The 52,799-nt window shown below is 44.4% G+C and overlaps 2 protein-coding genes across 9 annotated transcripts; one reads left to right on the top strand and one right to left on the bottom strand.

The window, feature by feature from the left end:
• The first annotated feature begins 11,776 nt into the window (after positions 1-11,776).
• Positions 11,777-23,441, top strand: Atxn1l (ataxin 1 like). Of its 2 annotated transcripts, none has more exons than XM_057753769.1 (3): positions 11,777-11,891; positions 14,082-14,143; positions 15,845-23,441. In XM_057753769.1, exon 3 carries the CDS (start codon positions 15,962-15,964, stop codon positions 18,023-18,025), a length of 2,064 nt encoding a protein of 687 aa, XP_057609752.1. In that variant the 5' UTR covers positions 11,777-11,891; positions 14,082-14,143; positions 15,845-15,961; the 3' UTR covers positions 18,026-23,441. The 2 variants fall into 2 exon arrangements, with proteins under 2 accessions (XP_057609752.1, XP_057609753.1); XM_057753770.1 differs by having other exon boundaries at positions 15,842-23,441.
• Positions 23,442-25,009: 1,568 nt separating this feature from the next.
• On the bottom strand, positions 25,010-45,965 carry Znf821 (zinc finger protein 821). 7 transcript variants are annotated; one of them, XM_057753831.1, is made up of 9 exons: positions 45,624-45,640; positions 45,095-45,156; positions 43,467-43,554; positions 41,907-42,023; positions 32,329-32,454; positions 28,686-28,834; positions 28,148-28,252; positions 26,689-26,855; positions 25,010-25,960 (listed from the first exon to the last, which is right to left on the bottom strand). In XM_057753831.1, exons 4-9 carry the CDS (start codon positions 41,944-41,946, stop codon positions 25,306-25,308), a joined length of 1,242 nt encoding a protein of 413 aa, XP_057609814.1. In that variant the 5' UTR covers positions 41,947-42,023; positions 43,467-43,554; positions 45,095-45,156; positions 45,624-45,640; the 3' UTR covers positions 25,010-25,305. The 7 variants fall into 7 exon arrangements, with proteins under 7 accessions (XP_057609814.1, XP_057609817.1, XP_057609816.1 ...); XM_057753834.1 differs by lacking the exons at positions 43,467-43,554; positions 45,624-45,640 and adding an exon at positions 45,917-45,933; XM_057753833.1 differs by lacking the exon at positions 43,467-43,554 and having other exon boundaries at positions 45,624-45,693.
• Positions 45,966-52,799: the final 6,834 nt, after the last annotated feature.

Raw genomic sequence — 52,799 nt, 5'->3', positions numbered from 1 at the left:
TGCGGTCAAGCAGCTGACCTGGTCAGTCCAGCTGGATTCAGCCAGTCTAGATCCCTGAGGAAAACACAAAATTATGAAACTCAAGACTTCACACTTCCTTCTTTTCCTCACTTCAGAGACATCTCATGGAAGCTGACTGTGGAGGTGCACACTTTCACTACCAGCACTCAAGGAGGCAGAGGCAGGCGGTCCACAGAGTGAGTCAACCAGGAATACGCAGGGATGCCCTAGAATTCTTGTTTGTTTGATTGTTTTGAGACAGGTTCTCACTTTGTAAACTATGCTGGCCGCAAATTTACAAGGCTCTAGGCAGAGCCTCTACTTCCTGAGGGTTGAAACTAAAGGCGTGCACCACCACGTCAGGCTAGAATTCCTTTTGTTTGTTTGTTGTTGTTTGTTTGCTTGTTTGTTTTTGGAGACAGGAGTTCTCTGTCTAGGTCCTGGCTGTCCTGGAACTCACTCTACCTACCAGACTGGCCTTGAACCCAGAGATCTATCTGGCTCTGAGTGCTCAGATTAAACACAGGTGCCACCACCACCCAGTATTTATACTAAAAGAATCTGTATCACATTTCATGTAAACCAGGCTGGCCTCGAACTCACAGAGATCTGCCTGCGTCTCCCTCCCCAGTACTGGGATTAAAGGCGCGCACCACCGTGCTCTATGTCTAGATTTGGAGGTATTCTGACTGCTTTGCCCTAGAAGATACTGACTGCACCTACTTGCAGGAGACAAAGTACATGTTAGAGTTCTGGGAAATGTTCTCATGTGCTCAATTTATTTGATGATCCTCAAAATTGTTTCCCCACTTGCACAACTTTTTCAAAACCAAAAATGCTTAGAGATATCTTAGCAGGGAGCGTGTGGAATTTGTTATGAGACCGTTGCTATGTCAGTGCCCTGGGAGCCGTAAGGAGACCTCAGTGTTTGTAGTCAAGGCCTGCAGGTTAATTACTCCCTGAAGGGTGCTGTGGAAAAAACAGAACAAGATCAAGATCTCTCTCAAAATGCCAGTATGCATTGAGCACACTTCAGTGTTTTCTGCCTGGCTAGTGGATAGCTAATTCGTGTGGTCCGTGCTATTTATGACTGTACCAAGCATGACTTCTGTTTTACCGGTGACAACTATCTAAACTCAGGAAACGGAAGCCTTTGGGTTCTTCTTTCCGAACTTTGATATTTGACTCAGAAAGATATCGTTCCTGCTTGTGTACCTAAGAATCTAGCAAGAGAAAAATCCCAGAAGTCACTGGCCACAGATTCAGATAAAGGGTCAGCAAGATGTCTCAGCAGGTTAAAACAAAAAAAACAAAAAAACAAACAAACAAAAAACAAGCTTCATAACCTAAATTCAATCCCCAGAATTATATACTTTGTCCACCAAACCCTAAAAGTGATGCTTACCATTTGATTATCACTTGAATCTGAGGGACATGGAAGCAAATGTAGCTGAGTACAAAATAGGCAAATCCTTTCCCCTAGACACCTCAGAGAAAAGAAGTCATAATCATGCTAGATGTGTTTCCTGTAAATGCTAAGCTGCTATTACAACCCCTGATGTGGGGACACCCTTCTGTAGGCTGTGAATTACCATTGATTAATAAAGATCTTGCTTTAATCTATGGCAGGGCAGGATATAGCTAGGTGGGAAATCCAAACAGATACAGGGGAAAAGAAAGTGGGGTCAAAGATATGCCAGCAGTGGCTGAAGAAACAAGATGTGAGGTAACAAGTCATGAGCAAAATATAGAGTAATAGAAATGGGCTAATTTAAGTTGTAAGAGCTAGTTTATAATAATCCTGAGCTAATAGGCCAAACAGTTTGTAATTAATATTAAGCTTCAGAGTGGTTATTTGGAAACTGGCAGATGGGAGAGAAACCTCCAGTTACAAACCCCAGTTACAGATCTTTGTCTGATGTGGGGTTGGTGAAGAGCTTCTCCCATTCAGTAGGTTGCCCTTTTGTCTTAATAACTGTGTCCTTTGCTTTACAGAAGCTTCTCAGTTTCAGGAGGTCCCAGAGACCCACATCGGAGCACTGGACTGAGCTCCCAAGGTCCAGTTGAAGAGCAGAAAGAGGGAGAAGATGAGCAAGGAAGTCAGGACCAAGAGGGGTTGGTCCACCCACTGAGACAGTGTGCCTGAGCTAATGGGAGCTCACCAAATCCAGCTGGACTGGGACTGAACGAGCATGGGATCAAATTGGACCCTCTGAATGTGGCTGACAATTGGGGCAGACTGAGAAGCCAATGATAATGGCATTGGGATTTGTCTCTACTGCATGTACTGGCTTTTTGGGATCCTATTCTATTTGGATGCACACCTTCCTAGACCTGGATGGAGGTGGGAGGGCCTTGGACTTCCCACAGGGCAAGGTACCCTGCCCTCTCTTAGGACTGGGGGGAGAGGGGAAAGTGAGTGGGGGAGAGGGAGGAAAGTGGGAGGAGGGGAGGAGGTGGAAATTTTGAATGATATTATTTATAAAGTAATAAAAATGGTCTGCTGGAAAAAAAGAATTTAAAAAAACAACCAGTTACAATGCTAGCACACATGTATTATGTGCCCAGGTGATAAAACAGAACTCCTGGTGACAAAAGGCCAAGACTATTGTCTACCCTTTAAAATGACAAATTTAGGTAAGACAGCACTAATTTGTTTTGTCTAAATTATTCTTACACTTAAACTTTTTCGTGTGTAAAAAGAGAATAATGGCCGGGCGGTGGTGGCGCACGCCTTTAATCCCAGCACTCGGGAGGCAGAGGCAGGCGGATCTCTGTGAGTTCGAGACCAGCCTGGTCTACAAGAGCTAGTTCCAGGACAGGCTCCAAAACCACAGAGAAACCCTGTCTCGAAAAACCAAAAAAAAAAAAAAAAAAACCAAAAAAAAAAAAAAAAAAGAGAGAGAGAATAATGTCTGTCTGGCTAATAGCACGAGCCTCTAGGTTCAAAGCTCAAATGAAAGAACATGCAGACATACAGTGTAACATTGGCAAGTCTGCGGGCTAGAGCGATGGAGAGAGAGAAGATCAGATAGCACCCACGTGGGAGGCTCACAACACCGGTGACCCCAGCTCCAGGAAAGCCGGTGCCCTTTGAGGCCTCCACAGGCACCTGCACATACGTCCACTCCCCTTGTGGTAGTTTGAAGGAAATGGCCTCCATGAGCTCATAAAGAGTGGCAGCATTTGAAAGGGTTGGGAGGTATGGCTTTGTGGAGGAAACGTGTGCCTGGGATTGGGCTTTGAGGTTTCAAAAAGCCCGTGCCAAGCCCAAAGTCCCTCTCTTCCTACGGCCTGTGAGTTTGGCTGGAGAATTCTAAGCTACTTCTCTAATACCACGCCTGCCTTTATAAGAGTTGCCAAGGTCATGGTGTCTCTTTACAGCGCTATAACACTGACAAAGACAGTCCCAGGGAGCAGGGTATTGCTGTGGCAGGCCTGACTGTGCTGTTTGCTGGTGCCATGTGGACTTTGGATTAGGAAACTGATTGCACACTTTATATGGGGCTTAATGAGCCATACTATAAAACACATAGAAGACAGTGGTGCTGAGAGCAATGTAGATTATGGCAGCCTAGCTTGTGTTTTCAGACAAGAAGAATATTTGTAAGTGACCTGGAAACTGTTTTTGTAATATTTTGGCAAAGAATACGGTTGCTTTCTTCCCTTTGCCAAAAAAAATCTACCTGAGGCTAAATTGAAGAGTTTTGGATCAGTGGTATTGGCAGAGATTTCTTTTTGTTTGCTGGTAGGTTGGTTTTGGTTTTTGTTTATTGAGACAGGGTTTCTCTGTGTAACAGCCCTAGCTGTCCTAGAACTAGCTCTGTAGACCGGGCTGGCCTCAAATTCACAGAGATCCACCTGCATCTGCCTCCCAAGTGCTGGGATTAAAGGCATGCACCGCCACCACCCAGCAAAGATATGTATCATAAAACAAATTTTGGATACATGTAATCTCACCATTCATTAAGTTTGCATTCTAATGGGATTGACGTACATGTTTCTTTTTGCATAAAGAATGAAATTGTAGGGCTGGAGCGATGACTCAGCGGCTACTTTTCCAAAGGACCTGGGTTCAATTCCCAGCACCCAACATGGCAGCTGACAACTGTCTTTAACTCCACTTCCAGGGGATCTGACATCTTCACACCAATGCTCATAAAATAAAGTTAAATAAATCATTTTTGAAAAAGAATGAAATCATAGTTGACTATTTGGTATTGCAGGACGTAGGACATCATCTACATTTTTCAGAGTTGACTGGTATTTTGACTTCATAATTACCAATGATAAGAATCTGATTTGCATTGATGTGTATAAAAATTGATAGTATGTTTAGTGACATTTCAGATATTGTTGGAAACTCTGCCCTAATTCCAATCCAAAATTAATTTTTTAATCTCTCATAAGTCAGCAACTCCAGTAGCAATTACTTATTAATATGTGTGTGTGTGTGTACACATGATATATTTGTGCACATATGAAACAGTGTATGTGGTAGTCAGATGACAACTCTGTGGAGTCGGTTCTCCCCTTCCATATTTACAGGGGTTCCAGGTATTGCATTCAGGTTGTAGGCTTGCACTATAAGTGCCTTTATCTGTTGACTCATCTCACAGGTATGTTTCTCTGTATTTTGTTTTGTTTATACATTTTTGAGACTTTCATATATGTACATAATGTAGTCTGACTTCTCCCAGACCGTCTCACATCTCCTTCTCCCTCCCAACCTCCCTACTCTTCCTTCTCCTCTTCTTCCTCCTTTTTCTTCATAGGCCATTGAGTCCTGTTAGTGGTATTCATATGCACATGGGTGTATAGGGTTATACACTAGAGTGTGGCCACACTCCTGAGGAAAACTGACTCTCCCTCTCCCAGCAGCCTTCAGTAGCCCTTAACTCTCAGTTGGGGTGGGGCCTGGTGAGATGGAATGGTTGCTCACTCGATCTTCTGCAAGCACTGTTCAGCTAGCTGCAGCTGCTGTAAACTCATGAGTGGACGTGACCCTGTCATGACCAGAAGACACCATTGTACAGGCGTCCTCCCAGACCCCGGGCTCTCACAATCCTTCCACCTCCTCTTCCTTGTGTGTCCTGAACCATGCGGGGAGGAGATCATGGGGATGTTCTGTTTGGGGCTGAGCAAGTCACTTATTCTCTGCACTTTGACTCGTTAGTCTCTGAGTTGAGCAATCTTTTAAAATAGCTTATTTTTTATTGTGTGAATGTTTTGTTTGCATATATGTCTGTTGATCACATGTGTGTCTGGTCTCAGTGGAAGTCAGAAGAGGGCCCAGGTCATGTTACATTTTAGACCTTTGGAAACTTGAAGTTAAACTTTATTTTTTGAGATGATTGGGGATCACATGGGTTTCCCATCTTGTAAGAAACAATACAGAGAACCGGGAATTCTCTTTATCATGTTTTCCCTAAAGGCAACAGCTTACAAAACTGGAGTGGACTCTTAGAACCAGTGTTGACTTTGATTCAGTCAAGATACAAAACAGTCTGTGGAGTCCTTTGAAGCAAGCAGATCACGTTAGTAAGCAACTAGCACATCCCCAAAGGCCAGAGGCAGTCCTTTAAATTGCAAAACTTCCAAGTGAGGTCTTGGAAGACATGTCACCTTGGGGATTTTACAATAACCAAGAAGCAGCTTGCAGGACTGCAGAAAATATTTACTTTACCTTTCTTTTCTTTTTTTTTTTTCCCCCAGGAGTCTCGGGCAATTGATAACCTGTTGTAAATTAACCCAAAGGCAATCTGCTTTCCAAGAAGAGCTGGGCATGATTAGACTCCAAGGAATTGTGGCTCACAAACCATCTTATTGAGCAAGCTTCCTACTGACCTGGCAAGAAGAAGGTGTCGTATGAGAATTTGCTTTTCCCATATCCACTCCATTCATTTAAAGAACTCTGCATAAGAGATTCTTGGTGGCTCAACAATGGCCTGAAAGCATTTGCTTCTCTGTGGGTTAATTGCTTAGATATGACCCTTGTAATTCAAATAAAGACTTTGGTGCATGTCTGAGCAAGTTAAATTTGGTCCCTGGGATCCACATGTTGGAAGGAGAGAAGCAACTGCAAGTTGTCCTCTGACCTGCACATCAGATAACTTCTCTCTCTTTGTCTCTCTTTCCCACCCTCCATCTCTCCCTGCCTCTCTCTCTCTCTCTCTCTCTCTCTCTCTCTCTCTCTCTCTCTCTCTCTCACACACACACACACACACACACACACACACACAAATAAACCATTAATAGTTTTTTCGTGTTTCTTTCTTGTCAGGTACACTGTATATGAGAAATACTTTTAAAAACAAAACAAAATACAAACAATCTAATGCTAGGCAAAAATGCTCACTAAATATCTCAGAGTGTGTTTGTGATTAATTATTTCTGTCCAAAGATAAAACTCCTTTCCTAAAGTGACGCTTTACATCCTGAGACAAACAAAAGAAAAACGTGGCAGCGTGGAAAGGGTCATCTAAACCACCGCCATCCTCTTGTTCTGACGTGGATGCTTCCCCAAGTTAGCAGGGTTCTTTCTGCTCCAATCCCCGCTGTCACACAGATTTGGAGAAGTTTTCTGAGCTTCCTCTGGCTGCGCTGCAGGTGTACAGAGATCAGAGAGGAACTACCAAACTAGTGTAGATTTCCAGTTCCTGCCGGCTTAGGGAGAGGAATAACCCGCACAATCAGGTTCTCTCTTCTTTACTTCCACCACAGTAACTCAGACTCTCCTGTCAGAATTTCAACTTCACACAGCAAAGGAATTCAATAAATATTCAGGGAATGGGAAGTAGATAAAAACAGACTGAAGTTCCACTTTTCAGTTCCCACGTGACCCAAATGCCCTTTAAAGACCTCAGCAGCAATGAAAAACCCAAAGGAAGAACATGAAGGACTTCCAGATCGAAAAGAGATAGCTAAAAGATAAGAGCTTAAAAATGGAAATCGCAAGAAGGGCAGTGGTGGCGCACACCTTTAAACCCAGCACTTGGGAGGCAGAAGCAGGGGGATCTCTGTGAGTTCGAGGCCAGCCTGGTCTACAAGAGCTAGTTCTGGGACGGATTCCAAAGCTGCAGAGAAACACTGTCTCGAAAAACAAAACAAAAAAAAAACAAAGAAAAAGGGGCAAAATAATTGGCAAAGAGGAGCAGGAGAGATGATTCAGCAGATAAAAACAATTGCTGCTCTTCCAGAGGACTGGAGTTGGGGCTCCAACACCTCCCCCACTTCTCTCTCTTCTCTCTCTCTCTCTCTCTCTCTCTCTCTCTCTCTCTCTCTCTCTCTCTCTCTCTCACACACACACACGTAGGTACATATAGGTATTTTGTTTTGGTTTGGTGTTGGTTTTTTCAAGACAGGGTTTCTTTGTATAACAACCCTGGCTGTCCAGGAACTCATTCTGTAGACCAGGCTAACCTTGAACTCACAGAAATCTGCCTGCCTCCGCCTCCAAGTGCTGGGATTAAAGGCAGGCACCACCAGTACCCAGCTTTTTGTTTAATGGGTTCTCCTTTGAGTAATCCAGGCTGGCTTCTAGTTTATTGTTAGCTAGCGATGACCTTGAACTCCTGATACTTCTGCTTCCACATCTCCAGTGCTAGGATTAGAGGCATGGACTACCATGTCCATTTTATTCTAAGATAATATTCTTATAATAATTGCAACAGGGGCTGGAGAGATGGCTCAGAGGTTAAGAGCATTGCCTGCTCTTCCAAAGGTCCTGAGTTCAATTCCCAGCAACCACATGGTGGCTCACAACCATCTGTAGTGGGGTCTGGTGCCCTCTTATGGCCTGCAGGCATACACACAGACAGAATATTGTATACATAATAAATAAATAAATAAATAAATAAATAAATAAATATTAAAAAAAAAGCCGGGCGGTGGTGGCGCACGCCTTTAATCCCAGCACTCGGGAGGCAGAGGCAGGCAGATCTCTGTGAGTTCGAGACCAGCCTGGTCTACAAGAGCTAGTTCCAGGACAGGCTCCAAAACCACAGAGAAACCCTGTCTCGAAAAAAACAAAAAAACAAAACAAAACAAAAAAAACAACAAAAAAATCTTATTTAAAAAAGGGGGCTGGAGAGATGGCTCAGCAGTTAAGAGCATTGCCTGCTCTTCCAAAGGTCCTGAGTTCAATTTCCAGCAACCACATGGTGGCTCACAACCATCTGTAATGAGGTCTGGTGCCCTCTTCTGGCCTGCAGGCATACACATAGAAAGAATATTGTATACATAATAAATAAATAAATATTTTAAAAAAAAAACAATTGCAACAGTAACATAAGGTGTTTTTCTTCCTTTTGACCACCAGTCCAGATCTGCCTTCCTCTCCAGAAACATTACCATGTATCCTCCTGTTTCTTTGTAGCCATACATAAATAACTACAGTGTATCTTTTAACATTATATACATATTACACTGTACATTCCTGCTATTTTTCTCACTTCACAAAATGTTTGAAAAGGTTTTGTTTGTTTTGAGACTAGGTAGCCCAGGCTGACCTGAATTTGTAGCAATTCTACTGCTTCAGCCTCCCAAGTGTTGAGATTATAGGCACCCAACCAGGCTTGGTTGGTTTTATCAGTTCTTTCTACATCTTCCACTAGGTTAGTAGTGAACTTAAAGTAGTTTTTATTTTTTTTTTATTTTTTTATTTTTTATTGTTTTTGGATTTTTCGAGACAGGGTTTCTCCGTAGCTTTTGGTTCCTGTCCTGGAACTAGCTCTTGTAGACCAGGCTGGCCTCGAACTCACAGAGATCCGCCTGCCTCTGCCTCCCGAGTGCTGGGATTAGAGGCGTTAAAGTAGTTTTTAAAAAAAAAGAAAAGAAAAGAAAAAGAAAAAGTCAGATAGCCATATATTAGGTACCAGACACTAGCTGATCCTTCCTTGTACTTGTGCACTTTTACTTCTGTGTGTATTGTATGGATGCATGTGCTTTTGTTGTTGTTTAATTGTTTTGGTAACAGGGTCTTCTGTAGTGCCTGGCAGATGACCGTAAACTTCTGATCCTCTTTACCTCTGTCTCTAGAGTGCTAGGTTTATTTTTTATTTTTTTATTTTTATTTTATTTTATTTTATTTTTTGGTTTTTCGAGACAGGGTTTCTCTGTAGCTTTGGTGCCCGTCCTGGAACTAGCTCTTGTAGACCAGGCTGGCCTCGAACTCACAGAGATCCGCCTGCCTCTGCCTCCCGAGTGCTGGGATTAGAGGCATGCGCCACCACTGCCGGCTGAGTGCTAGGTTTATAGGCATGCACCACCATGTCCCATTGTATATAGAGCTGAAAAATAAACCCACGGCTTCATGGATGCTAGACAAGCACCCAATCTACACCCCTCAACTAGAACTTTAAAGATATATATATATATATATATGTATACACACATATGTACACACACATATATTATATATATAATGTACATGCGTGCTGTATCTGCATGTATGCTTTTATGCCAGAAGAGGGCATCAGACCTCACTTTCGATAGTTGTGAGCCACCATATGGTTGCTGGGAATTAAACCCAGGACCTGTTGTTGGTTTTACTCTTTAGGCTTTTTTAGCTCCTAAATAAATCTCATGGAGGCTTATTATACTTTCTTATAAAACCCTGGCCTTAGCTTGACTTTTTTCTAGCCAGCTTTTCTTATCTTATCCCAGCTACTTTTTGCCTCTGGACTTTATCTTTCTTAAATCTACACATCTTACGTTCTTTCTTACTCCAAGGCTAGCTGGCTTGCTGGCCCCTGACATTCTCCTCACCTTGCTCTCAAGTTGCTCTTCCTCTTCCAAATTTCCCCTTCTATTTATATTCCCTGCCTGCCAGCCCCACCTATCCTTGCTCCTGCCACGCTATTGGCCATTCAGCTCTTTAATAGGACTATCAGGTGTTTTAGACAGGCACAGGAACACAGCTTCACAGAGTTAAACAAATGCAGCATAAACAAGAGTAATAGTTCTTTTTTTTTTTTTTTTAAATATTTATTTATTACGTATACAATATATTGTGTCTGAATATGCCTGCAGGCCAGAAGAGGGCACCAGACCTCATTACAGATGGTTGTGAGCCACCATGTGGTTGCTGGGAATTGAACTCAGGACCTTTGGAAGAGCAGGCAATGCTCTTAACCACTGAGCCATCTCTCCAGCCCCCAAGAGTAATAGTTCTTAAAATAATATTCCCCAACAATGTGGTTGCTGGGAACTGAACTCAGGACCTCTGGGAGAGCAACCAGTGCTCTTAACCACTGAGCCATCTCTCCAGCCCCCAATACTTTAAAAACAACAAACACAATTGCTATTTATTCAACAGTCACTGAGAAGGGGGCAGGGGAGGAAACCCATTCAGAATCGTCTTTACAAACCACCCAGCTTTTCTTCTGTTCAATTTATCTGTTTTTTTTGTTTGTTTGTTTTTGGCTTTTCGAAACAGAGTTTCTCTGTAGCTTTGGAGCCTATTCTGGAACTAGCTCTTGTAGACCAGGCTGGCCTCGAACTCACAGAGATCCACCTGCCTCTGCCTCCCGAGTGCTGGGAATAAAGGCGTGCACCACCACCACCCGGCTCAATTTGTTTTTATAAGGCTTGCATAACCATTTTTTCCCCAGTGTAGTTGTAATCTGAACACAAAATCAAGCATTAGTCAAATGTGGTTGTGCATGCCTGTTGTGGTTTGAAAGAGAGGCTCTCTATAGGTTCAGATGTTTGGATCTTGGCCCTATTAAGGTAGGTTTAGGAGGTATGGCCTTGCTGGATGAAGTGTACCATTAGGGGCAAGCTCTGAGGTTCAAGGCCACAAGTGATTCCCAGTTCACTCACTCTGTTTTGCAGTTCAAGATGTGAGCCCTCAGCTTCTGCTCCAGCTGCTATGACGGCTGTTTGCGTCATGTTTCTCAGCAGAATGGGCACTAACCCTCTGGAACTGTTACTCTCAAATAGGCTCTTCTGTAAGTTGCCTTGGTCATGGTATTTCATAACCGCAATAGAAAAGCAATAAATGTACCTGTAATGCCATCGCTTGGGCAACAGAGGCAGGAGGATTAAAAGTTCAAAGTCACCTTAAGCTACGTAATGAGTTTAAAACCAGCCCGAGCTACTTGTAACCTTGTCTCAAAATCAAACACATAAACAAAAAAGCAACCTCCAATCAGCAGCCTCCCAAATTCTCAAATCAGCTTTTCATTTTCGTTTTCACTTAGCCAATCAAACTTTTTTGTTCAAGTATGAACTGGGATTAAGGTGACAGCATTTCACACCAGAAAACAACTTGCTTTCCGCTATACTGAACCAAATACCGTCTTCTTATTCTCCACTACTTATAGGTCTCCAGTACTTGCTTCCTCTTCCCCTAGGTCCTGCACTGGGTCCACTTGGGGCTGTTTATAACTTTATAAGGCTTTTGACCCTTGAATAGCCCTGGGCCCCGCTCTCTCACCCTAACCCTACAATGACCCTTCCATCTTTCCACTCCAGTAAATTCTGGGACTTCTTAAACAGAGTTCCCCAGGGACTACCATTGTCTGGATTTCTAGTTGAGGCTTGTGAAAACTTCTCTATGGAATACTGGCCTGGAGAAGGAGACAATCCCTCCTCACTAAACCCATTCAGAGGGACAGGTATTCATATTCCTACCAAAGGGGGCGCTGGACATGATGGGCAGACGGCCAGCTTCCTCCTCTTTAAGGTAGGCGGCGCTCCCTGGCAGGATCGTGACGTCCGTCATCTCTCCGCGTCGGGGGCGGGATGCGCTTGACGCCATCTCCGGGCGCCCGGCTGGGGGGGCCGCTGGGTGTGGGGCGGCTCCGGGGCCGGGGATGGCGGCGTCCTCGGTGGCGGCGGCTCCGGGACGAGCGGGAGGAGTCCAGGGAGCTCCGTGAAATGGGCCGGTGAGTGTCTCCTGGAGTGGTGGCCGCGGGGCTGGCCTGCGGCCGAGCGGGCCTGGGTTCGGAGCTCCGGTGGAAAGGCCCCCTAGAAGCTCGTTGCTTTACTGGGCCGAGGGCCCCCCAAACAGCGGGCAGAGAGAGCGAAAGAGGCCATGCCTAGTCCTCTAGATGTTGCTTTCCCGCCTGGCCCGGAAGGCGGCTTCAGGCCGGCCCTGATACCCCGGGGGTGTTGTCCCCCGAGCCAGGATGTCCGAGTTCTCAGGGCGGGAAGGGGCCCCCAAACAAGGAAGCGTAGCCAGCGGGGCCTGGCCTCAGCCCGATGTCCGACCCCCGACTCTCTAAACCTAAAATGCCCAGTTCAGGCCTTACCCTTGCCGGAACAAGGACTGCGGGATCAGCAAAAGCCATCACCACAGGTCTCTATCAGGCTGCTCCCTTTTTGGGGGGCGCACCTCTTTCCCTCAGCGAATTTGGGTCTCCCTCGGTGTGCAGCCTCTTGGTTCCAATGCAGACATGAAGAGGAGCTGCGTTCCCGTCTGTATCGGCAGGTCTCTAGAACGTTTCCCTTGCCCCTTAGCTCAGTTGGGTTCACAAGTTGTATCCTTTCCCATGAGAAATTCTCCAAAGCTGCTCCATACACCCACACCCAGTTTCAGATTCTGAAGTGTTTTGCCTTGTGGGAACCTGGTGCGCAGGCTTGGCTTTCTTCTTGGGGCGGGGGGGAGGGTTAGAGTTTTTGCCTCTTTCCGTCCTTTCATTATCTTGGGTTTGCTAACTCCTCGATGACCTAGAGACAGGTTTTCTTGGCTTTTTTAGCTACAGAGAAAAAGCATCGTTTTGGGACTTAAGGAGAAAGCTGGGTACTTTCAGTTAAAAACTGTTGATGAAGAATAAATGCATGACTTACACCCAATTTGTGATTTGTTAGTGGCATTAGCAATTTGTTTTTCCACATCTTCACCTTTTGTGTACTCTTGTGAGTTGGATCGAGGCTCGCAGTATTCTGTGTGACTTTGACAGAACAGGCAGTAATTTCTCAGAACTAGTCAACACAGCTAACTCTGTTAAAACTTTATTGGCCCGTTTTTTGTTGTTGTTGTTGTTGTTTGTTTATGTTGTTTTCCTTTGAGACAGGGTCTTCTGGAACCCAGGCTGTCTTCTGACATCCTATATATTTGAATGTACGTGAGGATTGCCATGTTCAGTCTAGGGATCAAGCTTAGGGCTTGATGCATGGTAGGCAGGCGCTACCAACTGAGCTGCATCTAGAACCTTGAAAGACCGTGTTCTTTAATTATTGATGTTTCTAGCAAGTGCAGATTCAGATATTGGTGGCTTAGTAATAGTTTTATTCCTCATTGTTAGCTACATAGGATCAAAGAGATATTTTGTTTCTTTCACATTTCAATCAGTAGTGTGAAGTTGTCACTTAGAAAATCTTACACACACTCACAGAAGAACCCTTTTAATTTTATTTAGAAAATCTGTTAATAGGGCTTTCACTTTGAGTAACACCCCCTTGACCTCTTTTTCTGCCCCAGAAACATAAATAATTGTTCCTTTTCCTCTTGTGCCACCTTTCTTATTTAAATAATCTCCATGTTTACGTACTCATAGGCCTTTAGTAAAGGTGATACTCCCTGCTTCTCATTGTTCATATGTAAACAGTTGTAAGTCTCCTGGTTTTATTTGTTCGTTTAAGCAAAATTTGGATTGGAAATGAGTTTAACCATTGGGGAATAAAGAATATGATGATAGAAAACCTAATGAAATTTGACGCATGGAAATTTCTCCCCAAGGATATGTTACAAAAATTAAATTATAAGAGATCTTTCCTTTTCTTTCTTCTTCTTGTTTTGTTTTGTTTTAATTTGTGTGTAGAGGCCAAAGGCCAGCTTTCAGGAGTCAATTCTCTCCACAATGTGGGTCCCAAGGCTGGAATTGAGGTCACCAGGCTCGGTATCAAGTGCATTTACCTGCTTAGCCATCTCACTAGCCTTGGAACTTTTTCCCTTCCATTTCCTGGGCACTCTGGGTAAATGTGCTGTTACCTCTCAGGTTGGGAATGAAGCAAGAACTCATGAACTTTGATTTTTTATTTTTTGGTGGCTTTGGAATTATCTTTCATGATTCTCCCAAGGGAGGCTGAGAGGTCAGGCTCCTGCTTACTGCATCCTTACTTCTGTCTTGTAGGCTTACAAGCCAGAGGAGGGGACACGTATCACAACTGCTCAGAAGTACCACCAGAAGCTCAGGTACAAGCCCTTTGACTTCCTTGTTGTGGAAAAAAAGCTAAAAAATTTGGCATGTGACAATGAAAAAGCAGAACAGAACTCATCCTGATTAGAAAAATTATTAGTGAAGTTCATATGCATTGGCATGTTCATATGAAAAAGAAGCTTGCTTTCTGATTTTTTTTTTTTTTTTTTTTTTGAGATAGGTTCTCCTGTTGCCCAGACTGCCTCTGATTCATTATGCAACTAGGGCTGACCTCGAACTCCTGAACTCTTAACTCCATCACCCAAGTGCTGGGGTTATATGCATGTGCCATCACAGTGGCTCTAAATAGATGCTCTTTGACAGTGGATAAAATGATTATAAAAAGTGACAATAAGAGAAAGGGGAGAGAAAACTTTCTTCTGAATCATAGACCTAAAAATAGTAAGTAAACATACATGAGAGGAGAAATAGGACCAGAATTTTCTGAAACAATACCCAGAGTAGACCTATAGTGGATAAGAAGCTACTGGCAAAAGAAACAAAGGGGAAAGTAGAAGAGAAATTGAAAGTGATCAATACGAAGAAGTCTTAACCAGAGTAGGGAATGGGAAGTCTGTGAAAAGTCAAAGTTGCCTTGTTGCTCTTTATAGAGGGGGAGGAGAAACAAGCTATAGAACAAGTAAAAATAGTCATTCTCTCATGGGGTCCAAGTCGGAATGTGAAGTTTCTTGGAAGAAGAACAAAAACAAAGATACTACAGTTCATAATATGTTTAGGGAACAAGGTTTTTGGTTTTGGATTTTTGGAGACAGGATATCTGTGTGTAGCCCTGGCTGTCCTGGAACTCACTATGTAGACCAGGCTGGCCTTGAACTCAGAGATCTGCCTGCCCCTGCCTTCCAAGAGCTGGGATTAAAGGCGTGCGCCACCACCATCTGAATGGAACAAGGTGCTGGGCGGTGGTGGTGCACGCCTTTAATCCCAGCACTTGGGAGGCAGAGGCAGGTGGATCTCTGTGAGTTCGAGACCAGTCTGGTCTACAAGAGCTAGTTCCAGGACAGGCTCCAAAACCACAGAGAAACCCTGTCTCGAAAAACCAAAAAAAAAAAAAAAAAAAAAAAAAAGAAAACACCAAAACCAAACCAAACCCCCTGAATGGAACAAGGTTTAATGATGCTGGAACAAAGGTTTAATGATAACAATGATGATGATGATGATGAAAGAGAGACAAGTAAACCTCAGCATTTAGTGACATGGATTTAGCCAGTCTTGGGGTAGAAATGAGAGAAAGTGAGATCATAAGCCAAATTAAGCTGGGGAAAGGAAGCAAGAATGAAGCCATACGTTCAGGGAAAGATGACACATTAGTCTTTGGTAACAAAAGGAGAAATTTAGGAAAGAGTCAGCAACAACAACAACAAAAGATGTGCTGAAAGCCCCATTCCCAGGAGGAACTTGAGAAGATCTAAGGGTCTCTTAAAAAGCATGACTAACTCAGAAGTTGGTAGTGAAGAGGTCATGGAACCCTCAGGTTATTTATGCATCTTTAATGCTCATTGTGCTTTGTGGTTTCCTGACTGGTTTTGCTTTTCTTAGCTTACAAGTGAAAAGATTCATGCCTCCTTTTCTCACTACTTTCCTTTGTTACAGCTTTCTCCTTGGGTACAATTCTTGTTATGTTGTTTGACTTGATTCCCTGGGTTACTTTTCTTTGTCTCTGGTTTGTTCCCTAGCAGATGTGGGCATCCCAGCCATCAGCAGAGAAAGGTACAGGGAAGCCACAGAGAAGTTCCTTCTGATGCCCCAAGGAGCAAGCAAACCCCATCCAGGGTCCAGGAACACCACAAAGCAATATGAAACCTGTTCATGAGAGGAGTCAGGAATGCCTTCCACCAAAGAAACGAGACCTCCCTGTGACCAGCGAGGATATGGGGAGAACTACGAGCTGCTCCACAAACCACACACCTTCCAGTGATGCCTCTGAATGGTCCCGAGGGGTCGTGGTGGCTGGCCAGAGCCAGACAGGAGCCAGAGTCAGCCTTGGGGGTGATGGAACTGAGGCCATCGCTGGTCTGACAGTAGATCAGTATGGCATGCTGTATAAGGTGGCTGTACCACCTGCCACCTTTTCACCAACTGGCCTCCCATCTGTTGTGAACATGAGTCCCTTGCCCCCCACATTTAATGTAGCGTCTTCACTGATTCAACATCCAGGAATCCACTATCCCCCAGTCCACTATGCTCAGCTCCCATCCACCTCACTGCAGTTTATTGGGCCTCCTTATAGCCTTCCGTATGCTGTGCCACCTAATTTCCTGCCTAGTCCCCTCCTTTCTCCTTCTGCCAACATTGCTACTACTCACCTTCCACATTTTGTGCCATATGCCTCCCTCCTAGCAGAAGAAGCTACTCCTCCCCCCCAGGCTGCATCCCCAGCCCAGCCATTTAACAAATCCTCTTCTGCCACCTCCCCACCCGGCCAGTTGCCACATCACTCGAATACTCAACCACTGGATCTTGCTCCAGGCCGGATGCCCATTTATTATCAAATGTCTAGGCTACCTGCTGGATATACCTTGCATGAAACTCCAACAGCAGGTGCCAGCCCCGTTCTTACCCCTCAGGAGGGCCAGTCTGCTGTGGAAGCAGCTGCTGCCAATGGACAGAGACAGCGAGAGCGAAACGTAATAAGACGAGAAAGTGAAGCCCTTGATTCCACCAGCAGCAAGGGTGAAGGCCAAGGGCTGGTGCCAGTGGTAGAATGCATGGTGGATGGACAGTTTTCAGGTTCTCAGACTCCACGAGTGGAGGTGGCGGCGCCAGCACACCGAGGAACCCCAGACACCGACCTTGAAGTCCAGCGGGTAGTTGGCACTTTAACTTCTCAGGACTATCGTGTGGTGGCAGCTCAGAGGAAAGATGAACCCAGCCCTCTTAACCTATCCCATCATACCCTTGACCATCAGGGTGATGGACGAGGGTCAGCCAGGAATCCTACAGAACTGGTGGAGAAAAATCAGGCCCGTGTATTCTACTCTCAGTCCCATCAGGAACCAGTAAAACACAGACCTTTACCCAAAGCAGTGGTTGTAGCCAATGGCAACCTGGTGCCCACTGGAACTGACCCTAGCCTGCTGCCTGTGGGCTCGGAGATCCTGGTGGCATCAAGTCTGGACATGCAGGCCAGAGCCACCTTTCCAGACAAGGAGCCAACACCACCTCCTGTTACCTCCTCCCACTTGCCCTCCCATTTCATGAAAGGCGCCATCATTCAGCTGGCTACAGGGGAGCTGAAGCGGGTAGAGGACCTCCAAACCCAGGATTTTGTGCGCAGTGCCGAAGTGAGTGGGGGGCTGAAGATTGACTCTAGCACAGTCGTGGACATACAGGAGAGCCAGTGGCCTGGATTTGTTATGCTGCATTTTGTGGTTGGTGAACAGCAGAGCAAAGTGAGCATTGAGGTGCCCCCCGAGCACCCATTTTTTGTATATGGCCAGGGTTGGTCCTCCTGCAGCCCTGGACGGACTGCACAACTCTTCTCTCTGCCCTGTCATCGGCTACAGGTGGGAGATGTCTGCATCTCTATCAGTTTACAGAGCTTGAACAGTAACTCAGTTTCTCAGGCCAGCTGTGCCCCCCCAGGCCAGCTGGGTACACCCCGAGAAAGACCTGAGAGGACAGTCTTGGGGCCCAGAGACCTATGTGACAGCGAGGGGAAGATCCAACCTTCAGGAGAGGGTTCCCGGGTGGGAGAGCCCTCCCAGCCTGAGCCTGGTGCTCAGGCCTGCTGGCCAGCCGCAGGCTTCCAAAGATACAGCATGCAAGGGGAGGAGGCACGGGCTGCGCTACTCCGTCCCTCTTTCATTCCGCAGGAGGTAAAGCTGTCCATCGAAGGGCGTTCCAATGCAGGAAAATGAATCTCTTTCCCAGCCCAGGACTGGGGCTTTAACCCCAGAGGTGAGCTTCATCATGAGCAGCCAGAGGATTTGCACATGCCAAGCAGAGAATGGCTCTCTTGGCAGTGAGATTTGAGGGAAATAGGAGGCATAAAGACAGCCTCCCAAAGCAGGATCTGTTGCTCATTAATCACCCCATGGCATCCTTGTAGGACAGCCTTAGGGGGTGCTGAGATGGGGAATAGCAGGTTTGGAGCAAGAAAGGGTGGGAGTGCACATAGGATAAGAAACATTCCAAAATCAGGGCCTCCTTGTTTTTTTGTTTTGTTTTGTTTTTCCCTACTCCTGCCTGGCTCCTGCAAGGGAAAGTACAGGCTTTGGGAGCAGGTGGCAGAGGGAGCAAAGAAAGAGCCAAAAATGATCCACAGCTTATAGTAGCAGCAGTAAAACTGTTTTCTTTCCTTTTTTTTCCTCCCCTCGCCCTTTTTGTGGTGGGTGGGCAGGAGGCCCAATGGTTGGAAATGAGAAGGTTCCCACCCAGAACTCTTCTTGGGAGAGACGTGCACTTTAAAGGGTGATTTTGTTACAGATGTTTATGGCTGGGTTTGGGGTGGGGGAGCACCATGATCTACAGAATTCTGCTTGATCCTTTGCTTCTGCCCGTTCCCATCTCACCTCACCATTTCTCTATAAGGCTTTTTAGCTGTTTAGGGGCCAGAAGAGAGAAGAAAAATCCCTTCAGGCTGAGAATGAAGGACTTCCCTGCTGGGAACCCAGTCAGGGGGGCTTTGTGGAAAAGACTTGACTGCTAGATGACTGGGCCCTAGGGAAGGCTTTTGAAAGGTGGCTAATCTGACAGAACTCCCACTCTACATGTCAGGCCTGCTTGGGCGTTTCACTGAGTCTCTAGTAGTAACTTTGGAAAGACCTGGAGGACCTTATCCCCTAGGCACCTACACTTCTCCATTGTCTGTCTATGTTGTGCCTAAGTGCCTGCGCTGCCCCCTGCCCTTCTGCTGCCCTGACCTCTGCATGGTGTCTTCATCTGGGCCTCACGTGTAGCTTCACTGCCTTTGTCCACTAAGACCTCTAGTTTTTGGTGTCTAAGGGTCTCTGGTTTCCCTATCAGCTGTAATTTTTATATTTAGAAACTCAAAAATCATGTCCTCTTTCACTGGCAGCAATATAGTGGAGAAACAAAAAAGAAACCATGCCCTAGGCTGGGCATTTTCCATTTCAGTGGTTTTACTTGGCTCCCTCCCATCTCAATCCATTGCCTCTTAGCATTTTGGCATCTCCAGGCTATGCCCTTCCACCATCAGTTCTGAGAGTCTAGGATAGTCCTTGTGACATCTTAGCAGATGTTTCCTTGTGTACTGGTGGGCTCTTCTACAAAGAGTAGTTCACTTTTCCCCCCTTTTTTCTTTCTTTTCTTTTTTTTTGTTTTTTGGTTTTTCGAGATAGGGTTTCTCTGTGTTAACAGTTCTGGCTGTCCTGGAATTCATTTTGTAGACCAGGCTGGCCTCAAACTCACTGAGATCCATCTGGTTCTGCCTCCAGAATGCGGGGATTAAAGGCATGCGCCACTCCTGCCTGGCACAGAATATTTTCTGTCTTGGTTGTATTTGCTGCCATCTCCCTTAAGCCCACATCTCACTACAACTTGGAGTGTCAGCTTGGACTGTAGGATTCTATTGGGTATTAAGATTTGCCCCCCCCACCATCTTTCAGGTGGTTGAGTATTTTTGTGTGTGGATTTTTTTAAAAGAGGGAGTGTGTGGTTCTTTAGACTCTTGAAGGCAACTCAGGGTATTGTCCACCCAGCTCTCTAGTTAGACTTCTCCCAGAGTATGATTGTGGTATTTCCTTCATAGATAGACATGGACTGGCCAAGGCCTGGCCCATCATCAGGGGTCCCACACTTCTGAGGTATGAGCAAAACTTAAGGCAAGTCTTGTGATCTCTCGCTCTTTCACTTCCTCCCCAGCTGCCAAATGGGGATAAATAATCTTACCTACCTCCTGGGGGAGGGGAAGTTCTGAGAATGGAGTCATTCTTAGTGTTCAGGTGCTAAAGGTGGTTCTCTTCAGGAACGGAGTGACAGAAGCTGGCTGGTGTACTACGAGCCCTCCATTCTGTCCCAGACCTTGAGAACAGATACCTGGTCAGCGAGCTTTCAGGGAAGCATCCCAAGGAAGCTGCTTACCTGACAAGTACTTAGGTCTCAGAGTTTGTCAGAGTTAGACACCAACCTTGTGCTGCAGTGGAGACTGCAGCCTTTCCCTTCTCTTGCCCCCTTCTCTGATTGCTGCTTCTCTGGCTTATTTCCTACAGTGGGGGCCTGTGGGCTTGAGTCTTGAGGAATTCTCTCAAATAAGAGCTATAGGAGAAGGCCTCCTCTCTGACTGTTTCATGAGCAACTCATTCCTAGGGATTATTGTATGCATGGATTTCTCGCAAGCCCCCTTCCTCACAGGAAGGCTCACCATGAGAATTTAGTGACATGCACTGTAGATGCTCAAGAAATGTCTACCAGGGGTACCACTGAGCTTCTTCCCAGTGGGGCCAACATGCATCTGGCTGTAGTTGCGGTCAAATCACTCTGCTCTCTACTTAGACTAGCTGGAGCTCCCTAGCCTGATAATACCCGCGGAATCCTGGAAAAGGACATCAGTGAGGGCTTTGACAAAGTGGGCACTGACTTTTCTGCTGTGGTTCTCTTCTGTCCCTGTCTGATAAAGTCATAACAGCAACTCCCTTAATATGGTGCCATGCATTTGTAATGTGCTTTTGCTGAGCTGTGGGTTACCTTTCCTGAAGTGTGCGCCCTAGGAAAGAATTCTTGTCAGAGCTGTGGCAGTACTTACCCTAAGTGTGTAAGAGACATAAGTGGTTTTTAGGGTGAGCATTTCAGTGGTTAGCTGTCAGCTTTTGGGGACTGGGCAGTTGACAAAGATCAGCCCATTCCTAGTCAGTGATAGGACATTCCCAGAACCTGGAGAAAGTTTTGAAACAATAGGCCAATATGTATTTTGAAATACATAGGCCAATTTAGAAGAAGGGGAACTTGGTAAAGGATGATTAGTAATCTAAGATTTAGATCATCCTTATTAAGACAGGATGTGGGGAAAGGGCTTGAGCCCTCAGGTCTCAGTGCTTATACCCGAGGGAGGAGCCTGAGAAGAGCTAGACTGACTCTCCTTATACTTAGGGTCCCGTTTGGTCCTAACACCATGGACTTTGCTCTGTGCTGCTTTTCCACTGCTATTGTCTGCTCACTGTCTGCCTGTTGCCCATTTTAGCTCCTGTTCTTCATGTCTTTGGCCATGTAGATTAAGCTCAGGCATTCTGTCCACTCTTCCTCATGTTCTGCCAGTGGTACTGTGTAGCATTGTCATGTGGAATAGGGACGGTCTGCATGCTGTGGATGGGCTGGTCGGTCTGAAAGGATGTGGCTTCAATGTTGGCAGAGCCCATTGGCTCCAAAAATGTGCCTGTCTTGAGAGAGAAACAGGTCCTACCAGAGACTGCTTTTTCTCTCCTTTATGGTACTTTATAGCCTGTTTTAAAAACAAGAGGAACCACGTTAGGGCTTGAGCCAGGATCCTAGTGGCATTCTTGTCCCATTTTCTGGGGTTCAGAAAGAGTTTGAAGTGTGGCTGAAATAGCTCATTCAGTTGGGATTTTCTTTTTACCAGTGGGTATCATACACATTTTAAGAGAACAGGATGGTGGCATGATTTAAACCTGCTTGAGTAAGCATATTGAGTGGTTGGTCACACTGGCGTGAGTTGAAGGTAGACATTGGGAAAGGTTCAGGCCTTTGGAGTAAAGATAACCAGATTAATTGAATTGGCTGTGGGATATTAGGCCACAGTCCTAGAAGCAAACAGGACAGAGGCCAAGTTTTAGAGACATGTGTTGACCTCCTAGGATTAAGTTTACTAAACTACACTGAAGCTATAGTACTTTCTAGATCAGAAAAGTTGTACACTACAGTCAAAGAGCTGAATTCTACTATAGATGGATGTTGTTAGCCTTTGCTTGGAAGCCTTCACCTTCTAGCTTCCCCTGGAAAGGTCTCCCACATTATGCAATAATAAAATAAGCATCTGGGTCTTTGCAGCTGTCAGTTGTTTTTCTCAACTCTAGGATCCATCTTTGGACCGAAAGCCTGGTCTGGGCCTAGGATGACACTGGCCTTGATACTAGAGTTGTTTGCATTCTCTCCTAACCTGCAGACTATGCAGTTCTTGGGGCAGAGGGAGAGGTGGTATGGCTTGACCTGTTGAGCTCCTCAACAGGAAAATAGTAATAAATGCACTTTTCACATTAAAGGTTTCTTTATTCTCCTGTTAAGCCTAGGAACTTTCCCTAGTAGATTGCAAACTCAACAGTCTGTGTAATCCCGAAGCCATTCCACTGCAAATGCCTAGCAGTAAAGATGGCCCCAGACTGGGTTTCTGTCTGCAGTGTGTGTGGCAGCAGCCCACGTGCCTTTACCTAATGTCAGACTTGCAAGCGTTTAGTCTGTCTTTATGTTAGGGGTCCTAGGTACTTGAGAGAGAGAAAACAGATAACACAGTGGTTTTATGCCCACCTCACCCCCTGCCAGGGACTTTATGTGTAGTTGTAAACTGAGGGTTGGTGAGCTGCTGGTATTGCTGAAGGCAGGGTGGACCCCTCATTTGCTTCATATGTGCACTCAGTGAATTGGATTGGGGAAGAGACTGACCGTACTCATGGCTAACTTGAAGTATTAAAATACGGCTGTCCTCCACACACTTCCTTGACATACAGGATCCCTGTAGCCAAACAGTATATGTTCCAGCTGCAGAGAGCAGACTGCTCTCAGCTTGCACAGCACCTTAGGGGAGGGAAGAATATATGGATAGGTAATAGGGTGGAGAAAGGATGGGAATTTTGTCATCCAGGTGGCTTTAGGGTCCTAAGGAGTAGAGGAGGATGGCACTGGGGAGGTCTGGATGGATCTGATTTGTGTAGGAGTTCCCTGTAGATAAATTACTGATCCCCCAACCACTATCCCCAGTATGTAATGGCTGAATTAATATGTAATCAACTGCATTGTATCTAAAGCCTTAGAACTAGTCAGGTGCTCCTCCCACCCAATACCATTTCTTACCCTCTAATCCTACCTGATCTTTAACAAAGCATTAATAATTCTAAGGATAATCTCTATTTTGTTGTGCTTTTTTGTAACTGTTTTAAATAAATCAATTTGTACTGTATATTTGTACTTTTGTGAGATCCTTTTTGCTGTTTTACCATTTTAAGTCTCTGTACTTGGCTACACACAGATTGTATTTTTATTGTTAATGCTCTTCTTATGGATACCTGCATTTAACTTGTGGACTATGTAAACACAATATATATCAATATCTATATATCTATATATCAATCTATATAAACTACTAGCTTTTTCTTTTGGTGTTTGCGCCTTTTTCCTATCTCAGTGTGATGGTGGCCATTGGGGCAGGATCACTTGGAGTAAAGATGGTATGGTCATTGGTAAACTTGGCAAATGGTGGGAACTACCTGATCCATGATTCGCCCCCACTGGTGTGGATTTCAGAGTCTGGGAAATCTACCTGTAGACTAAGGTCAGCAGTAGGACTAATAGATGGCCTTTCTACCTGTCCTTTACTCTGGCATACTGCCACACTTGCTGAAATAACCCCAGTCATAGCCGCTGCTATGAAATGTTTACCACCAGTAAGTGATGACACACTCAAGTACCTTTATTTACTGTGTGCCGCAAAGGATCCTAAGTGCATTATCCATCATCTGTTGCTATTATTACTATCATTTGGGACAGGAATTAAAGATCTGGCTCAAGTTACACAGTAATGGTACAGTGGGTTTTTTTAGTTGAATCTTTTTTTTTTTTTTTTTTTTTTTTTTTTTAAGCAGGGTCTCTCTATAGAGCCCTGGCTATCCTGGGACTATGTAGACTAGGCTGGCCTCAAACTCTCTGTCTCTGACAGAAACACCTATCTCTGCCTCCCAAGTGCTGGGATAAAAGGTGTCCATGACCACACCTGGCTTGTTTTGTGATTTTGGTTGGTCGTTTTTGCGATGGTGGGGATTGAACCTGAGGCCTCCAGTGTGTTAGGCAAACAACCACTGAGCTGGAGTTTTGAACCCACACATCTGTTCCTGAATTGTACTAATTCAGAATGTTGTGGAAATAATTGGATAAGTATTCCTTGGGACAGAGTGCATTCAGTTACTTGAAATATTTCAAACAGGATTTTGGTATGGAACTCTGTGAAAGGCATTTTGATCAATTAAGTATTTAATTTCTTTTCAATGTAATTTTTTCTTTTTCGAGACAGGGTTTCTTTGTGTACAGCCCTGGCTGCCAGACACTGGGTCTTGCAGACCAGGCTGGCCTCAAACTCACAGAGATCTGCCTGTCTCTGCCTCCTGAGTGCCACCACCATCCAGCTTCAATGTAATTCTTAAAAGTATTTTTCAGAGGTCAGCAGGACTTAACCCTACTTTGTTGAGAGTCATTTGACACTTTTAAACAGCCTTAGACCTACAGAGGTGGGAGAGGAGTCCAAGTGTCTGTTACATTGGAAGAGGTCCACATTCCTGGCATAGTTATCTTTCTGGCAACAATTTAACTAGGGCACATCCTTCTGGACTGCATGATCTATAAATACCCAGACTGTGCATAACCTTTGCTGCAGGCTAAGGGAACTTCTGCTTGTTTTTGCAGCAGCACTGAACCAGAAATTGAGGAGTGCTCTTCTCCAGTGCATGGCAGCCAGACTACAAGAGTAGGTAGTTGTTCTGCTCTGGTCTTCACCACAGCTGTCTTGATCTCACCATCACTAGTCCCCTGCTTGGACAGCCACGTTAAAGCACGTTCTGCCTCAGAAAGGAACAAGCCACCAGAAGCCACTACCTGAGCGTTCCCATTCAAGCTCTCTTCTAGTACACTTCATTGGATAAAGCAGTGAGACAAAAGAGCCAAGGGCCAGTAAAGATAAAATTAATTTATTTGCCCTCACAGCTTTATGGACTGTACTGGGGTCCTACAGTCCCATAACCCTGGCCTGCCACAGTGGACTGAGGAGTCCAGGTTTCTGGAGTGCCTGCTCCTTTGTCCAGAGCTGCCTGACCCCATCATGTTCCCACATGCAGAGGGTGCACAGGTTTCCCTGCAACCAACCCAGGCCTGCCTGTGGCAGCAAGGACTGTGGCCTCCTGGGTGACAGCAGCACTGATCCCAATGGGCTGGAGTGGACGGAAGTCAGGCAGGAGGGTGTGGTTCAGTGCAGAGAGCTGCTGTTCTGTTCGTCAAAAGCCATTTTCCCCAGAAGCTGGCTGTCCAACTCTACCCCACTCACAGGCAGCTGGAAGAAGTTCATTTCAGCTGCTAAGGCTGCCATGGCAGAAGGGTCCTGACCAAACTGAGCTCGCAACATCATGTCCATTTTCTCCAGTCTCCTCTTGAGCCTCTTAGCTTCTCGCTCCCGGATGAGTCGGGCTTGCCGCTTCTCTGGAGTTTCATTGGCCCGCTTCAGTCTCATGGCCTCACGGTCTCGCTGTAGCCGGCGAGCTCGCTGCTCATCTGTCTCCTGCATGCGCTGCAGGCGCTTGGCTTCACGGTCCCTCATGCGTCTGACCTCCCGCTCCTCTGGGGTCTCATTGTCTCGCCGACTCTTCTTGGCTGTGCGTTCTCGTTCAAGCCGTTGTAGCCGTACTTCCAAAGGTTCATTCTGTCGACGGAGGGCCCACTTGCGCACACTGGGGGTCTGTGTTTCCAGTAGCTTGCGGTAGGCAGCACAGTTGTTGCACACAAGCAGAACTCCAGCAGGGTATACTGGAGGACTACAGGTAACGTCCTTCCCTTCAGCACTGGAGGGGCCCTCGCTGTGCACTTGGGGTAGGGATTCCATATTAAGTACTTCAGGAAGTTTCTCACTGGGAAGCCAATATTTTTGATGATTAGTATCTCTGTGTAGTAAGCCTCAGGCACCCATAACCACTAGACAAACTGTTCAAAGTCCACCACTATGACAGTGGAATGCTTGAAAGACCCCCTTCTCTTCTTTGGACTAGGGTATCTACTAAATTATAAAGCCCACCTTGAATTAGCAACTGAACCACCTGCCATAGAAACCTACCCAAGGCAAAGCCAGAATGGCAGTATCTTGTAGGTGCTAAGCAGGGCTGGGCCTGTTGTGTGAATGAGGGGTCTGGAGGTGGAGGTTTCCTTCACACAGGTACAATCCACAGCTTTACCTCCTACCTGGCCTTGCCCACAAGAAAACGTAGCTTGTGCATTGTACAACCAAAGCAATGGGATGAAGACAGTGTCTGTCTTCCTAGAAGACAGCAGAGTGTGTCCTTACATAGGATCCTCTCAGCATACTGCAGCTTCTGTCTGCTTGTTTTATCATGAATGCTCTTGTGTCTCTGCATCACTTTCTAGTTGGAAATACTCTGACAGGGAAAGAAAAGCAATTCGTTTCCCTTGAGGGAATATCTAGTGCATACTGTCAAGCTTATCTCCTAGTCTCATCACTTCTATTTCCAGATTGTTCTATCAACTCTTTGGCATTACTTATCTTTAGCCTTTCTTTTGACCTGGGAAAGCAGCATCTTATATCCAGTAATTTGCTTAGCATAAGATCAGGTGTTCTACTAACCTGTTAAAAGTGGCATGGCTAGTAAAACGGGCTCCACACACAGCACAGTTAGACCGTTGGTCTTCCGAATGGATTAGGAGGTGGCGACCCAATGACCCTGGGGAGCTAAGGGCCCGTCCACAGACAGGGCACATGTAACTCTTGGCACTCACCACTGCTGCAGTATGCTGTAAAACAAAGTCTTAATATGTTAATTTTGTGTTACCTCCAGAACAATCTGCACCCCTTCCTTTTTTCCCCTTAGAATGAAGAACTTGAAACTATTTGTTTAGTCATTCAGGCCACTGCTCATATTTTATTACTGCAAATTCTGACCATATTCTGGGATACATAAATAAATGGCTTGAAAAATAATGGAGCTCCAGAACTCTCCACAGAGGCTCTTGATAGTTTGGGCTTCCCTGGCTCATATTATGTAGTTACAAGTGCATTTTAAGGTGCAATGAAGGAGTTGGATAGTAGTAGTGGTATGAGCAGGTATTTATGGTGGCCTGCCTTTCCTCAGTCCTCTAAAGAAACTTTTTCTTTTCTTTTTGGTTTTTCAAAAATAGAGTTTCTTTGTGTAGCCCCTAGCTTTCCAGGAACTCACTCTGTAGACCAAGCTGTCCTCAAACTCACAGAGATCCACCTGCCTCTGCCTCCTAAGTGTTTGGATTTAAGGTGTGCCCATAACTATCACAAGGCTGAAGAAATACTTCTAATGAACCATCTTTATAGGTACAATCTATGAAGCTGTCCTTTGTAGTAATGTCTTACAGACCACTAGTAAGTAGGTATGCTCTCAATTGGATTAGGGTAGAAAAGTCTGTTTTTCCTTGTTTGTACTTTCCTTTCATTGGCACCCAAAATATATCATTGTGCATTTTATTTATTTTGTGTGCCTGTAGTGTACCTGCGTATACCACATTATGTGTGTGTGTGGTGAAGGTCAGAGGATAACAAGTGGCAAGCAGTTCTTCTACTGTGTGGGTCCTGGAGACTGTACTCAGGTCATCAGGCTTTGTGGCAGGTGCCTTTACCACCAGAGCCATCTTGTTGACTACCCCTACCCTCTTTAAAAGACATCATTGTTAATAGAAGTTAGTTTCTCTTTCACTACTGATTGTATTAAATAATTTAGGAAAACAAGAGCCGGGCGATGGTGGCGCACGCCTTTAATCCCAGCACTTGGGAGGCAGAGGCAGGCGGATCTCTGTGAGTTCGAGACCAGCCTGGCCTACAAGAGCTAGTTCCAGGACAGGCTCCAAAGCCACAGGGTTTCCAAAGAGTTATCTGTGTGGGAACTCAGAACCTATTTAGTAAATACATCACCATTATTTTCTAAGATGTTCTGAAGGGTGGAATGAGTCCTAGCAGAACCAATAGCCTGAGCTTCTTTTGCCAAAGGCAAAGGCCACTGCAGCACCTGAGATCTAAACTGCTTGCACTCAGTCTCAGAACTCCCCTGCCCATTCCATACCTGGTACACGTGTGCAATCAGTTGCTCTCGACTCCCACAGTCTATCTGGCAGAGGGGACACTGGCAGAGTTCAAGCAAGGGGTCAGAATTTAGGTTTTCTGTGACCTGCAAATCCATCAAACAGGCAAGTCATTTAAACTCCTCGCTAGTCTCTTCCTTGCCCCACCTCTTTCAATGGTCCTACACAGGTGTTAGTTTTAGGTTCCCATATGGACTGAAGGATCAAGTACTGTTTGAAAGGAATTAAATTTTCTAGAATCTTCAAGGCTTTCTACCCTGAAGACACTGGACTGTGCAAGGAAAGGGTTAGCTTCCCTTCTGCATTTTCCTTGCACAAATACTCAGGAAACAATTTAGTTGGAAGCAGGTTCCACAGCACAGTCTGACTGACTTAAACATGAAAGCTCACTTCAGAGTGCCTCCTAGAGCAGTGCGCACTCTGCTTAGGTGAGCTCACTTGGAAAGCAGTGAGAGCTTTTAGGGTGGAGGGTGTGGATGGAAGAGGGAACTGTTGTGACGAGGACTGCGGGCCACTTGCCTCATGCTCTACTACTTCACTCCCACCACCAACAGGCTGCTCTGCGTTTTCTAATTCTTTCTCCACTTTGACTACCCCACCATCTTCCTCTGATGTGTGGGAAGATACTTCATCTTGTGTGGTCTCCTCTTCGTCACCTTCACTGTCACCTGGAACACATAAACTGGTCACTTGTTCTGAGTTTTACAGAAATATATCCTGAGCTGCTGTTCACTCCAGGATTTGCAGCTACAATGAAAAAAACATCTTCAGACTTGAGGTTGTACACTTTGCATCAGCGCTCAGTGGGCACAAACCGTGTGACTAGAGACCAGCTATTACTGCAGTTTATTATGCCATACACACACTAAAGTGGAAGTGTGAGGCAAAGTGCACTAGAAATGGTAACTTGCCATTAAGTAATAACTACCATAAAAATAATTGTTGTTTATGAAATAGGCCTCATGTAGTCCAGGCTGGCTTCATTCAGTCTCACTGTATATTCAAGGATGATCTTGAAGTTCTGATCCTCTTGCCTCTTATCTCTCAAGTGCTGTGATTATAGGCATGAACCACCATGCCTAGCAAAATATCTTACACTTGAGACCATACTTCCCTAAGCACATCACACCAAACACACAATCTGACTGAGCAACATCTCTTCCTGATTTTATTACTTTCTTACTTGTCTCTACCGTCACCTGCACACTCTCTATGCTGTCAGACAATTCTACCCGAGACCATTAATCTCTTCTTTCACAACAAACATCAATACACACTTCCAGAAATAACAAAATTTTATTTCCTCTTATAAGAATGTAAGAATAAATTTGTTTAAACTTATGTCAATTTATAGGAAAATGGCTATACACTTCAGTGGAAAAAATGGGATTAGCATAGTAACTGACCTTGGGCAGTTTATAAGGGTGGAAGATGTTCAAGTTTATTGGTTTTTTTTCTTTTTATTTTGAGATGATTTTACTGTGCAACAAAGGCTGCCTTGAAGTGCACGATCCTCTTGCCCCAGCTTCCCAAGCGCCTACTCTGCCCTGCCTCCACAAGACAGGGTTTTTCTGTATAGTCCAGGTTGTCCTGAAACTCTTATTCAGAAATCTGCCTGTTTCTACCTCCTGTGTGCTAGGATCCAAGGCCTGTACCACCTGCTCATCTGTCCACTCTGTTCTGATCTACTAGTAATGCACATCTTTAACTAAATAAAGCCACTTCTCAGCTGGTTCTTTGGCGTATCTAAAGGATAACTAGATGTGAAAGAAGTGGGGGGAGTGTTATTCTTCACTTTAGACTTGAGTAACTGTTCTGTTTTAATCTGGGAGGGAAGGATGTGGTTGTGGGGTAATCTACCTGTGGCTAATGAAGCTGCAAGGTATGTGTGAGCTGATTTTGTCTGTCATCTGTAAAATAGAGGGGGAAAAAAAAAGATTGAGAGGGAACAAAAACCCACAATCACAAATGAGGTTCAGTGTGGGTGCTTTAAAGATCACAGAGGAAGCCACACCTAGGGAAGCTGTCAGTTGGCTGGGGATAGCCGTCTCATTCCTGCTTGGATTCTGGACTCCCTATGAGTAGAGTACGCTCTGCACTTACAGTCAGGCCCACACTTCCCCGCTAACAGTGCTACTCAGCTCCCTGCGGTTTTGCATAATTTCTAAATCCACAATACAAGATAATTTTTTTTTTGAGACAGGGTTTTTCTGTACCTTTGGGGCCTATCCTGAAACTAGCTCTTATAGACCAGGCTGGCCTAGAACTCGAGATCCGATGCTGGGATTAAAGGCGCGCACCACCACCACCCGGCTGATAATTCAGTTCTAGACACAACTGGGTTAAATTTCCTTTACTAACATATTCCTACCACATCACCTGCTGATAACTAAGTATATGTGTCTATATTAGATGTGCTTGTCATAAGTATGGTATGTTTTCCTCAAAGCTTTATTTCACATGAGTCCATCTCAGCTATGAAGCACTGGCACAGAGTAGATCATACCATATTTTCTCACCAGCATCCAGTGTGGAGCACTTGTAGGCTTAGTCTAAAGCACTGAACTGCTGATAAAATACACTTTTGTACCTTGTCTATTATCGGAATATCTATGTCAGGACCTTTTTTTTTTTTAAAGTATGCTGTCTAGAATGGTATAATTTTTGTTTTTGTCTCTAGAGACAGGGTTTCTCTGTAGCTTTGGAGCCTGTCCTGGAACTTGCTCGGTAGACCAGGCCTGCCTCCAACTTAAAGAGATCCACCTGCCTCTGCCTTCCAAGTGCTGAGACTATAGCCTATGGCATGCCTGCAGATGTCTATGCTTACCTGTTCAAGAAACTGCTGTGTCCCATAGGGTTTCTAGAAATTCTAGAGTTCATTCATTTTCTTTCTTTTTTGTTTTTAAATTTGTATGTTTGTTTGAGACAGGGTTTCTTTGTGCAGCCCTGAATGTCCTCGAACATGCTCCATAGACCAGGCTGCCCTCCAACTCAGAGATTCACCTGCCTCTGCCCCCAGAGTTAATCTGAGATTAAAAGCATGTGCCACCACCGCCTGGCTGTAGAGTTCATTTCTTTGTACCTACCTGATTTTAGCTGTTATTTGTGTGTGGGGGTTGTGTCTATGTGGTTACTGTTGTTTCATTATTAGTTTGGTTAAAACTGTAGAACTCTCTATACAGAGTTCAGAACAAACACACACTCTCTGTTTCTCTCTCTCTCCATCTCTTTCTTTTCCCCAAGTTTACAACTAGTTTAAAAAAAGAATCAGGGTTTCACCCTAAACTGATATTAATAACTAACCAGTATCAGGTGCATAACATCAGGAGAGTATAGACATCTTTCTGGGAAATAACACAGCTCAGAATGAGTCTGTTCAAGTGGGTCATGGAACAGATAATGCATGAGCCTTAATTTGTTAAGACTACATTTTTTTTCTTTCTTTTCTCTTTCTTTTCTTTCTTTCTTTCTTTTTTTTTTTTTTTTTTTTTTTTTTTTTTTTTTTTTTTTTACCAGAAACAGGGTTTCTCTAGCTTTGGGGCCTGTCCTGGAACTCGCTCTATAGACCACAGGTGGGCCTCAAACTCAGAGAGATCTGCCTGCCTCTGCCTCCTGAGTGCTGGGATTAAAGGTTCTCACCATCACTACCCAGCAATACTACATTTTTTTTTACCAAATAACACAGAGATCTAGTAAAGGGTTTGGTGTGGGAATACCTGGACTTCAGCATTTTTATATGCTACACCATCTCATCACTAAGCAAATCTGCACAACATTAAAACTAGGACCTCAAGCAAAACTTCAATGACACTCTTATAATTTATTAATAATTAGACCTAAAGCAAAGGGATTTTCTTTTCTTTTTATTTGACCTGGCCCATGAACTGCCTGAACACTAACCACTTCTATATTAGAATATTCTATTTCACAACCACCACACACCTATCTATATATGGCACCGTGCCAATTGCTAGAGTACATGAGTTATAAAAAACAACATGCTAACCTGCCCCATGTCTCTCTCGGAATGAAATATTCAGACACTGGGGATCCACACATCTTCTTAAAGCTTCCTCCCAACCCCCGCACACAATCCCCAGAGCACACACTCTTAGTTCTTCTCCCATTGCCCTGAGTCATTACCAGAAGGTGCAGAACTCACTGCTACTGGAGTCCTGATCTCTTAGTTGTTGGATAGCTTGTCGCTGACTGCCAAGGTCTCCAGGAAAATCAGTTTTCATCATCGCTTGTCGGGCTTGTTCTTCTAGCCCAGCAAATACTTGATCCCCTGGTGGTCACAAGGAATAACAGTCAGGCCACCAGCTGGGCAGTACATGCCTAGACAAACTAGTTGGAAGGTCAGACCATTCAAAGTAGGAGACAGGCAGGTACCCTGTGGTGGGTTCATTCATCTCCAAGTCATGCTGCTATCTCCAACAGTGTGGCTGCTCTTCCTGGGCAGTAAGCTATCTTAAATCATCCTATTCTTAACCCTTGAAAAGATGATTAATCACGACTTTCCAAACTTAATTGAAGAATCTCAATTCCTTAAAACCTTCCATCAGGATTGGAGCACACAGGTAAGAGATAAAGTGATGGGATGGAGGCAGGGCAACAAACTGGGCAAAAACCTCTATACCTTACAAACTACCAATATCATGGCCCTAATTCATTCGATTTCACACTACACACAAATGCTTCAGGTAATCCTGAATAAACCTCCATCCCATCTTTCTTCATTCCAAGATGTTTTGGGCATTCCTCTTGCCTTTCTCTAATGTCTATCGAAATTAGCCATAATAAACATTATTGGCTGAGTAACCAAAGGGATGGGGAGCAAAAGGAGAGCAGATAACACTCTAACTCACTAAAACTAGTCCTTGACGGAAACACACCAACTAACTTACAACAAATACTACGTATCCAGGTCTCCTTGAGTCAATGTGGCCTTTGTTTTTGCATAAAGTATCCAGAAACTCTGGACCATCCCTGATTTTGCATTTACTTTTCATGAGCTCTGCCTGGGATCCATGTTATTGAAGACTTAACATTCAAGTGCTTTTTAATTTCCAGGAGACTAGGCATAGAGAGAAAGAAAAGAGAGTTAGGGTCCTCTTATCTCAGTGAGAATGGAAGCTACAGGTCCAATTCCCCAGTCAGCAGGGGATAATCAAAAATTCTGGTGGGATGCTTGAGTATCCCACAGGACCTTTCTTATTGAGAAGGGAAAGGATAATAAACAGGCTAAGTTTTTGGAGACAGTACAATGATGTAGGGGTTGTTCCTTGGTCAGTGTAAAAATTGAAGAGGGGTCAGCTCCAGGATTTAGTTGGTCACTCATTCAGGAAAAATCCATAAACACTACTGTATGTTAAGCACTATAAACACCAATTATAGTTACTATATGACACTTGCTATTCTAGGCTTTATAAGTACTATATAATCCTCACCTTAATGTTCTCTTTTTTAGATGTAATTTTTTATATTTGTGTTGGAGGGGAGGTATAAATGTACCATGATGAATATACAGAGGACAGAAGACAAATTCGTGGGTTCTGGGGATTGAACTCAAGCACTTTTACCCACCGAGCATCTTGCTGGTCCCCTCACCTTGGTTCTTTATATGGTAGGTATTCCTACTTCCCTACCTACCATTATATATCTTAATAACATATACTACTTATATGTTATTAAGAGGATAAGCAAGGGTGATGAAGGGATGGCTCAGTAGTAAAGGGTGTGTATTGCTCTTACAGAGTTTAGTTCCCAGTCCCCATACCAGAGGCTCTCAGCTGCCTATAACTCCTGCTCCAGGGAATATAACACCTCTGACCTCCACAAGCACCTGCACTTATATGTACATAAACACACAAGCACATAATTAAACATAAATCATTTTTTTAAAAAACATAAGAAAACTAAGGTCTATGGTAAAACCAAGTATTGAGGTCTGTACAACTGTATGTCCTTCCTGGGCCTTCATTTTTCATCTTTAGTGTCCATTTTTCTTGTGATGGTGGCTAAGCCTAGGGCTTTATATATGCTAAAAACATACTTTAGCTACAGTGAAATCCAGACTTCCCATGTGCTGCCAATGGAGGTATAAATTCAATGTCATAGGGGCTTCACAGTAGGTCTGCCAACAACAAATACTTGTCTCTGTGTGACAAGACTGGCTCTGATCATAGTATTGGTGTTATCTTCATATCAGGCAACAACAATTTAAATATCAAAATGCTTTCAAGGCCACGGTATGACAAAAGGAAATATCCAGTTCTGATACCGTTGTCATGAGTCATCATGCCTGGGTTAGAGAAGCTGACATTATGGCAATTATGACTCATCCTGTGGGTAAGGATGGAGGTGGGGAGTGTGTATTCCTAGGTACACAGATCTCAAGAAAAGGAAAATAAGTGGCTTTAAGACTGTGTTCACATGTTTTTCTCTTTCGTTTTTGTGACAGGTTCTATGTAGCTCTGGCTGGCCTGGAATTCATCATGTATCCCAGAATTCACAAGTAGGTACATGCGTCTGCCTCACGAGTGTAGGGATTAAAGGTGTGCACCACCACGCCCAGTCAGTCTTCACAATTTCTAAGGTAACACATGGCTATAAATTACCGCTAAAGAAGGCAAAAAATAAACTGTACAGAGTGCTTTTCCTTCCTTCTCTGCAAAAGTAAAGTATTTCATTTCTCCATATTGATTTCATTGAAACAAAACAAAAACAAAAAACAAAAACAACTATGGCCAGCAGTTACTGAATTTCTCTAGGTTGCTTCATGGTTTTGGACCTAACCTGGCACTCAGGAGTAAATTATAGGCTGGGCGGTGGTGGCGCACGCCTTTAATCCCAGCACTCGGGAGGCAGAGGCAGGCGGATCTCTGTGAGTTCGAGACCAGCCTGGTCTACAAGAGCTAGTTCCAGGACAGGCTCCAAAGCCACAGAGAAACCCTGTCTCGAAAAACCAAAAAAAAAAAAAAAAAAAAGGAGTAAATTATATACTGGCACATACTGTAAATGTCAGTCACTATCAGTAATTCTCATCAATAACACTTTAGGTTTGTAAGAAAACTTGGTTAGATTTATAACATGCTAGAAATGAACAATAATAAATTTCTGTCACATAGTACCAGTAGAACATCTAGCCGGATGGCGCAATCTAAAAGGAGGCTGGAGAGATGGCTCAGTGGTTAAGAGCACTGGCTGCTCTTCCAGAGGACCCAGGTCAATTCCCAGCACCCACATGATAGCTCACAACCACCTGGAACTCTGGTTCCAAGAGATCCAATGCCCAATTCTGGCATGGGTACTAAGCATGCAAGGCAAAACACCCATATACATAAATTAAGTTTTATTTATTTATTTATTTATTTATTTTTGGTTTTTCGAGACAGGATTTCTCTGTGGCTTTGGAGCCTGTCCTGGAACTAGCTCTTGTAGATCAGACTGGTCTCGAACTCACAGAGATCCACCTGCCTCTGCCTCCCAAGTGCTGGGATTAAAGGCATGTGCCACCACTGCCCGGCTTATAAATTAAGTTTTAAAAGATATCTAAAAGTAGATGAATCTTTCAAAATGAGTAGTAATTCAGTTTAATCTTTATCAACATGAACTCAGAATTTAGTTTTTTCTATTAAGTTTAAATATTCAGACCTTTACAGAATAGAATCTCTTCAATATGACTTCACTAGGATTCTCTTTTTTTTTTTTTTTTTTTTTGGTTTTTCGAGACAGGGTTTCTCTGTGGTTTTGGAGCCTGTCCTGGAACTAGCTCTTGTAGACCAGGCTGGTCTCGAACTCACAGAGATCCGCCTGTCTCTGCCTCCCGAGTGCTGGGATTAAAGGCGTGCGCCACCACCGCCCGGCTCTCTGTGGTTTTGGAGCCTGTCCTAGAACTAGCTCTTGTAGACCAGGCTGGTCTCGAACTCACAGAGATCCACCTACCTCTGCCTCCCAAGTGCTGGGATTAAAGGCGTGCGCCACCACCGCCCAGCTATTCACTAGGATTCTTGCTGGCAGTCTCAGCTAGGGAACTTGGGGTACGCTTTTTTTTCTTATTTATTTATTTATTTATTTATTTATTTATTTATTTATTTATTTATTTATTATGTATACAGTATTCTCAGTACTCTGCCTGCAAGCCAGAAGAGAGCACAAATCTCATTACAGATGGTTGTGAGCCACCATGTGGTTGACTGGGAATTGAACTCAGGACCTTTGGAAGAGCAGGCGGTGCTCTTAACCACTGAGCCATCTCTCCAGCCCCCGGGATACGTTTTTTTTTTTCTTCAGTACTATAGAAACACAACCTACTCTTTTACTCCATTCCTGACTATGGAAAAGCCTAAAATAAATATTATTCTTTAAGGCTGTTCCTATTTTAAATAGCATCATAAAACAGTACATAAGTATTTTTAAATCTTAAAGGAGATTTTATCAAACTTCCTAAGAAGAGTCAGTAATTTTTCCAGGAGTCACTTTTACCTAATCTCCAAATCCAACTGTCTAGAGATATCCCTTGGTGAGAAGACAGTAAAAGCTGCTAAGAAAATGTGTTACACTGGGGCTACTGAGATGGCTCAGTGGGTAAAGGCACTTCCCACCATGCTTGAGTCCAATTCCTGGAACCTACATAATTGAGGAAGAGAATCCATAGTTAGCTGTCCTCTGATCTTACTTTTTTAAAAATATTTTATTTATTTATTTATTATGAATACAATGTTCTGTCTGTGTGTATGCCTGCAAGCCAGAAGAGGGCACCAGACCTCATTACAGATGGTTGTGAGCCACCATGTGGTTGCTTGGAATTGAACTCAGGACCTTTGGAAGAGCAGGCAATGCTCTTAACCTCTGAGCCATCTCTCCAGCCCCATTTATTTTTATTATTATTATTTTGGGGGGTTTTTCTGTAGCTTTGGAGCCTGTCCTGGAACTAGCTCTTGTAGACCAGGCTGGCCTTGAACTCACAGAGCTCCACCTGCCTCTGCCTCCTGAGTGCTGGGATTAAAGGCCTGCGCCACCACCATTCAACTTGAATTGCTTATTTTTATAATGTAGAATTATTACTTGTAATTTTGAGACTTATAGAATAGGTTCAAACTCTCTAGTTTCCAGATATTAATGCAGGGTCACCTTCTTATTAAATGTGGATATTTAGCTGCCTATTAATAGCCAGGTACCACAGTAAAATCCAGGTACTCTCTGTTTTCTCTTTTTAAATTTGGTATGAAATGCAAAGAGTTTTTATTTCACTTTTGCCTTGGGATTCAGACTGCTGAAGAACAAGGCTGTGAAAGCTAGTTTGGAAAAAGAAGAAAAAGATCAAGGTAAAGTCTTGGACAAAGATTTGCTTTTTTTCCCCCTCTGGTCCTTAGTACAGTTTAGTAAATGCAATTCTGGGCTGCCTGAAATTACACAGTTGAACGTTCATTCTCTTAAGTGAGCAGATGTCTGTTCATAAAAAACAGCAGTACTGGGAGAGGGGTGCTTTGGACTCCTTTCCAGCTGGCAGTCTGTGTAACCCAGGTGCTATCTATGCTGGGAACAGCAATTACATCTCAGGAATGCTAGCAACATGAACTGAGACAAAGCCCCCTGGCTTCTCAGAAAAGACAAGACTCTGACGCTTTTTCAGTGCTGAAAAGCTTTCAGCTGCAGCTTCCAGTCTCTCAGTACCTTGCCATCTGAAAACAAAGTGTCTTAAGGAAAGGTTTTTCTTGGTGGTTTCCTTGATTCCCGCATATGAAATCTGAGTATACAAAGGGTTGTATTTCCAAATTCTCCAGACAGTTGACAGACTTGTACTCAGAAAGGGGAGAAATGGAAAAGTGGGTGAGGCAGAAGGTCTGAAACATACTGTTTCAATCCAGCAGCAGTTTCTCTACAATGAGTAATTCTGCGTTTTTAATCCTAAAATTTTGCACTGAGTCTGCTAAGCAGATGGTAATGGGCTGTCCGAATGATTTGAATATGAAAACAAAGTGTGTGCTGAAGTGTCCTGCCACTGGCTTCTGAAGTACATCCGAGAAACAGTACCTGACTGCCACCGTGCAAGTCTCCCCGCCCCAAAGACAGGGTTTCTCTGTATAACAGCTGTAGCTGTCCTGGACCTTGCTCTGTAGACCGAGCTCGCCTCCAATTTACAGAGATCTGTCTACCCTTGCCTCCCAAGTGCTGTGATTAAAGTGTGCCCCACCACGGCTTCCTCTCTCGCTTTTTCTTTTCTCTTCTCTTCTTTCTTTCCTTCCTTCCTTTTTCTTTCTCCCTCCTCTCCCTCTCTCCTTCCTTCCTTTCTTCCTTCTTTTTTTAGAAGAGTGTTTCAGAGGCTGGAGAAATGGCTCAGTGGTTAAGAGTACTGGCTACTCTTCCAGAGATTCAATCTGATTACCCACATGACAGCTCACAAGTGTTTGTAACTCCAGTTCCAGGGGATCTGATGCCCTCTTCTGGCCTCTGTGGACATCAGACATGCATGTGGTACATAGACAAAACACCCATACACATAAATAAAAATTTAAAAGTAAAATGAAAAACAGGGTCTCAAGCATTCCAGACAAGCCTCAAACTTTCTTGAAGTCAACAATGACTCTGAAGTCTAAATCCTACTGCCTTTACCTTTCCCAGTATCAAGATTACAGACATGGCCACTGCGCTGTACCTCATATCCAGGGTTATATGCACGGTAGGCAAGCACTCTATCAATTGGGCTACAACCCCAGTTGTACAGTGGGATTTAAATTTTTTTTCTTTTTTTTTTTTTTTGGTATTGGGGATCGAACCTAGAGCATTCATAAGCAAGCACTTTACCATCAAGCTGTATGCCAGCCTCTAGAATTCTTAATATATCCATTTAGTCATGCTTTTAGCTTCAGGCCACACAGTCATTCCAGAAGGCTGAAATAATGAAGCTCAGTTCTCTGCTCTAATGCAAACCTAGACTTTGAATCCATCATACTTACTATAAATACACAAACAGCATTAAGTTTAAGATGTCTGATTCGTTCCATGTCAGGTGAGAAGAGATTCAAGTGGTCAAAAATTAGAATTACCTACTTTTGCTTGCCATTGTCATGAACAATGAGAAGGTATTGTTTTGAAAAAGACAGGGTCAGCTTCAGTCCCCAGATCATAAATAAATAAAAGGTGTTTAGAAACCAGCAAATCTTAAGTGTTTTGTTTTCTTTGGTCAAACTGAACTCATCACTTGAAAAGACTGTCTCTGCCCAAAACTATCACTGAAAACAGTGCCTCTCTCAGGGCTCACTGTTTAGGTACATCTGAGTATTTGTGTGCATAGTCCCACAGTAAAGGGCCTCTTAAAGGACCACTACTCAGAGTCTGAGAAGCCCCATCCACTCTACACAGTATAACATTTTGCAACTATGGATGAACAGGTATTTTCCCATCCTCCATGATCTGTTTGTCCATGTGGTTTCCAACTCCAGTACCCGCCCCAGTTTGTTCTGGCTCTGGCTGTCTATGGTGCGAGCAGAAGCAACTGATAAATATAAGCTATGCAGACATAGGCACAGGCCCCTAAGCCTTTGTCACTCCACAAGCAATTACTCAGTCATGTCTGGGGAACCCTGGAGTGGATGGCTCACACAGGTGATACCCTTTGCTCTCTACATTCAGGCACGCTACATCTGTTTCAGCATTGACATCCCAGTCTTCCTGAGTTGCTCACTTTTATATTAAGCAGCCTTGCAAATCTACCTATCCTGAATAAAACTGGAAGCTCTCACCTGGTTCTAGCTTATTCAACATTTCCAGGACTTAAACAATGATGGTACATGAAGGTTTGCTACCCAATGTCATTAATGTAAGATGTCAAAGCTATCATAACTTCTTTGGTCACACTGTTTTCAATAAAATTTAAGTCACCTTAATTTCTTACATTATCAATCCTTTCCAATGTTTTTGTTTACTTCTTGCTTTAGAAGGAAAGTCTTACAGGGTGGGACTGTAGCTGGGTGGTAGGAATACCTGCTGACTATGTGTAAGGCCCTTCACAGAAAGATCATGTATACTGCCGGATTTTCTTCATCTGTTCTGTACTGTACTTTATTCAATAATTAGTCCTCCATAACAGACACTTGTATATTTTATGAAGGGTCAGTTAAGAATGCTTCTCTACCCAGATTATAAGAAAATAGCTAATTATCTCAAATCTAATAGTGACTAATTATTTTGTTTGGGGTGTATGTGTGAATGTGCATATGCATATATGTATGCACATGTATGTAGAGGTCAGAGGTCAATGTCTTCCTCTATTCAATCTATCTTATATTTCTGGACAGGGTATTTCATTGAACCTAAAGCTTGTTGTGCCAGCTAGACTGTCTGTCATCAAGTCCTAAATCCTCCTGTATCTACCTCGTCCCCCAGCATTGGGGTTACAAATTCATACCACTATACCTAGTTTTTTTTTAAAATGTAGAATGTGTGTGTGTGTGTGTCTGCAAGCATATACTTGAGCGTGTATGCAGACTAAAGAACAACTTGAGGAGTTAATTCTCTCCTTCCACCATGCTGGTCCCAGGGATCATCAGCCTTCAAAGCAGGAGCCTTTTACCCATTGACCCATATCACTGGCCCTTAAATTTTGTTTTTTTATTACTTTTATATTTACATGGATTCTGGGGATCTTAACTCAGGTCCTCATGCTTATGCAAAAAGCACTTTGCCCACTGAGCCATCTCCCAGCCCTGGTTTTTTGTTAACTGTTTCTCACTATGAAGCAGGGAAACGTGCCTGGCCTTAGCAGCTTTCCTTAGCTGAGGAGGGAGAGTCTACAACCCCTCGTTATATCCTTGACTCTAAAGCCAGAACCAAGTGGCCAAAGCTGCCAAGTTCTGCTGCTTGATGGGTTTGAAACTTGGTCCCCTGTCCAATTACATTTGCATCAGCTTTCTATTGTTGATGGTTTTCTTCATTGCTGAAGCTTTTCTTTAGTCTTTTTCACAAGGTGGAAATTTAGCTGGATGAGGTCTTACCGAGGTCACATAAACTTTGGGAGAAATAAAACTTCTGCTTGCAACAAGTCTCTGTGTTCTCTCACAGATCACATGCACTCCCTTTTTTTTTGTCCAAATCCATCTTTCATCCTCTAAGGCCATGTAAGTTCATGCTCTAGGGCCTCTTCCATCAAGCATTCCATTGCTACTGCAGTCAGCAAAATTATTATTTTATTTTAGTTGGTTTTTTAAGACAGGGTTCCTCTATTTAACAGCCCTGGCTGCCCTGGAACTCCCTCTCTAGACGAGGATGATCTCAAACTCAGAGATCTGCTTACCTCTGCTTCCCAAATGCTGGGATTAAAGGCTTGTGCCACCACTGCCCGGTTTGTCTTAACTACTTAACTTCGGTGGTATGCATAGTCTATAGTACCCCTCTCAGACACACAGCGTATGCTAGCTTGTATTTGTATGTTTCTTCTATGTTTATGTGTAGCTGCATTACAGTTTAATTACGTTATATTGTTTTATAGCCCTGAAACCTGGCATAATATTTTCATAAAGTTTCCTGCAATTATTAATATAATATTAAGAACGAATAATGCATATACCCCTTAGACAACTTAGACATGACTAGAGTAACTTCACGCTTCAAATCCATGTATGATTTAACCCTTTCTTTTCCTCCACAAATGAGTGTGAGCCTCACCCTAAATTTAGGTTTCTCTTTCATTCTGACCCTTATCTTCCCAGGTTCCAGAGGACAAAGCCCGGTACTCACAGTGAACTTTATTTGGATTTGTCTGTTTCCTACGGGACATGTTTCCCTGATATAAAAGCTCTGGTCTTTCCCAGTTTCACCACTGGATATGTCACTACCTCCTTGTGAGGTGCTAACCTGCAAAAATAAAAATAAATAAAAAACAATATTGTTAGCCTGTTATTCTCCCCAGAAATTACAAAATTAGAAATTTTCAAGACCTTAAAAAATACCTAGAGCATATAAAACTCACCAGATATAAATAACTGAGCTAATAAAATGAAAAAAAATAAGCTGGGTGGTGGCGACACATACCTTTAATCCCAGCACTTGGGAGGCAGAGACAGGTGGATCTCTGTGAGTTTGAGATCAGCCTGGTCTACAGAGTGAGTTACAGGACAGGCTCCAAAGCTACAGAGAAACCCTATCTCAAAAAATTAAAAAAAAAAATAAAAAAATAAAACAAAAGGAAATGCATTTCTAAGTATTAAGGTCCCAAGAAGCCTAAGGGGTGACTATTTTAGAGGACTTTTAAAAGAGATTTCTCTAAAACTATCTTTGGAACTTAGACTACTGAGTGGTCACAGTCAAGACTGCAGGAAAGAAAAGGATGCAATTCAGGCAATCGAGGTTAGAAGTACTGTGGGTTAGAGGGATCACTCCCACAGATGTGAGGAAAGCAAAAGCATGACAAAGACCTGTAGCAGCTGCCCTGTCACATGTGCAACCAGAAGTCAAGGCCTGCAACTGTACCTCTAGATGGTTTTCTAAGAAATGGTGCTTAGAAGTAACAAAGGTATCACTTATCTGCAATACAAGCATACTACCAGACACCTAGCATGATGGCACCAGAGCAAGTCAAACTTCTACCACTCAAGACAGGCTCTCACCAGAAGAGAGATGATATCCACACTTTGGAGTACTACTAGTTCAGTCTCCCAGTGTGGACCAACTGGCCCTGCTCGTATGTTCTGGAGAGGTGGTCAAAGATCCTAACTTTATAGCCTCTTCTCAATCCTGCTGTGTAACAAGGACACCAGGAAGCAATAAGAGAAACACTGCTGAGAAGAGCAGCAGAGATGTGCACCTGCCCCTGACAAAGGAGCAGGCAAATTCTTAAGTCTGAAGTTCCCCATAAGATTGGTTTAGCTGTAAGCACGGTAAGAGGCTCTGATGTGGATTAGTGCAGAAGCTGCAGCCTTGTCTTTAAAAGACAGAGAGAGGGTTGTGGATGTCATACAGCGGTAGAGCACTTGTCTAGCATGTGTCAGGCCCTGGGTTCCATTCCCAGCACCATAAAACAAGACAGACAAACGGACACCAGAGTGAACAAATGTAAACTGAAAAGAGTCTTTTCTACCAAAGTTAGGGGAGTACATTTAGTCTTTCCCCAACTCCTTTCAGTCCCTGCCTTCTTAAATTGTACTCACATATAGAAATTATATAGTTTATTACTTTAAGAGAAACTACTAGTTGTACTTTGCACTCTAGTTAATGAAGACTCATCTGCTAATGCCAACTAACTCCTCTATGTAACTAGAAAGGCCCTCAAACCTGTAATCAGATCCTGCCTCCCCTTACCAAAAGAAGAAAGAAACCGCAAATGGCAAAGACAGGCCTCCACAGGAAGTGGCAAAGGAAGCAGCTTTCCGGCAGTCTTCTATCATACCTGCATACCAAACACAGTTCTTTTCAGACCTTCAATTAAAAAAGGAAAATAACTCCTAATATGTACAATAGAAAAACCAATTTTAGACAGCAGCATACTGATATCTAATACAAAAGATATATATTATCTGTGGTTTTTTTTTCTTTTTTTCCCTTGGAGATACAAGTCTCCTGTATCCTTAACTGGTCTTAACCTGGGTTGGGTGAGTAGCCAAGAATGACCTTGAACTTCCGAAATTCCTGGGTCAAGAACACAGGCAGGCTTCTTTCCCAGTTTGCAGTGGTGCTGGGGACTGAAGCTGAATGTGACTTTTGCATACTGGGCAAGCACTCTACCAACTAAGCTATACACCAGTTGTACGGGGTGGTCACTCTTCTCTGTCTTCTTCTCTCCCCTGCCCCTACTCTTTTTGGAGACTCGGCCTTGACTTCAAACCCCTGGACTCAAGGGACCCTGCGGCCTCAGCCTTCTGACTAGTGGATTAGAGGTGCGCATCACCACACCTGGTTTATTCTTTCTAGACATTTTAACACAAGCTGTAAATGAATATCACACTTCAGATCTTTTTCTCCATGTCCATGGAATCCCAAAGTGGAGAGCTGAATGAAATGCAGACTGTCTATCTTCCTACACTTCTCTATTGTATAATGAAAAACAAATGAAATCTCATCTACATTTACCCCCATAAAGATCAGGAACTGAAGCTCTGAGAGAGAGGTAATGAAATCTATTTGAAAGAATGCCAAGTAGCTTGAGCCAAGTAACTATTTAGATCATCTTAGCAAGACAACAGTTCAATACTAAAGCTACACGGCAAAGAGATGAAATCTGCAGCACCAGGGCTGCAGATTCAGGAAGGCAGCTGCATCGCATCCACTACTCTTTAGATCCTCCTAGCGGCCCACTGGGGAACTGACCAGATGGCACCTCATGGGACTTCACACCTGAAGAATCAAAGAAAAAATAAACACATACCCTCCCTTCCCACAGAACAAAGCCAAGCTACAATAATTAAAACAGCCACCAGAAAAAAAAAGTCTGGGGGGAACCCTTAAAAATAAGTAAGAAACTGGCAAATGGCCCTGGAAGGGCGCTCCTGACCCAAACATCACAATAGCTGAGGTTAGTTTTATAGGTGGCAACCCTATTAAAACACAGCAAAACAAAAACCCATAGGTACATTGTCTAAAGGTCACTTGGTCCCTTTTAACTTTGGCACTGCCCAAATGTGAAATTTAAGCTTGGAAGGTAACTGGAGAGCTAGCTGCCTGAACCTATTCAGCTGAAAGGAAACTGGAACGGGAAGAACAGTAAACTAAGGATCAGACCTACAAGGGCTGCTACTTTTAACGGGAGCAGTTTTGTCATCTATAGAGCCAGTCAAGACCTTGGGAGGGCGCATCACCCACTTTCATTCCTGTCTCTGCTCTATCACAGGTGTTAGGGTGCGTGTGTGTGTGTGTGTGTGTGTGTGGCCAGTCTTTGTGTGTGTGTATGTGTGTAAGTGTGTAAGGCCAGCCTTAAGAGGGTGCATTCCCACCTCCAGCTCTGGTGCGGTCCCACGGAGCAAAGTAAACTCGCCTGAATCCTAGTGATGTGAATCTGCCAAAAAGGAGAGAAGAAGGGTGGTCATATAGCTGTTTCACTGTCCCCGGATCCTCTTGGGTCGAGGCTGGAGCTCGTGTGTGCCATCAGCTGAGATGGTCCCTCTGCTTTCTCGAATCGGAACACAGGTAAATCCCAGGTATTAAATTGCAGCCAGAGGTCTTCCGAGGCGATTCAGACCAACCCTCAGACCACTTAGCCTAGTCCGAAATCTAAATTTAGTAGCTCCCCGCCCGTCCGCGCCAGGCCGGCCCGTGCCCCCCGCCCCGTCCGCTCTCCCACGCCCATCCTCCCCTCCCCCAGCTCCACCCCAGCCTGTCAGACGCCGGCCCGCGAGGCCCGCACCCAGCCGCCGCCAACACCGAGCCCACCCCTCCCCAGGCACGGGCAGACAAAAGGCGGACGGCGGCGCGGGGCGGCAGGAGCTACACTGGCTGCTGGCTCCCTGCGCTGGGGCGCTTTACCCTCTGCCTCGGCGCTCCGCGTCCCTGGGCCCCGCCTCCGGACAGACAGACCACGGGACAATGGGCCCCAGCAGCAGCTCGGGCTGGCGGGGCCGGGGCTCTCCGGGACCGGACCCCGGCGGGCAGAGGGTGGCGGCGGGCTGAGCCCGCAGCGGGGAGGCGAGGGGCGTCGCGGTGGACGGACAAAGCCAACGGCAGACAGACGGACAGAGGGGGAAAAAGATGGCGACGCGGGCAGCGGGAGCGCGCTGCTCGCGCTCTCGCAGCGAGTGGGGCGCGTGCCGGAACCTCACCTCTCTCCTCCCGCCGCCGCCCCGACCCCTCCCGGCTCCCGAGGCGCGCGCCTGGCGTTATGGGCGGGGCCTCAGGGAAAGGGTCCGGGAAGGCGGGACTTAGGGAGCATCCAATCGCTGGCGTTCCGGAGGGGCCCCGCCCTCGTCCTGGTCCTGGAGACCCTGGCTGAGCACCTCTGGGAGCTTTCGGTAATGCTCTCAACCCCTCCGCGCCCCCTTGGGCGGGTAAACTCCACTCGGCTGTCGACTCCCCTGGTTTCCTGCACCAACACCGAGTTCAGCCACAAAACCCACATCCCCCGACCACAGCTCCACCGCAGGCTTCCCCCTCTCCGTAGCCGAACCTGAGCCACACCGCCCCATAGTCGCAGCCCTCTTCACTCCCACTTGCCCTGGGACTTCTTCAGCCCCCAAGGTATTTAAAGTGACGAAAGAGGGGGCCACAGATTCTGTGGGAGGGACTACCTTCAGTTGTCAGAACCTTAAGCTCGAAAAGTAGATTTATTTGGGGTGTTTACTTTTCCAACATGATGGTTCTATGCACAGGTCCTGGGTAACTTGTGATCCTTGACATGAAAAGGGTATTCGGAAAGAGTGCTTGGACTCTCTTCTTTCTGATGCGATTCCTGTGATTGCCTGCCTCTCTCCTCCGTTGCCCTCCCTCCATCCCTCTCATTCTCATTCTGGTGGAAAACCAGAGCCTACCACTGCAGTCTCTCCTACTTGGAGAAGTAGAGAGTGCCACAGAAAGAGAAGCCCTGAGTTTAGAAGGCCCAACTTTCAGTCCCAGCTCTCTCACTGATTAGTCTGTTAACTGAGCAAGTCTCTGTTGTGAGCCTCTGCTTCCTACCGTAATAGATAATGGAATTCTGGGCCTCTCTTCCCAAGTGGTGCTGGTTATGTAAAAAGATCTCTGAAAGCCCTATGCAAGTTTTCTTCTGATTTCCAGCTTCACAAGGGCAGAACTAGTGAGGGTACTGAATCAAGCATTTTTTTTTTTTTTTTTTTTTTTTTTTTTTTTTTTTTTTTGGTTTTTCGAGACAGGGTTTCTCTGTGGTTTTGGAGCCTGTCCTGGAACTAGCTCTTGTAGACCAGGCTGGTCTCGAACTCACAGAGATCCGCCTGCCTCTGCCTCCCAAGTGCTGGGATTAAAGGCGTGCGCCACCACCGCCCGGCCTCAAGCATTCTTGCAAATTCTTCTTCCCTGTAATCTCCAACGAGATGCCATTGCCTGTTGCACGAATTCTAGTTGGTTTGTTTATTTATTTATTTATTTAGTATACAATGTTCTGTCTCTGTGTATGCCTGAAGGCCAGAAGAGGGCACCAGACCTCATTACAGATGAACTCTGGACCTTTGAAAGAGCAGGCAATGCTCTTAACCACTGAGCCATCTCTCCAGTCCTCTAGTTGGTCTTAATTAAAACCGAGTTCACGTTGAAAGATCAGAGAAGCAAAGCAGCCAGCCCTGGGTCTTACCTCTACCTTAGATTGAAAATTGGCCATGAATCCTCAGACTGAATACTGAGCCTGAGACCTGTCTTTTCTCGTTTTATATTCCTTTCTAGTGCTGGGATTAAAGACCTGCCTGGCCTCAGTGGCAAACTAGTGTGGCTGCTGGGATTAAAGGTGTATGCCACCACTGCCTGGCCTGTATGACTGACTAGTGTGGCTGCTTTGCCCTCTGATCTTCAGGCAAGCTTTATTTATTAAAACACAAATAATGTACCATTATAACTGCCCACATCTTGTGTAGAATGTGCTAGAATAGTTGAATTGAAGAATCTTTGTCCTGGACAATATTGTAGGTAAACAGCTCATCCATTCATTCATTATTTATTTATTGTGACTAGGATGTCTAAATAGGAATTACTGTTCATTATCAGTCAAGAAAACATTTCAAATTCAAGAATTTGATATGTACACATACCCAGGAAATGAAATAGTCTCACCAAAGCAGTAAGCTTTTAATAAGAATACAAGCTGAAATGACATTCACTTTAAACCTCAGTAATTCCTGATGGCCTATACTTAGAGATGCAGTACGGCCTCTTATATCACTGAAATTGACCTGGCTGCCAGAGGGTGGTTCGCACGCCTTTAATCCCAGCACTAGGGAGGTAGAGGCAGGCAGATCTCTGTGAGTTCGAGGCCAGCCTGGTCTACAAACCTAGTTCCAGGACAGATGGGGTTGTTTATACAGAGAAATCCTTTCTTGAATGCCCTCCCAAGAAAGAAATTGACCTGACTGACAATTTCAACAAGAAAATTGCTGACTGGTAAAGGCTCCAATGAAACGTCTTGAATTTGTTTTAAAATTATTGTGTACAGGCTCCAAAGTTACACAGAGAAACCCTGTCTTGAAAAAACCTAAAAAGCCGGGCGGTGGTGGCGCACGCCTTTAATCCCAGCACTTGGGAGGCAGAGGCAGGTGGATCTCTGTGAGTTCGAGACCAGCCTAGTCTACAAGAGCTAGTTCCAGGACAGGCTCCAAAACCACAGAGAAACCCTGTCTCAAAAATCCAAAAAAAACAAAAACAAAAACAAAAAAAAACCCTAAAAAGCCAAGCGGTGGTGCCGCACACCTTTAATCCCGAGTGCAGAGGCAGGTGAATCTTTGAGTTTGAGGCCAGCTTGGTCTACAAGAGCTAGTTCCAGCCGGGCGATGGTGGCGCACGCCTTTAATCCCAGCACTTGGGAGGCAGAGGCAGGCGGATCTCTGTGAGTTCGAGACCAGCCTGGTCTACAGAGCTAGTTCCAGGACAGGCTCCAAAGCCACAGAGAAACCCTGTCTCAAAAAAAAAAAAAAAAAAAAAAAAGAGCTAGTTCCAGGACAGGCTCCAAGACAACACAGAGAAACCCATCTCAATTATAGTAAGAGTTGAAAAATCTTCCTAATACATTTTTTTCCCTTTTGCTGTTGTTTGATTTCTGTATTGGGGATCAAATCTATGGCTTGCCCAGGCTAAGCACATCCTTAACCACTGGGCTACCTCACCAGTACTGAAATCCATTTTTTTTTTTTTTTTTTTTTTTTTTTTTTTTTTTTTTTTTTTTTTTTTTGGTTTTTCGAGACAGGGTTTCTCTGTGATTTTGGAGCCTGTCCTGGAACTAGCTCTTGTAGACCAGGCTGGTCTCGAACTCACAGAGATCCGCCTGCCTCTGCCTCCCAAGTGCTGGGATTAAAGGCGTGCGCCACCACCGCCCGGCTCTGAAATCCATTTTATATTTATTAACTTCTACAATTATTTCATTAAAGCTTTACATGACAGTAGCAGTGATAGGAAACATTTCAGAACCCCAATTAAATTTTTTTGCATGGATATGTGTGTATACTGGTGTGTGTGTGTGTGTGTGTACACATTATTTGTGTAGAGGTGTGTCTGCGCAGGTACACCTGTTTATGTGTGTGCATTTAAATGTAGAGGCCAGAGGTTGATGTCACATTCTTCTCTTCACCTTATACATTGAGTCAGGGTCTCTCACTTGAACCCAGAGCTTGGCAGCTTGCTCTGGGGATCCCTGGTCCTGAGCAGTGGGATTACAGGCGGGCTACCACGTGCTCCCAGTACTTACATGGGGGCTAGAGATTCAAACTTCAGTCCTCATACTGTCCTGCAAGCTCCTTATCTACTTGACCATCTCCCCAGACAGTTTGTTTGTTTGTTTGTTTGTTTTTGAGACAGGGTCTGACTAAGTATTTCTGACTGTGCTGATGGAATTCACTATGTTAACCAGACTGGTCTTGAACTCACAGAGAGATATTCCCCCTCCCCTGCCTCTGCTGGGAGTGCTGGATTTAAAGGCGTGCGCCACTATGCCTCATTTGCTCAGACATTTAAAAAAGTAAAGTATAATTCATGAGAGCTGGCAAAATGGCTCAGTGGGTAAAAACACTTCCAGACCACAGCCCACCATTCAGGGAAGGCAAGACAGGAACTTGAAGGCTGGCTTCCCTACTGTTCCCACACTATTACCCAGACCAAGGAATTCACCTCATGGCCCAAAAAGTTCAGCAGGAACTATAGGAGATGCTGCTTGCTGGTTGGTAGGCAGGTTTATGCTCAGCTAGCTTTCTGATGCAGTTCAGGAGCTCCTGCCTAGGGAATGGTGCCACCACCTATTAACAATCAAGACAATCCCCACAGACATGCCCACAGCTCAATGTCTTCTAAACAATTTGTTGAGATTCCCTTTCCAGATAATTCTAGGTTATGTCAACTTAACAGCTAAAGCTAACCACAGCAAGCAACTTAATACATTCTGCCTCAGATTCCTAGGGCTGGGATTACAAGTGTGCTGCTGTGCCTCATTTGTCTTTTATTTCTATGTGCATGGGTGTTTGTTTGTGTGTATATATGTGCACCATGTGCATGCCTGCTGCCCAGGGCATCGGATCTCCTGGAACTGGAGTAACAGATGGTTGTGTGCCCACCATGTGGGTGCAGAGCCTCTAGAAGAGCAGCCAGTTATAGCGGTGTATTATTTGTGTTCTAATAAATAAAGCTTACCTGAAGATCAGAATGCAAAGCAGCCGCACTAGTCAGCCATACAGGCTAGGCCGTGGTGGTACACACTTTTAATTCCAGCCCTTGGGATCCCACGCCTTTAATCCCAGCACTAGGGAGGTGGAGACAGGAGCGATATGGCTGGGCGGAGAGAGGAATATAAAGGGGAAGAGACAGGAACTCAATGGAGTCTGGAGCCTGAGGTTTAGGGGAGATAGATGCAATCTGAAGACAGGATTTCTCCTTTCAGTCTGAAGATTTCATAGAGGTAAGAGTTCTCTGGTGGTTGGCTGCTTAGCTTCTCTGATCCTACAGCTCGAACCCCAATATCTGTCTCTGGGTCTTTACTACTTGTGCTGCACCAGTGCTATTAATACAGACTCACCTCTCCCGCTCCCCACCTCTTCCTTTAAAGTTGGGTTATAATAGTTTTTTTTTTTAAATGTATTCTGGACACTAGACCTTTATCAAACAAGCGGTTTCCAATCATTTCCCCTCCTGTTGTGTGTGCTGTTTTTCTACTTTATAAGTAGTGTTGTTCAAAGTGGAAAGCTTCTCTCATTTACACAAAGCCCATTTCTTTGCTTTGGTTGCTGTGATTTGGTTGTCCTATCTGAGAAGCTGTCACCATGTGATGAAAATTCACACCTGTAATGTCTTTGGATAAATTTTATAACTTTAGCTCTTATATAGCTATTTGGTCCATTCTGAATTAGTGTTTGTATAGCATGAAACAGGAAGCTCCAGTTTCATTATTTTGCCTGTGATTATCTAATTTGTTTTACAGCACAAGTTTGGTATGCTGCTGCGGGCCTGTAACTTCAGCACTCAGAAGCTGAGGCAGAAGGATCTCTTTAAGGCTAGCCTGGGCTACAAAGTCGGTCTCTGTGTTTAAAAATCCAAAACAATTTTGCTAGGACATTGATTGATTGATTGATTGATTGAAACGGGGTCTGTGTAACCTTGACTGACCTGGAACTTTATATGTAGACCAAACTACTGCCTCCCAAATTCTGGTAGTAAAGGCACGTGCCACCATGCTCAGCTGGGATAACTTTTGGAGAAGAATTCTTCCCCCATTGAGTTCTCTTGATATCCTTGTTTAACAACAACTGGCCATAAAGCACATGGGTTTATTTTTGGACTTTCAGTTCTTTTCTATTAATGCGTATGTCTATGGCAGCCTCATATAGTCAGTCACAATAAGAATCTCACATTAAAATATCTAATGTGGGGGCTGGAGAGATAGCTCAGAGGTTAAAAGCACTGGCTGCTCTTCAGAGGTTCTGAGTTCAGTTCCCAGAACCCACATGGTGGCTCACAACCATCTGTATGAGATCTGGTGCCCTCTTCAGGTGTGCAGGCACACATGCAGACAGAACACTGTGTACACAATAAATCAATACATCTTTAAAAAGTCACTGCCACCACCCTTTCCCAGCCTCTTAACAGCATAAACGGCTATTCATAGCTGGAAGGGTTCCAAAAACAGGTCTGACGGTTCCATTTATTTATTTAACAGCTGGCCTGTCAGTGAGAAAACTAATTTTATTGAGTTCACACTGTGTTAGATTTTAGCTAAAACCACTAATAGGGGTACACACACACACACACACACACACACACAAGACATGGCTAACCAATGAAATCTTATTTGTCAGTTTCTGTCCTATAAAAAACTCAGGCTTGCTTTCTTCCTTCCTTCCTTTCTTTCTTTCTTTCTTTCTTTCTTTCTTTCTTTCTTTCTTCTTTTGAGTTTTCAAGACAGGGCTTCTCTGTATAGCTCTGACTGTCCTAGAACGCTGTAGACCAGGCTAGCTTTGAACTTAAGATCCACCTGCCTTTGCCTCCCGAGTGCTAGGATTAAAGGCGTGTGCCACCACTGCCTGGCTAAAACCAGATTTTCAAGTAAAAGAGTATGTCACTTTACCTCTGATTATCGTTAGCTCCTGGGTGAAGCTGGTCTGTTGAGCCAGGGACAGAGCTACTGCACCCCAGCTCCATCCCCAGACATGGTCTGAATAACTTGGGTGCTTATAATACCATTCATAACTGAGCAATATAATGTCTCTAACATTGGACTGGTGGGTTTTGTTAAAACCCAAGCTAAAGGCGATGATTATTAAATCTAAACAACTCTCAAATAGGCAGTAATTTTTAAAAATAAATTCTGACACTAGGCTGGTGCTTAATGACATTTCTAGTATCTGGCTGACCTCAAACTTGCTGTGCAGGGAGGATGACCTCGAACTGCTGGTCCTCAAGCCTCCAGCCTGCAATTATTTTCGAGTCTGAGTTTTACACCGTAGCACAGGCTAACAAGGGAACTCATGGCAATCCTTTCGCCTCAGCTTCTTGAGTGCTGGGATTGAAGAT

Source organism: Chionomys nivalis, chromosome 21 (assembly GCF_950005125.1).
Source record: "Chionomys nivalis chromosome 21, mChiNiv1.1, whole genome shotgun sequence".
NCBI classification, from domain to species: Eukaryota; Metazoa; Chordata; class Mammalia; order Rodentia; family Cricetidae; genus Chionomys; species Chionomys nivalis.
Note: the sequence above shows the minus strand (reverse complement) of the source record. Positions and strands in the feature narration are given on the sequence as shown.

What these genes read in the sequence shown, in the direction of transcription:
- Znf821 (XM_057753834.1), bottom strand. Translation starts at nt 41,946, where the DNA reads ATGTCCCGTAGGAAACAGACAAATCCAAATAAAGTTCACT. An exon ending in AAATCCAAATAAAGTTCACT is followed by an intron (nt 32,455 to 41,906) that starts GTGAGTACCGGG and finishes TGTGACCACCAG; the next exon opens with GGGATCAAGTATTTGCTGGG. An exon ending in TGATTGCACACGTGTACCAG is followed by an intron (nt 26,856 to 28,147) that starts GTATGGAATGGG and finishes TTTGTTTTACAG; the next exon opens with CATACTGCAGCAGTGGTGAG.
- Atxn1l (XM_057753769.1), top strand. Translation starts at nt 15,962, where the DNA reads ATGAAACCTGTTCATGAGAGGAGTCAGGAATGCCTTCCACCAAAGAAA.